The sequence below is a fragment of the Mangifera indica genome, chromosome 5 (genome assembly GCF_011075055.1).
Source record: "Mangifera indica cultivar Alphonso chromosome 5, CATAS_Mindica_2.1, whole genome shotgun sequence".
Taxonomy (NCBI): Eukaryota; Viridiplantae; Streptophyta; class Magnoliopsida; order Sapindales; family Anacardiaceae; genus Mangifera; species Mangifera indica.
In genome coordinates this window covers 7751036-7823124 of record NC_058141.1, presented here as the reverse complement: position 1 = coordinate 7823124, position 72089 = coordinate 7751036, and the positions used below count along the sequence as shown (strand labels likewise).

Below are 72089 nucleotides of genomic sequence, written 5' to 3'. Positions count from 1 at the left end.
AGGCCTCTCTTGTTTTGGTCATTTTCTTTGGCACTTAACAATTTATGAAACTACACTTCCATCCTTATACTCAAATATATATAGAAACCTTAATTGAAAGAACTCTTATTATTTTTAATTCTTAAAATAATTTTGGAATTTGTATTAGATTATCCGTTTTTAAGGTATAGCTTGTTCTAAAAGTGTCTCAAGAAATAATCATATTTTTAAATTTTAACATTCATTGGACTAAAATAGTCTTATTAGCTTAAACATCCCAACGAACTGCCCAATAGATAAATATAGGGGAGAATACCAATGAAGTTGAGTTTAAGTACATTTTGTATCAAATTTACTTTAAATAAAAAATAAGTTTGCCAAAATTAAGGGTATTTTAAATTCTGTTTGTTCTCTCAATTCAAAACTCAAATAGAATTTGTGATACGAATTTGTGTATAAATTTATAATTTATTAATAAAATTATGTTATTTTATTCAATAATAAACAAAATAATGTTAATTTAACAATAGTTTAACATGATTCGAATCAAATCATTCATTCGACTTATGAGTCAAATTAAGTCAGACTCCTTTTTTATTTGAATTAAATTCAATTTCACAAATAAGCATTCTCTCAAATCAAACATAGCTCGAATTCAATTGAAGTTTAATCTAAATGAATTCAAACTAAATCAATTTTTAAGATCAAGTTAGTTTGATTCGATCCAATCTTAAATAGATCCAATTTTTTTTTTTTTTTTGAAATAGAACTATTGTTTTAGAGACTTTTACAAATGGATTATTTTTCACCTGACAAGCTTACTTCGTTAGGTGATTTTTACTTGAATGATGTTATCTTGTCAAATGAAACAGCAGCATCTGGTAAAGGTCCATTATTCCTATTCACTGTATCTTAGACTTTATTTTTAAAAAATAAATCAGAATTAATTGTACCATTTTATTCCGTATGCTCTGACTCAGATGCTTCTCTCAGATTAATCTAAAGTTTATGTTTCCGTTGGATCAGGTGACTCAGCCGGCGGATTTGAATCTCCTACACATAATCAAGTAAGCTGGCATCCGATCATGCGCACTCATTAATGTTGACCATTGGAATAAAATCTATCAACCAACAGTTGGCATTCAAACCAAAGCGGCAAAACCTGATCCAAACTCACTTTCTTATTTTGTCTCAAAATAACTCCATTTATATCGTATTTTTTATATTATAAATAATTTTATTATTTTATATATTAAATTATTTAAATTATTTTTATCTTTAATTTTATAAAAATTCATTTTTATAATTTTATATGAAATATAATTTATTATTATTTAATATTATTATTTTGTTTAATGTTATTATTTTATATTTTTATATTATTTAATATTATTATAATGTAGTTAAAGTATTGATAGTTAAAATTAAGAATAAATTAATAAAAATTCAAGTCTAAATCAAAAAATATATGAAGAACGGGTTAACAAGAATGCCAACCTTAGCGTTAACACTAACACCAATCTGTTATTCGTGTGTTTTTTATCCAAACATAGATCTTCGTCAACTCATTTTTAGTTTTAACCATCAATACTCCAACTATATTATAATAACATTAAATAATATAACAATATAGAATTACAATATTAAATAATAGAAAATTATATTTCACATTAATCTATATAAAATTGAAAATAATGACAATTTAAGTACTCTAACACATGGAGTGATAAAAATATTTAAGTTGTAAAAAAATATAATATATATAATAGGTGGGCTCCTTTTGGAGCTAAAATTCAATATCTCCTTTCTTAATTATTAATAAAAGCAAGCTTCAACGTCCATCACCCTCCTCATTTGTATTTATGCTTCTTCACCGACAATGTTAGAATTTTATTTTTATTTTTTTTAAATTATAAGATAACTTAAGACTTGTTTACGAATTAAGTAACATGTTTAAATTGATTAAAAAATATTTTTTTAAAACTTATTGTAAATATTGATGATGTTCATAAATTTAAAAAAAAAAATTGGTTATGAAAGTTTTTGATATATGATTATTGTTATTTATTTCATATATATTTGTTACTCTTGTTAAATCTCTTCAAATAGGGTAAGTTGTTGTTCTTGTTCTACATACCAAGAATTACTTGTCTCTCATTTTACATTAGACCAAATCACTATATTTTTTACCTTTTAAATTTGAAAAATCTGTTCATTCACCCATCATTCACTTTTTATTAATAAAAATCTTTATGTGAAAATATGAGAATGTCATTTTCCTTTTCTTTCTTACTTTCTTTTTCTTTCTTCCCCCCATTACATTAAATCTTTCTTTATTAGTAGAATTTAGATCTTCAGCTTCATTTAACTAGAATGGACACTTCCATTACACACAACAAATGAAGGTAGGTTTATCTATCTTCCAATCACGAAAGCGAAGCCCTAGTGAAGTCCTAGGTTATCCTTCTCACACACTTTTGGCCTTGCAATTTTCATCACCATTAACTCATCTTTGGAAAGAATAGGGTCCATAAATCTTGGGACTATCATTTTCTCCAACAGAATAATTGGAATCTCATCGAAACTAATGGAGATGTCCCTAAAGTTAGAGTTGTTTCTAAAATCTTCAATTGTTAGTATGTAGATTTAATATTCGATGCATAGTTGTTGAACGTTGATATATTATATCTAAAAGAGAAAGAATTAAACCAATCAATTATTTATTATTATTGAAATCTCTTTAAGTTTTTTTCCTCTATATAACATATAAAAAATGGCAAAGATAATATGTAAGAAAGAAAGAGAAAGAGATCAATTTTCCTCTTACAAACAACACTAAGTGATATATTAGAATAGAGATTTTGACAAAAACATATCCAATACTCATAACTCCAAACCTATAAAGATATTAATTAATGAGTATCAATATTGAAGCAAGGTCGATGCCAAGAAACGAGTCGACGTTTCTGTTCAACAATAATGAGGGAATGTGTAATACTCACAAGTACATCATAAGGGTATAATGGTTATTTTAATTGATGATGTTGATGTATGTATGAATTCATGTGAAATAAATGTTTAAGTATGAATTTTAAGTGAAAGGTGGTCATGTATGGGATGATCATGCCAATGTGTCGGTTGTCATGTTAACTAGAATGGATAAACATTGCAATATTTAAATTTAAGTGACACACGGTAGTGTGTGGGGAAAACATATGTCATTGTGTGACGTTACGTAGAAGCAATTTAAATATGATTTGTTAGTTGTGTTTTAGGAATTTTTTTTCTATTCAAATGCACGTGTTTTCAAAAAAGAGAAAAATAATTGAAGTTTGATTAACTAGTTTTCTTGTGGCAATTCTTCTGACAATCCAAGCGATAGCAAGTGCAGAGAAAAAAGGGAGCATCACCTAGGTAAGTAGGAACTCTTCTTCCTTTCTCTAAGTTGTTGATAATGGTAGACTGAAGGATCTCCTCTCTATCAAATTTGATACTATGTATGAATGTGATGATGATAGTCAATGAAGGCCATGTAAAATGTTGCACAAAATTCCCCTAAGAAGTATGCATGTCAAAGTAACAAAGTTCGCCCGACTATGTTTTATGTATGACTATAAGCGAAGTAAAATGACTAAAATTCCCCTAAGAAGTACACATGTCAAAGTAAGAATAAGTTTGAAAAAGATCAAGTCTGGAATGGGCACATGCGCATCCCTGAAGGGACACATGCTCGTGTGTGTATCTAATGTTGCATAAGGGGAAACATCATGGTGAATGAAAGCCATGTAAGATATGAGGAAATAATACACCCGTGTTCTAGAAGTAACATGTTCGTGTGTATAATATAGAGATGACATGCCTTTGAGGGGATACATATTGGTCATGCATAAGGAAAAGTACATGTTTGTGTATCCCAAGATGGATGCTTATGTATGAAGGGTAAACTAAAAAAGGAAAACGGGAACTAGACTTAAAAGTTTGATGGTCGTCTTGAAAGATAGTAAAAAGATTCCAGATACGCAATGGTACTCAATATGCTTAAGAGATTAGATTATGATAGGGCATAAGTCATAATTATGGTGAAAGCTAAGACAAGCATGAGATAATCTAAGGCTCGAAATGCATGCATGTTAGACGTCTTAAAATCGTTACAAAGGGGCACCATGAGTACATACTCCCTACACTTTCTATTGTAGAACACTGTACCTATAATAAAGTACTAGCTTGTAGTAGAGTCTAGTTATAATGATCCAATAGTGGTGTAGGTAGGTGGCTTACACAACAAGTGCTCACATGACTAAGGTGCCCAATCTTTGTATTTAATCCAGTTCGATCGACTTAGTATACAATTATAGGATATAGCTTCTAGATGATAATGTTTTTCACCTAGAGATGATATGGTCAAACCAAATAAGGATCTAGGGAGTGGTTCTTTAGTAATCCAACATGATACTATTCGACCCGAAATATATGTATGTAGCATAGATGTTCCCCGAATCACTGTGAGATACAAATATGATGTTTAAGACCCATTATCTTCCTAATAAGAGTTTATGACAAACTCTAGAGGACAGTCAGTATGGGTCAAACCAAGGGTATTTTGGAGATTATGTTAAAGTTAATAGTAAAGTCTCATATTTATTGAGTATTTTATCATTTATTCTTCTACTTTCATGTGTATATGTATAAGTGATCGTAATGGTTGCAGGGTGAGCGGTGGTTAGTAGACATAGAGCAACATAGGACATTTTTGTCATTATGATTTTTATTAAGTTTATGTATTCAGGTTTTATTATAATGTATCCAATTTCATGTTTGAATTGTGTTTTTGTATTCATGGACATCCTTTATCATGATTCCATAATATGACTTTATAAAGGTATTTTAGTAATTTTAATTTTATGATGAAATTATGGGTTTTAATGATTAATTTTTAAATATTCACATGCACTAATGGTCTAAGTAATAATGTCTTTCTCCGAAGGGTGGTATTTCTAGAAAGAGGTGACAATTTGGTCTAACAACCTTGTCATTGTAAAAAAATAATAATAAAACTATGTCTGAGAGTTGAGTAGATTTTCTCTCTCCTCACTATAAATTTTTCCTTCTTAACAAAAAAATTCCATGAATAAAGATAATAAAATAATAAAAAATTTTAATTAAGATTTAAAATTGGTTCAGGGTAAATCCATAATTTAATAAAAAGAAGGATAGATTAGTAATCAATATGTATATTAAGTGTTCAATATAGTTTTATAAGTCCACTGAAAAATACAAACTAGTAATTTCCATTGAAACCAAATTGTTTTCATTAACAAAAGTTAATTATGAGCGGATAAATAGACTTTTAAAACTTAAAGGGTGGGACATTTTTATTTCATTAAAGTTGAGGTGAAAAAAATTATTTAACTTTTTACGTTAGTGTAGGACCCATGAGACTACACACACATATATTGAAATATTTCATTGACTCAAAATTTAACATATAACATCTTGACCTAAATAGTTCAATCCATTATCAAGATATTATCTACTTTAGATATACAATCTATTATGAGTTTATTTTTGAGTTTTACAATCCAAAAAATATATAGACAACTTAGCAACTCACAAACTATTTAACAAGTGTTCTCTTAGTATTCTCAAACAATGTGGGATTCACACATATATACTTAACATATCTTTTGTGTTTTATCAATATAAGAATTCTATAGGGGAGTCATAAGATTTTATACAACTTCCCCACTCAGTTCCACATTCACTACATGTACACTCATTTCAATATTCACTATATCTTCACACATAAGTTCTTTGGTAGAAATATAATATATTTCCTCATCGTGATCAAAAGTACCTCAAATCGTAACGTTATCCTTCAATACACATACCCAATTTTCAACGATTAACCATAACTTTAAACCGGAACCATCTATGAGATCATCTGAACCAAGTCTAACATTTGCATGACCCTTTTCCTATCTTTTTTCTCTCATTTAGATGCATCACTACCCTATTTTTATCACGTTATAGGCGTGAGATTAATTGCAAATGGAAAATGATATTGTTTCTCTTGAAATTCATGAGAGGTCCAATAGTCATTCATACTTCAAAACTAAATGTTGGTGCTACTCTTCTTGCCTTTAGTGTAATCATCATCACATAAAGAGAGATCTCTTGTGTCATCATCTTCAATAGGGTAATAATACAAGTGAAATCATCATCATCCTTGATTTCATATGATGAGAGCTAAATTAACTCCTCTAAGCATTGATATGTCATATCTGATTGGATTATCACCATTATTTGTTTTCTTACAATTTACGTTATTGTGTTGTCATTTGTCGATGTCCATTACCCTTGGTACCCAACAAATGTAGCAACATTTGATATTTTGTTTAGTTTTGTAATGGTAAATTAAATATGTATGAATTACTTAGAAAGATACATTAAAAATACACAAAACTTAAGTGAATAATATCATTTTACTGCAACTTGAAAAATATTAAAAATCATTGTTTAAAGAAAAATACTAAAAAGATACATTACAATTAGGATAATGGTTGACTAAATTCACAACCATTTGGTGCAGTTTTGGTCAAAACCACACCAAATCAATATCATTTCGACTAAAGAAAAAGAAGTTGTAAGGATGAAGTGAAAATTGGGAATAAAAAGGAAAAATTAAAGCATTAAGATTAAAATGTAGTTTATATGTGCTATTATTATGAGTCTAAATGATAAAAACTTCATGATAATATTTAGAAAAAATAACAGAAATATCTTTTGACTATTAAAACTAGAAGTTATTGTTGACAAAGAGATGAAGAGAGCATTTTTTTTTTTTTTAAATTTAAGGAATGAAACTTTTCCTCTTTATCAAACCGTGGGTGAAAAATAAGATTTATCATACTAGAATCAACATATTCTTGAAATTAAATTTAAAAAGCTTCTTAAAAAAACTTAAATAATTTTAAATGCTGAATTTTCTTTTATTAAAAGTGTTTGACTAATTGATAAGCTCGAACAAATTAACCATAAATTATATGAAATAATTATTCAAATATACTTTTAAACAAGCCATGATAGATACAAGGATTAATGAAGTCCTCTTGACATTATGAAAATAACAAAAATCTTTTAACCTTTTAAATTTTGGGCGTTAAAATAAACAATAGATGACAATGAATATTAATAATATGATTTTAATTGTTCATTAGGAATAGAGGAATTTCCCTTATTTGAAAATTTAAGGAGATCTATCAGAAAGAATAAAATGAGTTATTGATAATAAGGTTAAAAAGGAAAAGATACCCTAAACAATTCAATCTTTCCAAAGATTTTGCATTATCTCTTATGTGCAATTTTGATTTTAAAATAAAGATTTGATAAAACATTAAAATTCTATTTTTAAGTTGAAAAAATTATTTTCTATTTATCAATTAAATTTGTTAAAAAATCTGCGAAATTTTTATAAATTTTAAAATTATTTTTATAAAATATATGAATTCTGTGAAATTATTTTTATAAAATATACATGTAAATTTGTAATTTATAAAAATTATCAATTAAATTATTTTTGTAAAAAAGATTCACATTAAGGGTATGTGTAATTTGGTTTATATTGTAAAATGGGATTAAACTATTTAAAAATTAGAGTTTGATTTGTTAAATGTTTTGAGTTGAGCTAATAAATTTTCAAAAAAAGTTTATTAAGTTTGGATGATTTTCAAATCAAACTAAACCGTAAATTATATTTTTTTAAAAATTACATATATAACTATATTTGATAAAATTTTTCAATAAACAATTTGATATATAATTTTTTTTAAGATTTATTTTGTAATTTTTTTCACATATAGATTGTATATATATTTTATATTATAATTTTATTAAATAATATATATTTAGAAGTGAATGATTTTGATAAGTTCAAATCATAATATAAATTAGATTAAATTATATTTTTTTTAATTTTATCCAAAATTTAAAACAATTTGGTTGAATTTACAAATTTTTTAAATTTAATTTTAAAAAACTTTTAAAATCGGGTGAACCCCTTGATCTACATGTTCTACACTCTGGTCAAGGATAAATCTTTGGATTGCAAGAAGTAATCAACTCCAAAAGGTATGCCCAAAAGATAATTTTTATTAAAAATCTTAGTTAGAATTAGAGGTAAAATTTTTATTTACTAAAAAATTAAAGTTTCGTTACATTTTTCTCTCTAGGTTTAAAAATTTTACATTTTTCTTTTACCCAAAGTTTAAAAAATTGACAATTTTCCCTTACGATTTTTTTCTCTTTCCTCTGATAATGATATGCGATCTTCGATTGTCAGCTATCCTCCCTCCCGCCTTATCTCTCTCTCCCAACCTCTCCCTTTTTCCTCTCTGACACAGATTGATGAAAATCGTATGAAAATTTGGACAATTTTCATTTGGATGATAATGTCCAAACGAATCTTTGGATGCATTGTTGTCTAGATGAAAAGGACGATCTCTTCATCTAAACAACGATGTGTCCAAATAATTCATTTAGATGTCATCGTCCATATGAAAATTTTTTAGATTTCTAAATAATTTCTGTCGATTAGTGGGTAGAGAAGAAAGGGGAAGAGGTTAGGATGGAGAAATAAGGCAGGAGAAATGACAACTGATGGTTAGAGATGAGGGACCGTTATCGAAGAAAAGATGAAAAAATCTTAAAAGGAAAATTATCATTTTTCAAACTTTGAAAGAAATTTTGAAAGGAAATTATGAGATTTTCAAATTGCGAGGGGACAATGTGAGAAAAGTTTAGTTTTTAAATTTTTTATTAAATTATAATTTTACCTCTAACTATAATTAAGATTTTTAATAAAAATTATTTTATAAATAGGTATTAAGATTTTAAAAAATTTAACAATATAAATTTGAGATTTTAGTATACCTTAATCACGAACAAGTGTTTTCGCCAAAAAGATAAATGTCAAATTGGCTGCAAGTTATTATTCATTCGCACCTTCCAGAATTTATCTTTTTAATCCTTAGTTTTAGCTAAGTAATTTGGGCAGATATTTTAAGGGTGATATAGTGCTTTTTTCAAACTTGGAGGCAGAAATATGGCTGTTTTAAATCAATATCATTATGTGTATAAATAATATATATAATTTTATATAGAGTATAGATTATTTCTCATACAAATTTTAATATAAAGATTAATATATATTTTTAAAGTTTGAAAAATTAAAACATTTATCTATAAATCAATTTTTTAAAAAATTTTTAATGAGAGTGAAAAGTAAAATTATCATTTTAATAATATTATTAAAAAAATATAATTCATTATATTTTCTCTTATAGGTTTTAAAAACTAACAACTTTATCCTTATATAAAGTTTGTTAACTTTGAAAAATCACATTTCCCCTCTGAACTTAGGGTTTTCATCTTCTTTTCATTTTAATCACCCCCCAAATTTTTAAAAACTTTAGTTTAATCTTCTCTTCAGCTTCAAATTATTTAAAAATTTGGTGACCTTTCCCTTCGTCGACTATGCCAATGTTGACCATTACTTCTCTTTGGCAACAATGTGACGCAATTTCTTTTCCATCACACAATGTCTCGAACATCTCTTTGTCTCAACGAAGAGATGAATAGATCTCCTCTCGTGTCCCTTTGTCATATCCGTGCGCCTACCAACCATTTCGATTGTAAAAGACAACATGCGGAACAGAGGAAAAAGGAGAAGTCCACGAAGATGAGAGAAAAAAAAAAAAACAATGGTAAGGGGAAATAGACACTATTTCAAAAATGGAAATATTTAGAAAGAGATGAAATTATTAGTTCTTACAATTTTGCAAAAAAATTAAAATAACATTATAGATATTTCAATAATATCATTAAAATGATAATTTTATCTTTCACTCTAATTAAAAATTTTAACAAAAATTAATTTATGAGTAGGTGTTTAAGTTTTTCAAATTTGACAAATGTATATTTATCTTTATCTTTATATTAAAATTTTGATAAAAAATAATCTTTTATATATAAATAATAATATATTATTATAAAATTTGGTAATTTTAAAATAAAAATAAATTAATATTTACCATTATAAAATTATATATATTATTTATTTACAAAATTATATACATAATGTGTATATATATATCGATTATTTTAAATAGGTTTAAATTTGAATTGAATTGAATCGATTTGAAATTCATTTAAGTTTAAGTTCAGCTTAATTCGTATAAAACTGGACTAAAATTTGAGTTCGAACTCGTCTAAAAAGAGTCAAATTTGAGTTTGACTCGAGTTAAAATTTGAATTGAATATTTAGTTTAACTTGTTATTAAAATAATGTTGTTTTAACATATATTAGTTAAAATAATATCGTTTTATAAAAAAATTTTAAACTCACAAGCTTGATGAATTGAACACCCCAAAATTTGAACTCGAACTTAAAAAGATTAAAGTTTTAATCTCAAATTTAAGTTTAAACTAAACTCATTTTATATTTATTGGAATCAAATTTAAATTTAAGCAAATTTAATTTGACTCTACTCTAATTTTAAACAGTACCCGTTACCGGTAAATTCGTCCATTGATTTGAATCGTACACAACATCGAACTCATCATTACTTTCAACTGACCGACTTCTCCCAACACAGTAAACTCCATCACAACCGTCCGTTTCTCCCGATTATCCCGCATGAAGTAACATGATCGTCAGGGCCCACATCATCTCAAAGTTTTTCAATCTTTACTAACGTGTGGGTCCCCTTAGCGCATTACGCACTACTTTGCAGTTTAGCAAACGCGGTACAGCATTAGCTCACTTTATTAAAGTAAAAAGGGAAATAAAAAAGAAAAGGCCGAATATATTTTCAACTCGGCATTTCGTGTCTGCAAATACAATATTAACTTAAAAAATTAAAAATTTCATAAAGAAATGAAAATCTGAAGGAGAGAGAAGGAGAAGACAGTCGGTGATCTATATGGTAGTTGTTGATGGCCATATAGCTATGAAAAGAAGCCACAGTCAGAAACACTCCATTCTGAGCAAGCGGTTATTTTATTTATGATTTTGTGATAATATATTTCTTGTTCTTGATGATTACTCTGAATCTAGTTCTTTCAGATATTCATTGACACGTTTCATTTCCATTTTGGATCCGTCAAGAGTATATTGTCTTTCTTGGTGAATCATTGCTTGGTTGATCAGAGAGAAAGGAAAGATCTTCGACGCCAGTGGTACGTAATTGATATTTTCCGGATTTATTCTTATTCTTTTAATTTTTAATTAAATTAAGCTAGTGGTTGTTTGCTTTGAGATTTGGATCAAGCTTATAGTAGCTGATAATTTTTTTTTTTTTTTGTTTCTGAATTCCTTTTCTTCTGTTTGTTATTACTAACCAAGGCCAGTGCTTGTGCTGTGGAGTGACTTTGGACTTGACATTTATGTTCAGTTTGTTAGACTTTGTATGTGAAGGAATATATGATGTAGAGAAAAAAAATAAAAAAAAGGCTGAAGCTCAAATCTGCTGATCTGCTGAGTTTTCATTTTCATTATGTTTTGAACTTTTTAATGAATGGATTTAAATCCTTTACAAAACTTTAAGGTAGTTGTGCTTATTATATGTGTATGAATCTTCAACTAGATTTTGCTTGTCATCTATATATTAAACTTCGTTAAGATCTGATAAATATACATTTTCTTTTTCTTTTTGATGCGTATCTGACTTGGTTGGGAATCGACAGGTCCATCATGGCACTGAAAACAAGTTCGTCTGATGGTAGAACTAGGAGTTCCGTACAAATATTTATTATAGCTGGGTTATGTTGCTTCTTTTATATATTGGGTGCATGGCAAAGAAGTGGATTTGGAAAAGGAGATAGTATAGCTTTAGAAATTTCTAAGAGTGGGGCAGATTGCAATATAGTTCCAAGTTTAAATTTTGAGACCCACCATGGTGGTGAAGTGGAGGCCGTTGATGAATCTGAGTCAAAACCTAAAGCTTTTGAGCCATGTAGTTCGAAATACACTGATTATACACCTTGCCAAGATCAAAGGCGTGCAATGACTTTTCCCAGGGAAAACATGAATTATAGAGAGAGACATTGTCCTCCTGAGAATGAGAAGTTACACTGTCTTATACCAGCTCCTAAAGGATATGTAACACCGTTTCCTTGGCCAAAAAGTCGTGACTATGTGCCATATGCTAATGCTCCATATAAGAGTTTGACGGTAGAGAAGGCTATTCAGAATTGGATTCAATATGAGGGCAATGTTTTTAGGTTCCCTGGTGGAGGAACACAGTTCCCTCAAGGGGCTGATAAATATATTGATCAGCTTGCATCGGTGATACCAATAAATAATGGGACAGTTAGAACCGCCTTGGACACTGGGTGTGGGGTATGTTAACTTTCTTAACATTTTTTCTCTATTTGTGTTCAATCTATATCTTCTGGAAAACCAGAATGAGATCTGTTTTCATATATCTTCTACTTAAAATGGGCTGTTCTTTTTTTTTTCTTTTTTGTAGGTTGCAAGTTGGGGTGCATACCTTTGGAGTAGAAATGTTATTGCAATGTCGTTTGCTCCAAGAGATTCACATGAAGCTCAGGTCCAATTTGCACTTGAAAGAGGTGTACCTGCTGTTATTGGTGTTCTTGGTACCATAAAGACTCCATATCCCTCTAGAGCCTTTGACATGGCTCATTGTTCTCGATGTTTGATTCCATGGGGAGGAAATGGTAAGTATCATTGTTAAATATAATTACTTTTTTGTGTGTAAGGGTAAGCAATTATTCTTTGCCATTCTCATTTCGTTATTCTTTTTTCTGCACTCTATTATTTCTTCAAGTTAGGATAACTTCAATTGAAGATTGTTGGATCTTGGAATTCTCTGTTTGCAGATGGAAAATATATGATGGAAGTGGACCGTGTTCTTAGACCTGGTGGTTATTGGGTTCTTTCAGGTCCTCCAATCAATTGGAAGGTCAATTATAAAGCATGGCAGCGTACCAAGGAGGATCTTCAGCAAGAACAAGAAAAGATTGAGGAGATGGCTAAACTTCTTTGCTGGGAGAAGATATCAGAGAAGGGTGAAATTGCCATTTGGCAGAAAAAAGTAAATGGTGATTCATGTCGTGGTAGACAAGATGACTCTCGGGTTACTTTTTGCAAATCTGCAGATGCAGATGATGTTTGGTATGTTGCTGCACTGTAAATTTCACGTCTCTTAGAAACTTATTGGCGGGGTTTATATGAGATATATGCAGTGATATAAGTTAATGAAACAATGATTAAGAGTGTCTCTTCACAATATTATAGGGATACATGAGTATGGTAAAGGTAATTGGAACAATATATATCAAGTTCTAAAGTTAATTGCTTTTGTATAAAATATGTAATCAGTTAAACATGCAATTCAATTTTCTTGTAACTGATATTAGTCACAGTTAATAATAAGATATTTTTCAGAAAATTGAATTGAAGTTTTTGTGGCAATAATTTTAGTATGGTGTCGATTAACTTCATTTTGGCACATAGTTGTCCCATTCTGGCCTAAAATGAATGACTTTTTGATTTTTTTATTTGACTTATCATCTTTTTTATGTTGCTTTCTAGGTACAAGAAAATGGAGACTTGCATAACTCCATATCCTGATGTTGCTGGTGGGGAACTAAAGCCTTTTCCAGAGAGGCTTTACGCTACCCCTCCCAGAATTGCTGGTGGATCTGTTCCTGGAGTTTCTGTTGAGTCATACCAAGAGGACAATGCTAAATGGAAGAAGCATGTAAATTCTTATAAGAAAACCAACAGACTTATTGACTCAGGAAGGTATCGCAACATTATGGATATGAATGCTGGGTTTGGGGGATTTGCTGCAGCACTTTATTCTCCGAAACTGTGGGTTATGAATGTTGTGCCAACCATAGCTGAAAAAAATACACTGGGTGTTATCTATGAGCGAGGACTGACTGGCATCTATCATGACTGGTACAAATTTCTGAATTTTTGTTGTCTTTCTCCTTACTGTGATTGGCAGAATGAAGCATAGATTTTGGCATGCAAATTATGACTTTGCCAGAAGGTTTAGCCCTTTTGTTTGGAACCAGAAAGAGATTCCCCTCCACCCCCATTTTATGGTTTGAATATTACCTAATGATACAAGTTTCCTATGAAAGATGTTGTCTTGTTTGCAGAGATATATGCTGGTAAATGTAGATCAAGTCTTGTTAGTTGTGTCTTCTAGATTTTGAGACTCTTTTATATTTTGTCACTTGTGAGTTATGTAATTGTGTAATTAAATTTTTGCTTGTATACTTCAGTAATTTACAATAAAGTTAGCCCTATGTTGTTTTGAATTTAAATCAACATTATATGCGCATTGTGTGCTTGACTAGAGTTGGTTCCAATTACTCTGCTCATTTCTTTTTCGACTTTTGATCTTTGAATATTAACTGAGTAGTAATTGTAATTTCCTTCTGTCTTCATGTTCAGGTGTGAAGCCTTCTCCACTTACCCAAGGACATATGACCTTATTCATGCCAATGGGCTTTTCAGTCTGTACAAGGACAAGTAAGTATTCCTTTAGTCGAATGTGGATGTGGTTCATATTCACCTCTGATAAGCTCTCTTAAATGTGTTTTCACTCTTGTATAAGAATAATCCTTGCATGCGCCCTTGACTGCTATTTTCATTGGGTTGTATGGGCTACAACTACAATACTGATGGATGCAGTATAAAGGATTCATTTTTTCTAATTGGTGCTTCAATGCTAATGAAGTAGATTTAATGGACGGTAATGAGATGATTTCTAATGCTTTCATGCATGGGTTACCATTAAGACTTTTGTTGTGCAAAATCGAAAATTATAGTTCCCTGCTAAGCCATTATAAGCCAACTGCTGGGCAGTTCAATCCTTATTTGTTGAATACAGACTGAACTCATAAATTCTTTTTGTCAAGTAAACTTGGTCAAAGCTTGGTCTTTATGAGCTTATGGATTCACTAATCATAATTTTGTGATCATGTTACAGTCTAATACTTTAAGTCTATGCATGTCCATCCATACAAGTTTTGAAGTCAATTTTTTTTTTTTTTTCCCATATCAACTCAATGGTGAAGTGGCTTCAATTCAACTTCTTGTTCTATTTTTCTTTAGTTGTTCTAAGAAATTCTTTCAAATTAGGTGATCAAGTTCTGAAACAAGCTCTTTTTTTTTTTTTTTTTTTTTTTGTTGTATTTTTCAGAAATCCTATATGTGTATAAATGAACTGAACCTGAGTGTCTCTTGCTCTTCTAGGCTTTGTTGGTGTAGACTATAATAGGTTACACTGATTGGGAATGATTTTGCTGTATCTCAATGGTCTTACACTCTGTGGATTGTAGATGAATGTCCTATGCATGCTTGTTTTTTTGTTTCTTTTTTGTGAGCTTGTCAACAGTAGAATTTGGCATTTGTTTCCCATTTTTTGGGTTCTGTATAATTTAAATTCCTAAATGCTAATTGAATGAACACAGATGTAATATTGAGGACATTCTTCTGGAGATGGACCGGATTTTGCGACCAGAAGGTGCTGTCATAATCCGTGATGAAGTTGATGCAATAATCAAGGTGAAGAGGATTGTAGGAGGAATGAGGTGGGACACTAAAATGGTAGATCATGAAGATGGACCTTTAGTTCCTGAAAAAATACTGGTTGCTGTCAAGCAGTATTGGGTTGCTGGTGGAAACTCGACAGTCACAGAGTGAATGGCATTTGCAAAAGGATAATATATTATGGAATGGTTCACTGCCAGCAGTGCTCAGTGTTTGCAGGTTCTTTCATGAATTGATTTTGTTTTCCACAGAGCATTTTTGCTGCACAAACTACCTAAACACAGGAATGAGTATTTTCATGATGAATGTTTAACTAACGATTGATTTGCAGTGTTCTTTTGTAGTAATTTATAAACATGCAGATCTAAAGAATTGTGTCAGTAAGGTTTATGGTATCATTCTCTTTTGGCCATTTTTTTTTTATTTGTCTGTTTATGATGTGCAATTTCTCGTATTTATGGGGTTGATGAATCCTGAAGTTCAAGTCTGCATGGGTTTTCACCCCTGGTGCCAAAGATTTCTGAGTAAGAATGACACAAGGTACCTTTTATGCATTAATCTTCATGGTAAAGGAAAAAATAATAGTTTGATTGTACAATTAGGATCATTAGTTGATTTTGAGGAAAATCTCAATCGAAGTCTTGTCACTCTGTTTGTTAAGAGGAATGATGGGCCTAATTCATTTGCTACTAAGCCTTTGAATTAACGGAAAGCGCAGAATCGAAGGGGTTGTGAGCAGTGAAAATGTGGAAGGAAGAGCGTGATACCGTAACTCTACCCGACAAAACATGGCCACCTGAACTGTATAACGGAGATGTTACTTTCTCAACCGAACACCGGCCCCAACCCAAGAATAAAATTATGCACTCCACGCTGACCGACCATAAGTGCACTCGCGCGAGATTTTTATGCCGTTGTTTGAGAAACTTTAAAACTAGAATTTCGGTTAAAAATTTCCCTAAAAATAGAATTTACTTATTGTTAACCTTGAGAAAAATTAAAAGAACTCCAGTAGAATTAAAGGTAGTTTATTGTGAAAACCCTCACACAGTCGTTATCCACATTTATTTTTATCTTTTTTATTTTTTTAACTTATGTTTTTAAAACTGGACCGATGATCGAATCGATTGTCTTACTGGTTCATGGTTTGATTGGTTTAATTGGAGAATCAATTAGTTCAATTTATTATCAAATTATAATGAATAAACTTTGCTTGGAATTTGTAAAAAATAAAATCAATTAAAATACTTACACCTATGAAGATTATGATATATTCTTTTTAAGGAGTAATAAATATTCATTTGATTTCAATGAAACGATTAAAATAAAAAAAAACTCAATCTCATTATTAAAAAAAAATAATTTTGTAAATTATTGTCTACATGAGACATTTCAATGAATATGATATTTTTTTTCTTCTTTTTTATTTTATTTTTGAACTTATTTTTCCTTAAAACTTTTAGAAATTCATCAAATCTAATAAAAAATAATCAAATTACTCAAAAATAATTAAAATTTCAAAAAATATTCAAAATTTTGGTCAAATATGATAAAACCCCGTTTTTGACTAATTCAATGCAAAAATCGCTTTTTTATATCAACCAAACTGACTTGGAGCTGGTTCCCGATTCAATCGGTTGGACTGGCCCATCTGGTTCGGTTTTAAAATCATTGTTTTAGCAATGAACTCACTTAAGATAGCTTGTTCACATTAGGCCCAAATTGCCATCTTTATCCACATTTCCTTGTGAAAATTCGTTAGGTAAAGGCCAAAAGACTTATTCCCACCCAAGGTATAAGGAACTCCCAAACTCCCATATTCTAACTTTCTAAAACCTAAACACCTATCCATAAATAAATTTATATTAAAAATATCAATTAAGATTAGGGGTAAAACTATTATTTACTTAAAAAAATTAAAGTTTTTCATATTTTCCTCCCCAGGTTTACAAGACTTACAATTCTTTCCAACCCAAACTTTGAAAACTAACAAATACCCCTTAGAGCTTGTTCCTCTTCTCTTCAACATTGATTCGCCATCTCTGGTCATCGATCATTTTTCCTCTAGCTTTATCTCTCCCTCCAATTACTCTCCCTTTCCTCTCTGATCATCTCGGGTCAAATCGTCTTTGTCTCAGATGAAGATGAACAATTTTCATCTGAGATGAAGCCTCATTGTCTTCGTCTAAGAGACAAAGACAACATATCTTTGTCTTAGATGAAGACTCATATTTTGTTTTCGTCTAAGATGAAGACTATTTCATCTTTGTCTCAACTAAAGACAATCGGAGAGGGAAGAGAGAGTGATCAGAGGGAGAGATAAGGTTGGAAGGAGGATAGCCGACGGACAGAGATGACAAATCGACTTCAAAAAGAAGAGGACCAAACTCTATGGGGTATTTGTCAATTTTCAAATTTTTTGGAGGAAACTTATAAGTTTTTTAAACTTGGGGATAAAAATGTGATAAAACTTTAATTTTATTAGTAAATAATGGTTTTACCCCTAACTCTAATTGATATTCTTAATAGAAATTTGTTTATTCATAGATATTTGAGTTTTTAAAAGTTGAAGGGTGAGAGTTTAGGATTTCACTATAACTTGGGTGAGAATAAGTCTTTTGGCCTATATTAAAATGACCTTTTCTCCTATTGTTCAATCTAAATTCTAAATCCTATAATAAAAAAACAATGCTAACTTGAGACCTCCAATTACCTTATGAAATGGGAAGACTTGAATGGCTTATGGTGTCTATAGCAATCCAAGGGGCCTCTTATAGACCTAACAAAACAGTTCTGAAAGGTTATTTGAGGCCATACTATATGGTCATAAACTTAGTGTTTTTGTAAAAAAGCTGATAGGTCAAAAATTCTCTTCTTTAAAATTAAAAAATATATATATCCATTAGTTAAATTTAAAGAAAAAAACAAACAAATTATAGGTTTTGAAGTTGCATTTTCCTATGTATTTCTCTTTTCTCTATCATCAATTATTTTCTTTAGTCTTCTTTACATTTTATATTTTACCTCATTTTCCATAACTGTGTGAATGTTTAGAATTACACTATCTTTTTAGAGGGGCAAAAAAGGTGTCACGGGGGCAATTTTTCTCAGGCAAAGTCAAACAAATTTAGTCCCATGTGATGCAACTAAATCTTGCACTTGGTTTAGCAATTCCCACACCTGGTCAAATCCTGCTACTTGGATGATCTGTCTTCTTAGTAAAGTTAGAAACAATAGCCTTAACTTGAATCGAATACAAAAGCCATCATATAAATATCAAACACAATGTATAAGGAACAAATTGCAACTTTTATTTCACTAAGAAAGTACAAGTATAGAGTACCATGTACAGTTGCAATTTTCTACACACTCACTCTTGTGCACATACTTAACACATGCTTTAATACTTAGCTTTTTGGCACACTCACTTAACACAATGGTGCACATCCAAATTTGCCCATTTGCCACTTTTATATAAACATAGGACATTGGTTACACTTTTACAGTTTTTATTACAAATTTCAACTTGAGATAAATAGTTTCCTAGACATTCAATTGCTGCCCAAATAACTCATATATCAGCCAACTACGTTTTAGCCAATCGTATCTCTGCTAGTTACATATCAGCTCTCAACCTTTAACTCTCATTATGCATAAGTCCTTGTGCTTTTGCTTCATGTCTGGCACACTCTGCTTGTGTTGTTTAGCTCATCCTTGACTAACCTCATGTCTCGATCTGGTCTCGCTCACATGCACCTGCATCAACGTGCCCATATGCTAAGTCACCCACTCAAGGCATGCTCTCGATTTCCTTAATCACTTGAGCCTTTAGCTCACCTTGTCTCTTTCAAGACATTATTATAACAATATGATCAGTGGTTCATTAGGCATATGTGCTGTTCTTGCACACACCTGTGTTTGCACCCTCGAGCTTCTGGTTCAACATTGTGCTTTTACAAGTGTTTTCCATTGCTTAGCACCTCTGCGCTTCTATTTCCATTGTTCAGCATCTCGTGCACTATTACTTAACCCTTGAGTCTTCCATGGGTACGCCTTTAACTACATTGGTGAGTCGCCTCATGCAGCTATCACATGCCATTGCTTAGCACCCTAAAACCCAACAGCCATGTTTGTGTGTTACCTTTCATGCACTTGCTCTTGCACTAGCATGTGTTATCTAACATTCCCTGTACGCCTTCCTATCTTGTGCCCACGCATTCTTCCGCACAATGCACCCTGTACATATGACTTTACTCTTGGCTAACTTTACCTACAATCACCCCTTACATATTGTAAGACATGCCCAATTATCATCCTTTGGTCTTTCATCGAGTTCAATGTGTCAACCCAACATACCCATTTGCCTTTGATTATAAAGGGTGTGACAAACCTCCCCAACCAAAAAGACTCAACGTCCTCATATCTTCTCATTTCTATCCTAATTTGAATTTATGTCACCAACATGAGCTTACACAAAATTAAATCCCAATAACATCTGCAACCAATAGTAGTTCCTTGGCTTTAAAAACCTCTTTCTAATTAAGAAGTCATTACTAAACAATTGGTGATAACCCAAAACCATTCATTCCACAATGTGTGCCTTTATTTGTGTAAACAGTGCAACATTGCTAACAATTGCTTTTCCTTCCTAGAATAACCTAACTCATGATCCTTTAAATACATAATGGCAACCTCAATTTGTTACCCGTCATATAAGAGTTCCTTATTAATTTTGTTCTTATTCACCCGAATATGCATCAGTAATAAAACATTCTTTTACAAGTCTTGCTCAAGTTCAATAGCCAATGAATTGAGATGACACACTTTGACCCTTGTGGTATTAAGATTAATTTTTAAACATTTGACTTCTCTATCTGACCCATGATGGCATGGTATGAATGATGAGTGTTCCTCTTGCATCACCATTACTCCGTCAAGATGTGGTTTTGGTGCTAACTTGGCTTTCTTGTAGAAATCAATGCCAAGAATCATGCCATAATCATCAAAATTAATCACCAAAACGTTTACCTTGTAAGTGTAACACTCATTGTCATTACAACCCTATAAGTAATGCCATCAACCACTTGTAATTTTATGATGACTATTTACAAGTAATTTGGACACTTGCTTATTTTCAGCCCATAATTATGCACCACCTTTAAAAATATGAAAGCATGTATGACACTAGTTTCCACCATAGCCATAATGTCTAACCCTTTTACCTTTAGTACAATATGTATCAGTTGCACTATGGTAGTAGTGTAATCACCTGTATTTACTTGCATCGAGATTGTGTTCAAGAGTTAGAGAGGGTTAATGATAGCAACTTTCTCAGTTTGTTATGTCAGCCTTTCCTTAGCTAAAACAACATTCAATCACTTCCTTTTTGGACATTTCACTGTTTGATGTGGACAATCGCAAATGAAACAACCCCTTATCCTCTTGGAACTATCACCCAATTGGAAAACACCCTACCCATTAGACTTGTGTTCCCTGTAATCATAAGCCCTACCATCTTTACCTACCTTCTCAAACTTGCCTTTGATCTTTTCATCCATTATTGGTTGCTTAGACTTTAGTGTCTTTCTGTCATTATAGCCTTTGTCCTCAAGCAACCCATCAACAACAATAATTGCACTTGACAAATCCCTCACCTTGTACCTACATAATTCGATTTGAGCCCAATTTTGCAAACTTGACATGAAATTAAACAACTTGTCATCCTCTGATATATTGTGTATATCCAACAATAGTGAACTAAACTTTTTAACACATTCATGCCCCTTTTGCCTGAATTGTTTTAGTGCATTATGCATAACTCAGCCTGTATTGCATGGTAAGAAATGCTTCTTCAATTCTTTCTTTAGAGACTCCCATATCTTTATGTTTGCTCTCCCAACATTCTCATCTTTTGTGGGTTGTGTGTGCCACCAAAGTTTTGCATCCTAATCAGATACATCGTAATCATTATTAATTTCTTTGTATCAACAATGTGTGTGATTGTAAAGTATTATTTTATATCCTGTATGAAAATTTCCAAGTCCTTGTCACTTTGGTTCCGATGGAATGGCTTTGGTTAGGGATTTTCACACAAGTTCCCTCATTTTGGCCATTTATGTTGCTAATTGCCTTACTCAACACTATCATTTCTAAATCTAAGTCATAATTCTCCCAATGCAACCTATCCAATTCTTCTACCATGGAATATCGAATCACTACAATGTCAACCGCAATATTTGATATCTGCCCCACAATATCAAAAGAATCTTTATGTTCATAATTTTCAAAAGAAGTGTCAAACAAAACTTCAAGTTTAGAGATGAACTCACTCAGAGCAGAATTTCCACATCTCTTAGTTACTAACCTGGTTTTCCTTTCAGTTGTCTATGAATATGCCTTGAATTGGTTTTGATACCAGTTGTCATGGGATAACTTTTCCTAGGCAAAGTTAAGCAAATTTAGCCCTATATGATGCAACCGGATACCATATATGATTTAACAATTCCTATTCTCGATCAAATCCTGTTACTTAGACAATTTGTCTTCACAATAAAGTTAGAAACGATAGCCTTAACTTGAACAAAATACCAAAGCCATCACACGAACATAAAACAGAATGTATAAGGAACAAATTGCAACTTTTATTTCACTAAGAAAATACAAATACAAATTATAATGTACACTCACACTTTTCTTCGCACCCATTCTTGTACTCAAACTTAGCACATACTTTAGTACTTAGTTTTATGGCACACTCATTTAACATAATGACACACCTAAATTTGCCCATTTGCCACCTTTATATAGACATAAGACAACAGTTACACTTGGGTAGTTTTTATTACAAATTTCAACTCAAGATAGGTAGTTTCTTGAACATTCAACAACTACCCAAATAACTCTTATATCAGCCAACTGCTTTTTAGGCAATTGCATATCAGCCTTCAGCACATAAGCTTATGCACTTATGTTTCATGTCTAGTAACTTTGCTTGTGTTGTTTAGCTTATCCTTGATTAGCCTCATGTCTTGGTTCAGTCTCACTTGCATGGATGCACCCACATCGTCGTGTTTACATGCCAAGTCACACGTTTGTGCCATGCACTTGATTTCCTTAATCACTTGATCTATATCAAAACTCTTACATAGAAATTTCACAAAATAGAATATTTTATACTGGCAAATGTATCATGCAACCTTGCAAGCAACTTGTACTTGACAACTAATTTACCATACATCTGTTAGGAATAACATAGTCACTTTAACTCGAATAAAATGATAAAGTGTTAGTCTGACAATACTCCAGATACTCTAGACTTACTTTATAATACTAGCTCATTTTAATCTCTCATTTATTATTGCGTTATTTTCTTATGTATCTATGATCAAGTCTATTTTCCTATATGAGCGACAAGATCAACTAGCCAATAGACACACATAATAATATATAAGCGTTTTTCTTCTATTTAAACTTAGCTATTTTTTTAGTCATGTTCCATAGATCGAATTGTGTGTAGTCATAAATACTAGACTAAGATAATAACACTAAAAGTAAACATTGAACAATGGCAAAAAGTCCAAGGGTACCAATATGAGGTAATCCTCATAAAGTCTCACATAGCGAGAGAGCAGAGATTCATTCTCTCACTACTTCAAATAGTCATCTTACTTATGCATACATGGTATGAATCATGTGCTATAGTGTGTATTTTCTCAAATGTTATTCCTGACACTATATAGATCTTAACTCAGTCGCTATACCTAGTACCTAACTTGAGTTCTTAATCATCTCTCCAATCTTGTAGGTATTACTATTTATTAAGAACTTACATATGACATTCATAAGTTATTTGGATGTGGGGAATCTAAACCGATTATTACTAAATTTATCAATTCATGACATCATCTTGATTAATCATCAAAACGACATGTCTAATAATAATAATTCGTTTCTTGAGTAATTCTCCTCCTTTATATGCACTTTCTCAGCACTATCATTCTCAATAAATATGTCTTATTTTTGTATGTTCTCTCAGTGTCAAAGGCGATTGTTTGTGTGAGTAAGCTAATCTCAAACTTGTGTGACATTATGATCTTGTTGAACTTTCAAAATAATGTCTATATTGTAAAATACTAATAATTCAAATATGCAGATGAAGACAAAACCAATTTGAATTCTTTGGTTTTCAACGTTATGTTACAAGTACAATATATCCTCGATAAGTCAACTATTATATTTTACAAAAACCAAGAGATTTAATATGTGTAAGAAATACATCTCTAGAAATTGGTTTGTTTAAAGGATCAAAAACCATATTGTGTATAAAAATATGTTATACAATCATTTCCTTCTTCAAAATGATGTATTTGACAAAGTTATATCTAGTGTTAGAATTTAGGATCTTTTGTGAAAGCTATCGCAGTTTGATTATCACAATGTATGACTATTGGGCCAAGTGCTTCGTCTTGTACACCTAAATTCTCAAAAAATCTTTTTAACCAAACAAATTCTTGCACAACTACAAAACAGGCTACAAATTCGGCTTCTATTGTAAATAAGACTATGCATGTCTGTTTCTTATTGCTTCAAGATATGACGCCTTTTTGGAGTAAGAAAACATAGCCAGAAGTTGATTTGTATTAGTCTAAATCACCACCCCAATCGGCATTTGAATAGCCAACAATATGTAAATCTGATCCTTAATAGCATAAATAGTAATCTACAGTATCTTTCAGATATCTCAATATCCTCTTGACAGTTTTCTAGTATTTCCTTCCAAGGTTTAATTGATATCGACTGACCAACTCGACAACGAAACAAATATTAAAGCGTGTACACATCATAGCGTACATGAGATATCCAACCACATTTGAATAATATATTATAGACATTTCATTTTTCTCATTTTGAGTCTTGGGACACATGTCTTGGCTCAACAAATTATCTTTTGACACAGGATTATCTACAAATTTATAATTCACCATGTTGAATCGTTCTAAAATCTTTTGGATATAATACTTTTGTAATAGAGCCAAAAATTTCTTAAAACGATCTCTTTTGATTTTAATACCTAGGATATAATCTGCTTCACATATATCCTTTATGTCAAAATTTATGAATAACCAATTCTTAATGATCATCATATATTTCAAATCACTCACAACTATCCACATAAAAAGACAGAATTGTAAACTTGTCATTGGACTTTTTTACATAGACATAGTAGTTTTGTTCTAACATTTTAAAATTATAAGACAATATAGTCTTATACAATTTTAAGTGTCATTGTCTTAATAACTGCTTCAAGTCATATATTGATCTTTGAAGCTTGCATACTTTGTGCTTTTGGCCTTTTACCATGAAATCTACAAGTTGATCCATGTAGATCTCTTTGTTAGGTTCTTTATTAAGGAAAGTTGTCTTGATGTCTATTTGATGCAATTTTAAATATAAATATGCTATTATAGCTAGAATTACACTAATTAAAGTAAATCTCATGACAAGTGAAAATGTCTCTTCATAATCTATACTTTCTTATTAAGTATAACCTTTCACAACAAGGTTAGTTTTGTATCTGTCTATTGAGTCATCTACCTTACATTTAATTTTGAGAATCTATTTATTCCCAATAGATTTTTGATATGACGGTAAGTCCAACAAACTTCAGACTTGGTTAATTTTCATGAATTTCATTTCTTCTTTCAATGCTTATTGTCATCGTTCTTTATCAAGGGATGATAAAGTTTATTTGATATTTTTAGGCTCTTTATCTTCAGGAAGATCGATTATGAAAACTTTGTTTTCAATTCCAAAATGTAGCATAGGGATTCTAGGGCATTCGCTCCTAATAATTGAGCATATTTGCTTTCATTATCAAAAATAAGTTGGAGCTCATCTCATTGCTCTCATTATCTAGAAAAGGTAAAAACATTATCTCTTGTGACTCAACTGATGTTTCTTAAGACATACCTCTTTCACATTCCTCTTCTGTCTCATACAGATAAAGAAAAGTCATTTTTTATGAATGTTGCATCTCTAAATTTTATTTCAGTTAATCTTCTCCTATGAACACATACCTTTTGGAGTGTTTTAAATATCTTATAAAGACACATTTCTTTCTTCTTTGGTCTCCATTTTCCGAATTTATAGAATGAGTCATGGATGTATGTTGTTGACCCTTAAGGTTTTCTACTTGTTCATAACTCATTAGGAGTATAAGTAATTGGCTTAGTAGATACTTGGTTAAGTATATAAGTCGTAGTCAACAAGACATCCCCCCAATATGAAATTGGAAGATTTGCTTATGCCATCATAAACTTAACTATTTCTAACAGAGTTTAGTTTCTTCTCTCCGCTACACCATTTTGTTATAGAGTTCTTAGAATCATTAGTTGCCTCACTATTCTTTTTCATTACATAATTTCTTGAATTCAGTAGATAAATATTTATGGCCTCGATCAGCTCTCAAGACTTTTATTCTTCTGTCTAACTAATTCTCAACCTCATTTAAATAATCTAAAACAATCTATTACTTCTGACTTATGAGAGATCAAATAAACATGACCAAAACATAAATAATCATCTATGAAAGTAATGAAATATGATACACCATGTTTGGCTTTGAAATTCATACGACCACAAATATTTGAGTGCACAAGTTGCAAAGGAAGCTTAGCTTTAACTATTTGTCAAATAGTTTTCTTGTAGTTTTTCCTACTACACAATACTCACAAAATGCAGATCTAACTTTGTGATAGGTCTGAATAAACCTTCATAGGCTAATCTATTTATTTTATCTTGGGCAATGTGCCCTAATTTAGTATGTCATATATTTGCATATACATCTAGATTATTAGGAGTTACAAATAACGAAAAACTAACTGAATTATCAAAATTATATAATAAGATGTCTAGCACCATAAAACTTTCTGACAGAAATCCAAATCCATAATAAGTAGTACCATAATAAATCTTAACTAAGTTTTGAAAGAAAAACAAATTATATCCTAGCTTTAATAAAATAAGCACAGAGACTAAATTTCGTCAAATTTCTGGAGCGTACAAGACTTCATGTAGGCATAAGGTTTGACCATCGAGCAAAACTAATTTGCATGTGTCTATTCTTTTACTTCTACTTTTGTGTTATTGCCTATATAAACCTATCACGTTTCCCTTGGTATTCGACGAAATTTTACAAAAGCTCCTTTATCACGAGCTACATGGTCTGTGGCTCCTAATTCTATAATCTACATAGAGAGAGATTCAATTAATAAAACGGTACTGAAAACATAAATTTCATAATTTGAGACAATACAAGACAACACCTTCTTCCAACTATTGACCGATGGATTTTGACTAACCTGTTGACCAGGTAGGTTGATCTATTGATTGATAAGTTTTGACTAACGTATTGACCACTAGGTTTGGCAATTAGGTTTTTCCAACTCGATTGCAACCCGCGTTTGTGAAGAACCCTAATCTCACTACTGACAAAATTGGCCATCGTCCGACCATTGATCGATGACTAAATGATAGAGCTTTTGAAACTCATATGATGATGGTTCGATTTGTAGCAATTTTCGATGTGAACATCACCGAAATCTTGTGAATTTGGGACATAAAGGTCATGACATAAGGTGACGATTTTGGCTTTTGGATTCACCAATTCGATGCGATTTTGAAAATAAAACATGTTACAACCATCCAACAATTACCCTAACATGATTTCATGGATCAATTTCACTCAATTGCATCAAATTGGGCAAAAACGCAATTCAAAATTTGTAAGGAATTAACCCAAAAATTATCAAAAATTTCCATAATAAATTATACCACATTCTAATCATTTACAAGCCAAAGTAATCACAATAATAAGCCAACAAAAAACATAAGCTTTAATACCAATCTAACCAATTCTATGGAAAAAAAATTTCCAGGATCAAGGTTTGTTGACTTACCTGATTGATGATTCTCTGAAGATGAAACTTTCACAATCTCCTGAATTTTTTACAACATTATTTACCCTCTGTTCACGTGAAATTTGAGTTTCCGGTTGATAAGTTTTAGAGAGAGAAAATATGCCCAGCCTTCTTAATTCTTTGATTTTGTGTAATATTTATTTGGGAGGCAATTAGGATTTCAAAATCCCAACTGCTGTTATCTACTGGTAACTGCCAAAGGCAATTTGGTCAAATCTCATTCCAAAGGTAATTTAGGTAATTCTCTTATTATATGGTATAACTGAGGTCAACCTACCATGAGTATATCAAGCCATTAGGAATGGTGGGGCATAGAGTAATTTTAAGAGTGGACTGAATTTGTCAGAGGCAAAACAATGAAAGGTAGAATTTATGGCATAGATTGTGATGGCCACATTGTTACTCTTGAATTGTATCTGTCGGTAGCATTGATTAGAACGCGTATATACGTGTTCCATTTCTCACCTTGCATCTTGTCATTTGATTGAAGCCAGTTGGGTTTCTGAATTCAATTTGTTAAAATAATGTTGGCATCTCTCACGAAACTAGCCAGGCAAACATATTACTGCAGTTAGGTTGTGGTCATTTCATGGCTGGCATATGGATCTGGCCAATGCTGAATAATGGATTTGACAAATCAACTGCCACTTGCTATCACATGGATAATGAAGACATACATAACAACCTTATTGCCAGAATTTGACGAGGACTCAACCTGGTTAAAAGTCTTGAACAAACAAAACAATCAATCATTGATGGTGTAAAATATGATACGTTATAAGGCCATTCACAGTATATCCATTGACTTTACATGGTGTCTAGATCTTCTCATTCCTCTCTATTCTTTTGTATATTGTGTAGTATAATATAATTAATTATAATTTTTTAAAATATAAAATAACATATAAAGAAAATAATAAAATAAATATAAAAATATATTATACCTAATTGTTTATTCAAAATCTTTGTCAAATATGATTTTATATATTACAGTTTATAATTTGATTTAGTTTGAAAACCATTTAAAAAGTAAAAAAAAAAATATAAATTATTTTTTTTTAAATTTATCAACTTAAATCAAACCGTTATATAAACCAATATAAATTATAATTTTCAAACGATTTAACCTAGCTTTATGATTTGAACCAAATTAGCATTGATAAAACCGTCACCAATCTATTGATTAATGTGTCATTGTAACTGAAAATTCAAGCAATATGACATCATATCATATGTAAAACAAATAAGGCAGAATACCTACTGTTATGCAAATTAACTCTGATGATATATAAGGGGTACCTGCTGCCTGATAATGTCAAGAAATTTGTAGCAGTATTAGTGTTTTATTGGAATTCAATTAGGCCACAAGCATAAGGGCCTACTTGTACAACTATTTTCTCACTAAACCTACCAGCCTAATACCCTCTCAATTCACAACTGCCTTTCAATCCATTTCTTATTTCTTCTTTCTTAGAAATCTAATTTCAGCCATTCATTACTTCGAGCTTCTGCATGTTAGGTTTCTTTCAGTTGGGGAGCCTCAGGGACGACCTATGCCTCTTTAACAAATTCTAGTTGTCCCTAAAAGAAACTAGCTAGCTCGTACTTAAGAATTTGTTCTCTTTGCTTGTAAAATTGCAACTGTTGGGTCTTTTTCATTTTTTGATCTTTTTGTAGTTTAGTGTTTTCACTACACTCCTTTTAAGTTTTTGTGCAACAAAAACTGCGAAATAACTCCATGGCTATGATTACCATAACATCAAACGGTCACACTAGCCTCTCACAAACACTGCCCGATAGAAATAACAATAACGAGCTTCGTGCTGCTTCGTTCTCTTCATACTTGAACAGCAATGAAGAGAGTTTTGTTCGTCAACTTGCAGCGTCGAACCCCATAATGGGTGGGCAAGACAAGAATCTTTGCTTAGAAAGAAAAGGACAAGAAGATGGAGAGATTGGAGTATTTAGTGCTGAGAAATACTTCAACGGAGCAATGGATGACAGTCCAAGAATTGTCAAAGTTGGTGCAAGAAACTATCAGCAGTACTTGAAAGATCAAGAACGAACTGATCAAACTCTAGTGAAACCAAGAGTTCAGGCTGCTGGAACTCCAAGCATTCGTTCTGAATCAAGTTGGAACAGCCAAAACGCGTTATTGCAGAGTGTTCTGAAGCATGATATTCCTAATCCTAATCCTAATCCATGTTCGAAGAAGACAAACAAGCTACAAGGGAAGAGTTTTTTCGCTTGTCTCAGATGTAAACGTTCTTGTTCTGATAAAGATTCAGTTGATACCACTGAATATGGGGGTCAAACCATTTTCAAAAGAAGTGCTGACAACGGTACAGTTCAAGCCAAAACAATAAACACTACAGAACCCATGAGAAAAACTGCAGTAAAAGAAAACAGTTTTAGTTTGCCAAGTATGAATTCTGAGACCATTAAAATACATTCTCAAGAAGTTGAAGAAGAAGAGCAAAGGAAATCAGCAGAGGTGTTTAGTTGCCCTATGATTGAAAAGAAAAACAAGTCTTTAACCATCGAAAGGAAGGTGACGATGTTTTCCAGGGGGGATTCAAGTCCAAGACGAGAGGAAATTGAATTTACAGCAACAAGTCCGGATGATAAATGCTTTGAAACTGAGAGTGATGCAAGTTCAGACTTGTTTGAAATAGAGAGCCTCACAGGGAAAGGCAAAGTCAATCCTTTTCTTGCAAGGCAAGTATCAGATGCTACATCAGAATGTATCACTCCAACTGCTTATGCTCCAAGCGAGGCCAGCATAGAATGGAGTGTAGTCACTGCCAGCGCAGCAGATTTCTCTGTCATGTCAGATTGTGAAGAGGTAAGAGCAAGTCCTGTGAAAACGTTTTCAAATGTTGCTAAAAATAGAAGTACTGTAGCTGAGTTGCCAAAGGGCAGACGTCCCGGAAGTATTTTGTTGGGTTGTAAGAATGAGAAGGTTGTTAGAGTTGCAGAAGATGCACATTTGACAAGTCTAAATCAGAAGGCAAACAATAATTATGAGCCCAGAATTCGTCGAATGTCTGATTCATTTGCACCAGTACCTGCGGCTGTGACGAGGCTTCAAGCTGAGACTAAGCTTGAAGGTTTTGATTCCAGACAAAGGCAACATGCTCTTGCTGCAGCTGCCATGCGCGCCCACTCACTTCCAAGATCCATCTCGCCACGTTCTTCGCATCTCTTGTACATTCAGTGATTAGACTCAGTTCCAGTTCAATTCCGTTTTTTAACCATGTTGGATGAAAAGAATTAGTTGTGAATCGTCTGTTTCTTGAAATTCTACTGTTACATATTATGATTTTAATAAAGACTTCATAGTTTTCAGAAACCACCTTTCCATTCTCCCATCTGTAAAACTACTTTCTCATTAAAATGCTTTTGCTTAAACTTACAAATCCTTGAAACTGAGGCTGTAAATTGTTAGATACTGATAAACTCCTTGTCTGATTTATTAGAGCAAGTTGCTTAAGCTTTTTGTGGCATTTAAAGGGGGCTAAAAGTCTAGCTTTTGGTCTCATATCTTTAGCAATATGTGTGTTGAGGACCATAAGAAACGTTTTTCAAAGGCTAAGAGGGCTGGATTCTTCAAAGTTGTCGTTTTCATTGTGGAGCTTTTGTATATATTTAGTTTATGCGAGGACGTACCACATGTAGGACCAATAAGAAGCAAAAATAGCTCTATGTTGGTTTATATTTTCTTAGGGTTCGATTGTTTCTATCCTCTATGGACCATTGCCAAATTGCATGCAGCCCTTTGACACCTCTTTGTCTTGGGAAGAATTCTCAATGCGAAAGCACAGAAACAAAGTACCCCGGAAACAAGTTTTCAAAGAAGAAAGGACATGCTTGTTCGTTATGTCAAAAATCAAAATTAAAATTTTCTCCGCTGCAATAATTTATAGTTGGATAAAGGAGCCTTTCAATCGCATTCTGCATTAGCAACAAACCTTCAAGCAAAGAATGTTGATTACAATGACACTCATTGGACATGACCAAACCATTATCCGCATGGAGAATGTAGGCTGCTTCAATCAATTAATTCTGTAACCACTTAATAAATAAGCTGGTCCATATTTGTTTACTTGTCATATAATTAGACTCCACCTTATTCAAACTCACCAAGGTAACAATGAAGATGTGATTAGTTAGTACATAGCAACTAGTTATATAAATTGAATATGACAATCAGCCACGACATATGTACGCAAATCTATGGCACAACGTGAATAGAAGACCTAATATCTAAAGAGCGGGAACGATATTTTCCTATTAACATGAGATCACTTTTAATAATGTCTTCATCCACGATTCGAAAGGAATTAAACTCATACCAAATTGGCAGCACATAATTTTTCACTTTCCATAGCAGTAAGATTTTAACATCTAACTGAGTAATTAATTGAATAACCCTTTCCCTTATCCTATAAATAAAGTATTACTTTGATGCTTAGTAATGACATTTTCAATATTATACTAGTACACAGTCGAATAGTAAACTCAAACACTTAATAACATAATTGTGGTCATCAACTTCCGAGTAGTTGGTTGAATGGCTCGTGGAAGAAGAACTAAGAAGACTATAAGTGATCAAGTGGCAGAGGAACCCATTGTTTAAGTTGGTGCTCAATAACCAATCTTCTTAATAATATAAATCTATAAAAAGTCATAATCAAAACTCTAAACCCTAACACCCATTTTTTGTAAGTGCATATATGTTCACACGTATGCTTGGATAAATATCCTTAAGTTGGTAGAATGACAAAAGAATCAATGTGTAGCTTGATTGTGAGGACCTTATACGCATATATGATGGTCATTCTAAAAATGTTCGTAACTTTAGTGTAACTTAATCTAAGACACACATAATTTGGTAAGATTATCATAATATTAAACAATGCTATCAAAAAGGTGGTAACAGATCTCATATGTCGAAATTATTGGTGTAACATGGTGCAACACATGAGTTCTTGTTAATTGCATACCCACTAAATTAACCCATTAAAAAGTATCCATATAGATGATAACTCTTATGTCTATAAAATAGATCATCTAGTAGATGGTGGTATATATGATCTTTAAACTTAAGATCACTAGAATATTTCGTATGTTAGTTGGCCTATTTTGACACTTGTCTAATGTAGTCTTTTTTAGAGGTCTATTAATATGATAGTGGTTGCAAGTTACGTTGAGAAGAGTAGTGAGACTACAATGAATTAAAAGATTCATCACTCTTAAGTATGAGAACATATATCTCAATATGCTGCTTGGTTGTGATAATGCACCAAAATCTATACCCATAGTAGGAACGAGTTAGTCCTCGATTCAATATTAACATGATTATTGTTTGATTAAACAAGTATTAATATCGAAGATAATTTGAGTAGACATTATTAATGTGCATCAATCTTGATGAAATATCAGTTAATGAAAAGATTTGAACACATGATAATTATACTATTGAAATGTTAGTATTAGTTTTTCACTGATTATTTATTAGTTGGATAACCATGATGTCTTGCTAGAGACCAATTATAGTTTTGAATAAATGGCTTATTAACTACAGATTAATTATAAATTTATTCACTACCAACACGATATAAAACTTATGGGTTACACACTACAAGGGTTGATAGTCATGATTAAAAAGTTTTGGGTTAATTACATTTAAAGTGAATCACACCCGAACATTATGATTAAGAGCTTTATTGATAAATAAATATGGATGCAATCATATTATGATAGATGTTTTGTTCATTGTTGGACATGAATGTATATGATTAATACATTAGAGGTCAAATGGTAATAATTTAATAGTTTAAGGGCTAGAATGTAATTATTGGAAGTTGGATTATGGTCTAAATGCATAAAGAGTGAACCACCTAGGGTTATCCTGAAGATGATGAACCTAAATCTCTGATAATATGTCTTAATATTTAGGGATAAATATTAAAGACATTAATAAACTCAATTAATATATATTAAAGGATTAGGCAAAAGTTCAGTTAACCTAACTCATGAGGTGGACTATATGAAGATGTGTATTAAGGTTATGAAATGTCTAATATAAATTAAGACTCTTTTCATAAACCTTTAGAATTCCTCTCCTTAGTTGCCTACTCCAAAAATACATAAATGAATCTCTCAACCATCTAATCACATATTCAACAAAATATATAATCTAACAATTGTAAGAGTTTTAAACACCTTTTCACATGATTGTATGTTCATGGTTATTTTTGTGTGGATGATTAGAGGCCTTTCTATTTTGCACGAAGGTGTGGAAGAATTCGACACAAATTTAGGGTGGATCTCAAATTGAAGGAGCCTTTAAATGCAAATATGGTTAAATAAACTCCCTTTATTATATGTATAACACCTCTAGATATTGGGTTTAGGGTTTTTGTGATCAAAAATTTTATTTTTATGCATATTTTTGCTACCATGTATGATAGGATAGGGATCACAAAAACCTACAATGGTATTAGAGCCACAAAGTGCCTTGTTATACATATAATAATTGTTATGGGTGAAATTTACATGTTTTGATCACATTAATAGTTTTAGATCCTTAGAATGGTCATTGAAACATGCTTTTTTTTTTGTTTAATTTAAATATGATTTGTGTTAATTTAATTGTTATAAAAATTGTTGAATTCAAATTGCTCACATGTTGAAGGTTATTTTTAATAGCCTTAGGTGCATTTTAAGGGCATTTTAGTCCTTTTCTTAGACTTGCTTTCAAATCTAAATTGACTAAGGTTAAATTCGAAATTGGATTGTGATTTTGGCTTAAGGTATAATCATGCATGTTGAGTGCACATTCGCCACACAAATAACCCACATAAGTTGCCATGTTGGCATGATTGATGAATGTACACCTATGCATCCTTAGGATGCATGACTGTTACCTGTGTTTTAGCAAAGTCCTATATAAGAACTTATTCTATAAGAGAGGAGAATTAGGGAAAAAATTATATATTGCTTTTGCTTCTTATAGAAAACCTTAGCCAACCAAGAATCTTAGAGCGAGAAGAATCTTCACACAACACCGATGATAGATTTTGACATGACTGAGGCTTTAGAGAAAAAAGTTTTTGAGACAGAGAGATTAATGACAAGATTTTCCCTTAGGAAAACCAAGTAGGAGTTTATCCCTCTTGGGTTTTGCACTAAATGTTGATAAGTGTCTTTGAATGATAAGATTTTGATTTGTGTCATATAATTGAACGGATTATGATAACATGCAATCTGGATGTGGGTAGTGGGTTAGCGTTGATATGAGAATTGTAGAAACTTGTGTTTTTGTTTGCTTTAATTATACACACGTTGATAATAGATTTGAAACTTAGAAAATTAAGGAATTTCAACCAAGAATGGACTAAGAAAATTTTCCAAAATGCCATGCACGATTGTACCATGCTTGGTCATAGTCATGCATAGACATAGAAAATCTTGATTTTGAATGGGTATACGCTTATGTACTATCATGTGCACACTTATGTACATGTTCCGTGAAAACTTGAATTCCCTATGAATGGACATGACAATAATGCATGATCGTCCAAAGCTTGAAAGTGATTTTACGGTGTCATGTATGCCTATCAACCAAAGTGCATACTGTTGTACATGACTGAGATAAAGATGAAAACCTTAGGCTTAGAAAAAGAAGACAATGAATAGTAAATAATAACATGCACAATTTTGCACTTAAAGGAGGCACACCCTTGCATCAATACTTCATGCCTGTATGCCCATGAAGCCTTGAACATGAGCTTACAAAAAATTTTGATTAAGTATGCTCGTACATAGTTGAGCACATGGTCGTACATAAAGGAAGAATGTATGTCAATGACTAAACTATAAATGGTTGCACATGATTGATTTTGAATAATTTTTAAAATAGAATTATGGATTGTTGAGGTGCTGAGAAGTGCCCATTAATATAGATTTATAAAATTATAGGCTTACTCAAGGGTATGACCTACGCACACTCGTCAATAGGGTATGATGTAGTCAGTTAATTAATGTCTTTAGATAATAAATGAATTGTTTAAGATTGTATGTTTGTCGATTGACTTAGAATTTACCAAGACATAGATAATATGATGATTGAGGTCTATAGAGATAAACGCCAAGACCATAAGTTTACACATTGACAACTAAATAGGATAACCAAGACTAGAGGGAAAACAACTGTGTTTGAGAAAATCATCATCTATAGAGTTCATTCCAAACCAAACACCCTCACACCATATTACAACCATAAGAAAAACCTAACTGATTTCTCGAACATATAAGACCTACATTAGTGGATATTAAGAGTACTATCTTGCCTATAGGGTCGGGATTGCAATAATTCATAGAGGTTATAATGGGGAACAAGGTGTACATATGCTCGATTGAAGTGCAACAGAACTAGATATGAAGGTTATGTGAAGGAAAATTCTTGAATTGATTTAAACAATCAAGTAGATGGCCAAGTTGTGATCGAGTGTTGGAAGACCTAGGTCTTTACGAGAAAATCTTCTAAAATTCATATTTTCATTGGTTGCATAAATACCTGAGTTTAAGGGAACCAGAAGCTACGAAGTCTACATATTCTCCTTGTGTTTCAAATTTTGAATTTGCTTGAGGATAAGAAAAGGCTTAAGTTTAGGGGAATTTGTTGCATTTAAAATCTGCATACAATGTCTAGAGGTGTAAAAATCTGTATTTTAGTAATAAATATAGTTAGAGTTTTAATTAAATAATAATAATAATGTTCCTAAATATTTTATTTAACTATTATGTTTTCATTTGTAGGAAAATAAAGCAAAAATCACAGAAAAAGTTGTGAAAAAAGAATGTAGAAGTAGAAAAATTTACAGAGGTTTTTTGATCGCATTAGAAAAAGACGAACACAAAAGAAAGGAAAATGAAAGAAATCAGGACCTATTGACATCAATGGATTAGGAAAAAAGTAGATTTGACGTTAAAAAGAATCATGAAAAGAATCCAAAAATTGTGATCACATGAGGAGAAAGAACATACATAAAGCCACTCAACTCATTAGAGACATACTCTCTCCTTCCAGAATTCACAATAAAGGTTTTGAGCAAACCATTATTTATATTCGGTGAGCCATTAGAAGTACAAATTTCAACGCACAATAACAAGCAATAGCGACAACCAGACGCCTAGAGCACACATATACATCTAGATACAATCTTTTTATCTCTTTACTCTAATTACAAAGATTTTATATATTTATTATTGCATGCCTATTCTTAGTATAAGTGGCTAAATTTTCTTTTATTTTTGTAACTAAGGGGAAATCGATTATCCCAAAAAGTTTATAGTAGATTATTCTATATTTTTATAAATCGTTGTGTTTTGATTTAATGAATGGTTATTCCTTGCTTATGATAAAGATAAGACCCGTCTCTTCACATGTTAGTAAACTCACATAAACTATCAAAATGTAAATGTTTGATTAATACATGCATTTATTGAAGTTGGAAAACTGATACTAGGGAAAGGTCAATTTGTTGTAAAGTGATTAGAATCACAAGACGTAATGGGTAGTTGTTATCCAAGTGATCACGAAAGTAACGACCCGTTTAATATCTGCACACTTACTCAACTTCGTAAGGGTAACTAGGTTAATATGAGATATCCAACCGACAATTACATCATGATTATTTTAGTAGTCTTATTATCTATGCAATGTTATTGGTAAACTCGAAGTCCTAAAAGTCTTTACTATAGTAGTAGTGTTTTGATCATATTTCATCTATTATTTTAATTGTATATTTAGTTTAACAATTTTAGCAAGTAATGGTAGTTGCATTCATCTATTATTTACAACCTCATGAGCTAATATACACCTTGAAATAAATTATTAGTTAGTTTCACAATCTATATAGGATCGATATCTATTATATTACTTGAAGATTCATGCACTTGTGAGGAAGATTCAACACATATACAAACCCAACATTTTTTTCATGTTTTATCAATGTGAGATTTGTTTAATAGTGTAACATTCACCTTTTTTATAGGACTTAACACCCTTATTAAGGTTTTCCTCACCATCATTTAAAATATACGAAGTGACTCTGATACCATTTGTAACATTCATGGTCCAATGGTCCAACCCATTGTTAAAATATTATCCAATTTTAGACTGTTTATTATAGTTTTGTTTTTAGATTTTGTAACCCAAAATGTATTTTAATAGCTTAAAAAGTTTATAGACTATTTAATCAATCTTTGCTTAGCCTCCTCAAGTGTTATGGGATGCACATACAAACTCATTATCTCTTTCGTATTTTATAAATATGAGATTTGTCTAAAAGTGTTAAATAAGACGCTTGGTTCAAAAAATTTCAAATCACTATAAATTCATAACATTCTCTTGCCCTTTCTCTTTATTTTTACATGTATTTGATTGTTTCATTGTGTTTTAATTATCCATGTTTGATAATTATAATTTGTTGTTAAAATTCGATAAATCTCATTCACCCACCCTAGGATTAACTTAAGCCATCCAGGTATTTCTTACTAAATCGGTAAACACTTGCTTAATGTAGAAATAAGGTGCCTAGAGATAGTGTGGTTAGCATTAACCTTGATAATCATATCTAGAAAGTTACGCTTGTACTTCCTAAAAAACTATATGGCTAGATATACTCCGATAAAGGGTGAATAAGAGCTTTTTTTAATTTTATTTCTTTTATGGAATTTTAAGTCTAACTAATCTAGGTGAAAAATTTGGAATAAAATGATGATGGAAATGGCAATGCATGCACATAAACATGCAACCGAAGTTATATGACAAATGTAGAAACAATGGGCATTAAACTCATGGAAAAAAGATTAGACTTTACCTTCTTCAAGCTTCTTTTTTTTTATGGAGATGATTGAATGGAGCAACACAAGTGTGATACCTCTAAACTTTACACCAAACCAAGCCAATTTTAGCCCTTGGCTAAATATATAGAGAGAGAAAGAAGTGACATAAAAATTTTTAGCAAAATGAGTTCATATGAGTAAAATGAACTAAAACTTGCTTTATATAATAGTGGACCAAATTTCACTTGCATAATTTTGATTGCCACCGTATCAATATCTTAATTTACATAATAGCTATGCATGTATATCTAATATATACATTAGCCACTCAAGTTTTATCTCATGAACACATTAGCCCTTAAATGTAATCTTTCAAATCCATGTAATACTTTATACATAATGTTACCTTTATTACCCTTGGAAGGTGCTAGCCATCTCCAGATAATCAATTCTTTGTCTTTTTGAAACATTTTGTTAATTTGTGTGACTATCTAAGTTCATCGTGGCGTAACCATGAGTTATTTTTTGATGAACTGAGAAGTATGTTTGGAGACTCAATGACCATGATAAATATCTAGCAATGAGCCATAGTGTCTAAATCACAATGAAGGCACACTCCATCTAACCTATTTTTGATTATATGATTCGTGTAGGTAAGAATTTTTTGTGGTCAAATCTTGATCGAGTATAAATTCATGGTTTGTCAAAACCCTAATCTCGATATTTCATCGAATCGTTAATCGATATATTTGAAACGGATCATCACAAACATCTTTTGTATAGCTTATATTAGACTCTGACTAGAGATTTAGTTTCTAATATTTATTGATGTTCATATAAATAATTACTAAGTTAGTGGATATTTCAAATCCAATAACTACGAGTCAATAGATCCTCTCTTGACCATCACTTGTCTTCATATATGAACAAAGTATGACCAACTTGGCTTTATCTTACGAGACATAACTAGTTATAGATTTATACACCATACGATCCATACACATCTATATCGGATTTGAACATGATATCTCAGGACAAATGATTACTCTGTACATTAATACAATTATACGATAAATCATTAACTACATTATAGTATCCATATGATTTATCGTAATTAGTAACGTTTGAAAAACAATTCACTAACTGTTAATCTATACTAATGTCTTAGTAGCATTCATAATATTCAATGAAAGTAATAAGTACTATATGATATTATTGCCCAGCTAATATCACGTCTGTAGGGATCACCAATTCTATGGAGCAAAGAGTATACGACTTAATATTTTAATGTAGTAAAAATAATATATTTATTTTATTTATTTTACATATTAATATGTTAATATATAATGGAGCAAAGAGTATACAATGTAAAATAGGAAATGTTATATTCTCTAACAGTAAAATTGAATTGTAATTCTAAAAAAATACTTTAATTCTCGAATCATAAATCATATTCATACACAAATATTTAAATATTGAGACTTACCTTACAATACTTCCAGCAATACTTTTTTACTACATTAAATTCTTACTCAGCAGTGTTTTTTTTTTTTTTCCTCTTAAGGTAGTAATGATAATCTCTCGTTTTTCTTTTTAGTTTTCTTGGTAGGTTGGATGAAAATTCAAAAAGCTTTAAAATGTTATCATAGTTAATCTCCAATTAATGAGAAATATTGGTGAGTTAATTCCTTATTCTGATCCCTAATTTATTTAAAACTTTTGCCAAATTCAAATTCACCTTGCCCTTATTAAAATTTAAATCCTAACACATCTCTTATATCAATATAAAATTTATCCTATTTAAATAATAATAATAATAGTACGGGGCAATACAATTTCTCCTCCTCAAATAATTTCATTCCTAAAATTAATGGATACCTTAAAGACTTAGGGATACTTCTATTTTATTTTTGCCTCTCTTTCCCACGTGATCTCTTCTAATGAGTGATTTCTCTTACAAGATTGCCATTAGCGAAGGAGATGGAAGCTTGATCAATGAACATCTTAAGTTACTCCTAACGAGTCGTCTTCCAAGTAACAGGTGACTTCCAGGTGTAAGGAAAGATAGCAGTCTACCTAGTTAAAGCAAAGATAACCTTAAAGTCCTTCAATAATTACAAGATCCAAAAAGTCCTTAGGGAATAAAATGTTCATGCCAGTTTGGTGCACTTATTAGTTTGTGCAATTTTAAGGTGTTGGATCATTTAACGAAATTTACCATGCCCTAAGTTAAAATCCATTATCAAAAATGTTCAGGAGAAGCTGAAAGGATAAGATTGCTTGATAAGATTACTGGAAAAAAGGCAAATTTAAATTGTAATATGGATTGTTAATTAAGTTGCAATTTGGGTGCTTATTTATCTTTGTAGTTTAATAGATTGTAGTCAAAGCATCATGTCCTTTAATAGGTGCCCATCCCAATCCTTTGAAGTGGACCAAATCATTAATGAGAAGGGCTTTTCAAAGAGAAATTTCTCTTCCTACCATTTGTTTAATGAGCTGGGGACAGCCAAGTGAATAATAGGATAAAGACGTGAAGGTAGATGTATCATAATTGCAGCAATAATATCTAAGACAAAAGACATAATTATTGAAGGAAGAAACTTATTTCTAGTTAGAAGTAGAAGATCGATTGACATTCAAATGGAGATGAAATTTTGGTAGTACATGCCAATGATTAGGAATAGATTTGAATTAAGCTAAACTCAAATAAGAGAACGATCGAGCTTGACTTAAATCTATAATAGTTAATTTGAAATCGAGCTCAGCTCAGTTGATTAGTAATGAGTTTATTGAAAAAGCTGCTAAAGATGAAAAATAAGAAAAATCACCAAAGAAAAATAAAGGTTATTAGAGAAGATAAAAAAGCACCCAAGAAAGAAAAGTTACTGAAGAAAATAAAAAGTCGTCAAAAGAGATGAAAATTTGTCAAAGAAGATGAACTTGCTAGTAAATGTCTAATGACTTGATTGCGTCAAACTAGGGTTACCACTGCTTGACCTCCTCTTATTCGAGCCAAATATCAATCTAAACTTAACAACTTAGATCAAATCTATCCTTACCAATAATGGAGATGGTATAAGCCCATAGCTAAGGGTCGGAACACGTGGAACAGAGAATGTTTAATGCTAAAGAATTGAATAGTAACTTGCGAGAGGAATCGCACATTGGACACACGGTGAAGACAAAAGAGCCCTCAAACAGTAGGAGTTAGTAAAGCTTTAAAAAGGCCTATCCATAGAGAAGGACCAGCGATCATATTCATAACCCAAAAATGTCTAGAATATGTTGACTCCTGATTAAAGATTAAGGGGAACTTGATGGTCCCCCTCTAGAATTGCAATAATGGTAAATCTACCGCAACTAAGTGGGCACATATTATCTTAGTCAAGTGATGAGTTTGTAGTTGGAAATTTCTGGAATCTGACAATGATGCCTAATACAGGTATGGATCACCATTTCATATAGGGAATGGGAACAGTCAGAACAAAGATATAACATGTACAGCAATGACAGTCCCTAATAACTCCGAGCAAAGTGATTAAGTACTCCAATAAGATAATTTCTTGAAGAGCAAGGCCCATTATATTTCCTGTTTATTGGTTTAGTCTGGAAGATAAATGAAGCTTGATACAAGGAAGAATATGAATGAAACAAGCATGGTTGAACGCGACGGCTGCAGTCCTGACAAGCCTCTGATCCAATACCACAACTCAAGTAGCAAAGTTGCTTAAAAAAATTGCCAGTTAGGTGCATCTAACTATGTAACACCCAAATTGGGAACTCTACACAACATATATTCAGTTTGAGCTTTATTATAAACTCATATAAACAAAAATGATGAGAATAAAGCACAGCAGTATATGTATATACCAAAAAAAACACAATGGTGTGGCTCATCAATATGCAAAAAGAATCAAATACTAGTTGTACATAACTAATTGTCCTAAACTTAACAATCAATTCTTTTTCTGATCTTTAATAGGTCTCACCTGCTCTCTTCTCAAGTGAATAAGGCATATAGGTCCTAAGAATTCTGTCCCACATTACAAAGAATGGTTGAGGACAGTTGTATTTGCTACCATAAAGCTGATGGTGCACATCATAATACATAGTATTATTTTTGAAGAAGAATTGGAAGAGGTTTCCAGGAAGCCATAATCCACAGTGGTCATTTACTGTTTTGATTGTAGCAAAGGAGAAGAAAAAGATGGAGACTTAAGGAGACATACCAGAGAAGAGAAAAGATAAAGCTCCTCCAATTGTGTCATTAAGAAGCCTCTCAATTGGGTGATTATAGAGAGCACCATATGCATAGGGGACAAGAAGTCGGTGATTTAGAGAATGGATATGTCAATAGAAAAATTGAATGTGGTGCATGTATCCATGCATAAAATATTGCCTAGTATCCATAACCAGCATTGCTGTTAAAGTTGTCTAGCTAAAGCAGATAGAGAAGACTATTGATTAGCAGAAGCGTCGGCATCACTTCCTGTTAACTATGCAGAACAAAATTCCATTACAGATTAGTAAAATCATCTAGTTTCAGCATAAATGTTGTAGAGCAAACAGTAACAAAACAGCATCTATGCAGTCCAAAATATTATCCAATTATTGTCTCAACATATAACAAAATCAAAGGAACAACCACAACAAAAGAAAGATGATAAAGGTGAGCAACAAAACAGAACATAACAGTGAGAATAATTAGACACAACCAGTAGCAGTCTATGATACTGAACAAAAACAGCCATGAATTGATCACTGTAATACCAACCAATCAGATACTTAGGAATCAATAAAATTCATCATAACTTAGAGAAAACAATCTGTGAAAGTGGAAATTGAGGTAGAGGGATTTTGAATAAAGCTACACGGCTTAACCCACTACTCCATGATACAAAAATTAAGAACAAAATTCTTTTGCTAAATATCAACTCATATATTCGCTGCAGTCTAACAAATATAGTTTCCATAAGTGTTCTATCCCTATTTTATGCCATATAAAATTTAGTATATATCTTAAGATTGTATAAAAAATATTAAATAAGTTGATTAAAGCATTTATGGCCTATACTCGAGCAATGGACTCCTTCCAAATATTGACCAGTACAATTTCATAACTGCTAAGCCAAAAGAAATACTAGCACTAATCTGCACATTTAAAATCTATAATTTACTTGAAGTGCGGTACACAATTCAACACAATAATTCGCCACCAACCAAACATGTTGTTCACATCATCAGGCAACTATGTTCCAACATCAGAGCATTCCTTCAAAAATCTTCAAAAAGAACTATCACAGGGTTGCTCATTACCAAGCTATTTATCCTTTTAGCCAGAAAGGAGAAAAAATAGAGTAACAAGCACGATAAATCTACCTAGGAAGCTGGAAATAATATTGCAGGACAATATAATTACAAATTTTTTCCATATATTCACCAACTTAAAACTCCGTTAACACTTGAAAACGAAAAATTTAGGCTTAAGAAATAAAGAAAAAACAATAAAATCAGAGAAACATAAAAACACAATAAAGTCCTATGATCGAGCATCATATACTTGAAAGTCAACTCAGAACAACTTATTGAATCACTAAACATAGAAATCAAGAACAGAATGAACAAACATCATAAAAAAGAACATATTTGACCTATAAAGCATTAAAAAATAAATTAAAAAAAAAGAAAAGAGAAAAGACTAACCGAAAACAAGAGAATAGCAACAATAGCCTGAATAAATTGCTAGATGAGAACGCCTTTGACAACATCGAATTTGGATACCAAATTCTTCTGATCTTCATCCTGTCTAAGGTGCAACCTATAATTTTGGAGCTTATCAAAAGAACCAACCACCGTATGCAACCCCGAATATACCCAACTACATATAATCGGAACAAAGAAGCCTAAAAGCTGGTCTGACACCCCAAACTCCATTCTTCTTTTACAAATTCAACAGATAGGACACAGCTCAATGTGCCCTAATGCTGTGTTATACGAACAAGTTTCGCTTTTCTCATAGGATCAAGAAAGCCCTAACCTATATACCTTTATACTCGAATTCAAACTTCCTTTTCTTTGGTTTCAATTAATTTTAATAATTGTTAATGCAACATCACGAATTAGATTCGGAAATAATCATTGTAATGTATGATGAGAGTGGTATAATTGTGCTGGGACGCTACAGTCCCACCCCTAGCGAGTATAATATGGAAGATTAATATATTAGTGTGGTAGAATATATTTTAATATAAATTAATTTAATTTTATTTAATATGTGTTTTAGTCTTCATATTTATATAAAATATAAGTAAATGATATATAAATATGATAAATTAAAGTTTAATATAATTGAATTAATTTTATATAATATAGATTTTAATCTTTATATTTATAAACTTAATATATTCTAACACATTACATGTATGTGGCAAATTCTAGATGAATTATTTGGTTTTTGGTCGTATTTTGAGTTTTTGATAGGTAGAATGCATCACCATGTATGGGCAATAGTCAAACTGAATGTAATATCCTCAGATACGTTCCAAGGACATTTATGTTTTTTGACCTTGTTTTAAGATATTTCCAGTTTTAAATATATATATATATGGAAAAAAATATAAAGTTGTATTATATAGATTTAGATATATATAAAGAGAAAAAAAAGACAAAACAAAGAAACTTCAAGGCTTTTCCATCATCTTCCTGTCCATTCTAGCAGCCAACATTCTTCAAGCTATTTTCTTTTGTTTTGTGAAGATAAAGGAAGGAATTGAAGGGGTTTTGGAAGATAAAATAAGAAAAGTGTTATAGATTTATATTTCCGAACCCAAAGATAATCCGATCTGAACAATATAAACGCGGAAAATAGGAAAAAATAGAATAACACGATTTACTTGGTTCAGATCTCGTAAACGAAATCCTACATCCAAGGCAGAGGTGTTCCTCTAGTCAAATCCACTAATATCAAGTTCGATTTACAGTATACAAACACACAGATCTCTCACTGTACATCAAAGCAATATACAAGCAAATACACGACAATACAAAGTCAAAGAGCACCTGACTTCACCGTAGAGACACCGCACATCGAACTCAGAGAGCAAACTCAGCCACACAGCAACCACAAGAAGCCACAAGACGCATAAACCAGAGAAAGAAAACACAGCAGCTCACGCCTCACTTTCTCTTAATATTCACTCTGCTTTAGTCGGCCAAATATAATGTTTATATACTTAGGTCAACAAAGTGAACACCCAACAAGTTTACCAAACTGCCCTCACTTATAAATGAAAAGACCCATGCATCCTTAAGCTCTAATTACGCTACTGCCCTTATAGTTTTTAAACAAATATTACAAACTCCACCTTGTTTGAAAACTACAAGACTCAAACATGAATTTAACTAGCCAAAAAACACCTCTGCAAGACAGACTCACAACTTTCCAATTTGCAATAAGTCTAAGGCATTCTTAAACTTATTTATTGGAACCACCTTTGTCAAAATATCAGCAGGATTCACCTCTGAAGCAATTTTCTCAAGAATTACCTGACCTCTAGACAAAATTTCTCTTATAAAATACAACCTAACATCTATATGTTTTGTTCTCTCATGAAAAGCACTATTTTTAAACAGATGTATTGCACTTTATGAGTCACAATAGATCACAGGAATACCACAATGCAGTCCCAACTCTTCTGTTATACCTTTCAGCCACAAAGCTTCTTTTGTAGCCTCTGTCAATGCAACATATTCAGCTTCTGTTGTAGACAAAGCAACAATATGTTGAAGACAACTCTTCCAGCTTATCACATTATCACCAAATGTGAAAATATGGCCATTTAGAGACCTCCTCTTGTCTAAATCTACAGCATAATCTGAATCACAGTATCCTTTAACATATAAACTGTTAGTATCAGATGCAGTATATACAAGACCAAAATCACATGACCCTTTCAAGTATCTTAATACCCATTTCACAGCATTCCAATGTGCTTTACAAGGTTTTCCCATAAACCTACTCACCAAACTAATTGCATAAGCAATATCAGGCCTGGATCCTATCATAGCATACATTAAGCTACCTACCACATTTGCATAATGAATCTTTTTCATATATTCAGATTCATCAGTAGGTAAATCATGCAAAACAGACATCAATTTGAAATGAGCACCTATAGGAGTATTCACAGATTTAGCATCATGCATACCATACAATTCAAGAACCTTTTTAACATATTCAGATTAAGACAGAGTTAAAATACCTTTAATTCTATCTCTATAAATATCCATTCCTAAGATTCTTTTTGCATGTCCTAAATCTTTCATTTCAAATTCATCTTTTAACAATTTTTTCAACCTAGTTAAATCACTTATTTTCTTTGAAACAATAAGCATATCATCCACATATATTAACAAGTAAACATAGCTGCCTGTTTCAATTTTAAAAAAATAAACACAATTATCAAAGTTATTTCTAGAAAAGCCAATTGAGAGCATATAGTCATCAAACCTTTTATACCATTGTCTTGGTGACTGTTTTAGGCCATATAATGACCTTTTTAGTAAGCAAACCATATCTTCAGATCCAGGTTTCTCAAAACCCTCTGGTTACTCCATATAAATCTGCTCTTCTAGATTACCATGAAGGAAGGTCGTAGTAACATCTAGCTGTTCAAGTTCTAAATCAAATAACACCACAGCAGATAAAATAAGCCTTATTGATATATGTTTAACAACAGGTGAAAAAATTTCATGATAGTCAATTCCTTCTACTTGGGAAAAACCCTTTGTAACAACTCTAGCCTTAAACCTTCCATTTTCAAAGCCTGGAGCAGCAGGTTTTCTTTTAAAAAACCCATTTACAACCTATAATCCTTTTATTTTCAGGTCTTTTAACAAGAATTCATGTGTTATTTTTATGCAGAGAATCAATTTCAGTTTGCATGGCATTTAACCATTCCTTTTTGTGTTTACTCATATAGGCTTGTTTGAAATTTAAAGGATCATTCAATTAAATGCAATCACCTATATTAAATGCATATGATATAAGATCTGTATGAGCATATTTAGATGGCAGTTTAATAGCTCTTCTAGTCCTATCTCTAGCCAATTGATAATCAGAAAAATCACTGTCTAAACTACTTTGACTCTGACTCTGTGATGGTTGCTGGTTCAAACCCCTATTTTCATACTTTGAAGCATGAATTGGATCTGAGCCTAAACCAGGTCCATCACTTGACTCAACACTAGCTGAATTTCTCAAGTCAGAATTCTCCACCTCAATATGAACCTGTTTAGACTGAAATTGGTTAGAGATAAACAGATCTTTATAAAAAGCAAATTCATTAAACACAACATCCCTGCTAACCACACATTTTAATTCATCAATTAACCAAACTTTATAACCCTTAGTCCCTGTAGGGTATCCTAAGAAGGCAGCCTTTAAGGCTCTAGGGTTCAGTTTACCCTATTTCACATGGATATAGGCAAGGCATCCAAAAGGTCTCAAGTGATTTAAATTTGGTGGTTTACCAGACCACAATTCAATAGGAGTCTTAAAATTAATAGCAGAAGAGGGTGATCTATTAATCAAATAACAAGCAGTAGCAACTGCTTCAGCCCATAATTTCTTACTCAATCCTGAGTCAACTAACATGCATCTTACTTTGTTCAGAATAGTCTTATTCATTCTCTCAGCAAGACCATTCTACTGAGGAGTGTCTGCACAGGTTCTATGTCTCAAGATTCCAAATTGTTTACAAAAATCAGTAAACTGTTTGTTACAAAATTCAAGACCATTATCTGTTCTTAAAACTTTTAGTTTCTTATTTGTTTGATTTTCTACAAGAGTTTTCCATTCTTTAAAAAACTCAAAAGCTTGATCTTTAGTTTTTAAAAAATAAACCCATACTCTTCTTGAAAAATCATCCACAAAGGTTAGAAAATAATGAGTATTAGATAGAGAACTAGGTACCTGAGGAGAACCCCACAGATTTGAATGCACATAATCAAGAATGTTCTTTGATCTATGAGTAGCAGCTGCAAACCTCAACCTTTGTGACTTCTCTAAAACACAATTCTCACAAAACTCTAATACGGAAATTCTATTAGAATTAATCAAGTTTTGTTTACCAAGTTCTTGCAAACCCAAGAAACTAATGTGTTCTAGCCTTTTATGCCACAAAACAGTTTCATCCATCTTATTAGGTTTAGAAGACATTGAGTCACTAACAGTTGTTCCCTCTAAAATGTATAACCCATTTATCAATTTTGCTCTCATTACTACTAAAGCTCCTTTCATTATTTTAAGCACACCTTTTTCAGATTTATAAGAATAACCATTGGAATCTAATAAACCTAAGGATATTAGGTTTCTTCTCAATTTAGGAACTAATCTAACATCATTGAGAATTTTAATAGAACCATCAGCAAGTTTCAGTTTAATAGCACCTATACCAGTTACCTCACATGCATCATCATTACCCATTAAGACTTTTCCTCTATTTATCTGTTTTAGATCTAAAAACTAGTCTTTTCTAGGTGTCATGTGATAGGTGCATCCTGAATCTAAAACCCATTCTTCCCTAGACAACCCCTCAGTTAAAACAAAAACTTCAGCACTGTCATAGCCATCAAGCAGATTTACAGACTCATGTTTCTCATTATTTGAAGGAAAATTCAATTTCTTTCTTTTAGGGCAGTTTCTTTTCATGTGGCCTTTTTTATGACAATTCCAACAAACTCTTTTTGGCCTAGATTTAGATCTATTAAATCTTTTATCTTTTTGTTGAAATTTCTTTTCAGTTCTGCCTCTTACTTGCAAGCCTTCACCTATGGTTTTCTTTTCTATCTTCATTTCTAAATCTTTTGACTTAAGAGCCCCTAAAACATCTTCTAAAGAAAGAGACTCTCTACCATATTTGATAGCAGCTTTTACATCTTTAAAAGTTTCAGGCAGTGAGTTCAAAATAATAATGGTTTGATTTTCATCAAAAATTTTCTCTTCTATATTAGCCAAATTAATAGTAATTTTATTGAACTCATCTAAATTTTCTTCTAAAGACTTTCCTGGATCCATTTTAAAACCAAACAGTTGCTCTTTCAAATATATTTTATTAGTCAAAGATTTAGTCATATAAAGAGATTCAAGCTTCAACCATAATTTTGCAGCAGTACTAATATCATCAACTTGTCTTAAAACATTATCAGATAGATGTAAAATAAGCAAGCTATAAGCAGTTTCAAGTACCTCAGCCTTCTGAGATTCTGTCATATCAGAAGGTAAAGAATCTATACCTTCCAAAGCCTTTGCACACCTTTGATGCACCAAAACAGCCCTCATCTTTTTCCTCCAAATATTAAAATCATTTTTTCCATTAAACTGTTCTATTTCCAACCTTGTTGACCCCATTATGTTCTTTTTCTTTTAGTTTCTTTAATTCTACAAGTACCAAAAGAAAATACAGCAGTACCAAGAAAGCAAAGTACTCACAACAAGAACACAATCTTTTCGAAAATATTCACATATATCAAGAGACACAGCACATATATTTCACCAAAATATATTGCAAAGCATGAAAACCAAACACACCTCAAGATATACACAAGCAGCCGAATATAAACGAAAAGAAACGAAAATAGGTCACAAGATCACAGATCGGAAAGATCTTTTATGGCTCTAATACCACTTGTTATAGATTTATATTTTCGAACCCAAAGATAATCCGATCCGAACAATATAAATTCGGAAAACAGGAAAAAATAGAATAACACGATTTACTTGGTTTGGATCTCGTAAACGAAATCCTACATCCAAGGCAGAGGTGTTCCTCTAGTCAAATCCACTAATATCAAGTTCGATTTACAATATACAAACACACGGATCTCTCACTGTACATCAAAGCAATATACAAGCAAATACACGGCAATACAAAGTCAAAAAGCACCTGACTTCACCGTAGAGACACCGCACATCGAACTCAGAGAGCAAACTCAGCCACACAACAACCACAAGAAGCCACAAGACGCATAAACCAGAGAAAGAAAACACAGCAACTCACGCCTCACTTTCTCTCAATATTCACTCTGCTTTAGTCGGCCAAATATAATGTTTATATACTTAGGTCAACAAAGTGAACACCCAGTAAGTTTACCAAACTGCCCTCACTTATAAATGAAAAGACCCATGCATCCTTAAGCTCTAATTACGCTACTGCCCTTATAGTTTTTAAACAAATATTACAAAAAGAAATAAAGAAGCACATTGGAAGCCTTGGTAACCAAAAGATCTTTTTCCTTTTCCTTTTACCTATGTTTATATGCATGTTATGTGAGTATGTTAGTGTGTTTTGGTGATAAAGGAAGCAAAACAAAGAAGAGAGAGCCAACTTGTAAAGATTTAACTTGAAACAAGGTAAGGAGTATTATCCTTGATATGTTTCTGTTTTATGCTTTTGGTCCCTTGGATCTATGTTAAAAATGATAATTTTGAAGTTGAGAAATGTTGTTTTGCCATTTAGAGTATCTATGTGTGTGATTTTATTCATGGCAGAGAGTTGGTAATATTTACAGTTTTACCACTGATTTCGTCCCACGTTTTGGGTGTCTTATCTAATGAATTATGAGTGATATTATAGCTTGTTGAAAAGCTCTTTGAATTCTCTTTTCAGTGATATATAGCTTGTATAAATTAGAGACCGTTTGGACTGTTAAATGGCATGAACAAAAAAAATATCTTACCAAATAAACAGTGAAGACAGTTTTTTGCCATTGACTTCATCCTACATTTTGGTTGCCTTATCTGATGAATCATGAGTGCTATTATATCTTGTTGGAAAGATATTTGAATCATCTTTCCAATGATATATAGATTATATGAATTAGAGATCATTTGGACTGTTAAATATTGCATGAACCAAAAGGACTGCTTTACCAAATAAACAGTGAAGATAGTTTTTTGCCACTGATTTCATGTCACATTTTGGCTGTCTTATCTAATGAATTATGAGTGCTATTATAACTTGTTAGAAAGCTCTTTGAATCCTCTTTTCAACGATATATAGCTTGTATGAATTAAAAACCATTTGGACTATTAAATTATATGAAAAATAAGGCTGCCCTGCCAAATAAACAGTTCCGTGAACAATATTTCACAGTTTTTGGAAAGAAAGAAAGAAAGAAAGAAAATGGGAGAAAAAGAAAAGAAGAAGAAAAGAAAGAAAAGCAAGAAAATGAATTTGAGGCTTAAGATTCAAGGGTCATCCCAAGAGTATGGTCTGGTAAGTTATGAATAAATTTCGATGGAAGCAAGATTAGTAAGATATAAGACACACATGCATGCTATGAACTATGAAGGGGCACTTTACACTACACCGCCTGTAGTAGAGAACGTCCGTAGTAGGACATAGACCCCTAGTAGGGTTCACTCGCAGTAGAGCATGCTCGTAGTAGAGTTCAATTCAGATTCAAAAATGGTGTAGTAAAAGAAAGAAAGAGAACTCGAGCTTAGAAAAGTGTCAAATCCCTATAGTTAGCTTCTAGAAAGTATCAAATAGACATTAGATAGGATAAAGTATGACCCAAATAGTAAAGAATGAACTTGATTATCCCCTCGATTTCTTATGGAGGTTATGATATGAGGTTGAGTCCCGATAATGAGTTATAACAGAAAAAGAGATATTTTACTTAATTATTTCCCCTTATTGAGTATTCTTATCTCTCACTTCCTTTTCTCTCATGATTGTAGGTGCAGGTGATTGAGGTAGCTATGAGGTAAGGTTAGGTCAACGAAGATAGATCCGATTGGAGCAGATTATCTCTGGTTGATATTTTTGACTTTTGACCTTTTTGAGATGATTGTATAGTTGTATATGATTACTCCATGTTTTCAGACGCTTTCATATGAGATATATACATCTTTTGTTCACTTTTAGATTTTCAGTTTTCTTAGAATAATTCTAAATACTTTTAGTAATGAGTTGAGTTCAAAATAGTTTTTAAAAATAATAATAATAATAATAAATAAATAAATAATAAACGCTCCGGATATTAATTTATAACATTTTTTCCCCAGTGGATAGTACTTTTCAGGAGGGATGTTATATTGAATGGAAACAAAGAGTTGAATATTAAAAGGGCTAAAGAACCATTTCTCATCTAAGTTTTAATGTGTTTTCAAAGTTATTCCCATGAAATTTGAAAAACTCGAAATCTCACTCTTAGACCAATTATAGTTAAATTTTTTTATTAAAGGTAAGGGTAAAATTATTATTTTACTAATAATATTAAACAAATATAAATGTATTATATTTTCCCTCTTAAGTTTTAAAAACTAACAACTTTACTTCTATCTAAAGTTTTCGAATTTTAAAAAATCACATTTTTCCTTCCAAATTTTTCCTTCACCCCTCTAATCACCATCTCTAGTATTAATAACCTCTCTTCTCTAACCTAAACCGATGGCCAGCACATGAAAAGTGATCTAGAGCAAATATTTTTGTCAAAGACAAAAAGATCCAATGATCTCTTTGTATCTCTTTGTCTCATCGTCGAAGAGAATATCTGGATCTCTTCTCTTTGTCATTGGATCTCTTTGTTACCCGTGAACTAGCCACCAATTTAAGGTGAAAATAAAAGATCGTTGGTGTTAGAGATGGTGGTCAAAGAAAAGAATAAAAAAACCCTAAAGTTTGAGAAGAAATGTGACTTTTCAAAATTAGAATACTTTAGATAAAAATAAAATTGTTAGTTTTTAAAACTTAAAAGAGAAAATGTAATGAACTTTATATTTTTTTAATATTATTAATAAAATGATAATTTTACCCTTATCTCAAACAAAAAAATTTTAATTGCAATTAACCTATAAATAAGATTTTAAATTTTTTAAACCTTATAAATATAACTTTAAAAACGCATCAAAATTTAATTGAAAATAGGCATTTGGCCTATTAAAAGAGATAACAAATTAATATTAAAGGAGATAACACTACATGAGAGAGTATCAAACCTTTTTTCCCTTCAAAAAGATTCAACTTTATTTTTTTCATGCCAGACTTAAAATTGCTTTTTTTTTAAATGAATTGAATTTTTAAATTAATATATTAAAAATATTATAATTTTATATTTTTTTTATTAAAGATATCAAACATAATTATTTGTTTTATTTTGAAAACAAAATAATTTGTTCAATAACTTTAATATAAAATAATCAATAAAATAATTTGAAATTTTAATTACAAATGAGACTCAGTTTTTCAATAAAAAAAATTAATACTATATAAAGAAACAAATTATATACAATTTAAAATAATAATATATAATTGAATTATTTTAAAATAAGAATAGCATGGAAAATAACTCACCTGACCGACCCAAACACAGCAAAATGGCTCGGTGTATACTGTAGCAACCCACCAGTCAACACAAAAGTTTATACAATTTGTTTGTATGCATAATTTTATTTTAAACAGAATAATAATTTTTAATTTTGAAATTATTAACACTATGTTATAACTCTTAATTTTACATAAATTTATGAGATTTAAATAATTTTGATATAACAATTTTAACATTATTTTATTCCCTGAATAAAAAAATAAATGTTAACATAAATATTTGTGAAGAGCTAAGAGCCTATTTTTGAAGAAAAGGATGAAAGGAGACCATAGTATAAATATGTAAGCTAAACTGCAACTTTACAGTCATTTTTGATAAGGAATAATTGCACTTCATATTCTTTTTCCTTTCTTCCCATTCGAGCTTCCAGCATGGACAACCCAAAAGATTCATCAAAAGGATGCCAGTTTCTTACATTGCCTCTAATTCCTCAGTCTCAGCAACTTTCTTCTGAAAGTTGAGGCTGATTTGCGTTGTTCGTTTGCAAGGTGCTAAAAATTGCAATTCAGTATATTAGTACCGTTTTCTCTCAAATTATGTAACATAACACCATTGTGAAATTATAGAAATGAAAAACTAAAAGAAAATGCCGACCAACCTTTTGCCTGCTTTTTGTTTGAAGACAAAACCGAGGATTTCCACTCCTCAAAAGCAACTTTGTCCTTTCTCTTTTGCCGTTTGTAACTTGAAACCTGCAGAAGAATGGCGTCAATAACATTTTTGGAAAATCAATCACAAACTGGAAGAGGAAAAAATAGGTAATGAAGGATAGGAGCTGCGTCTTGCTACTGCCTTGTTAAAATAGTGGTTGATAAGATATTAATATCTGCCTGTAGCTAGGAGAAAGTAGTTGATAATCTGTACACAACCATATCCTATTGCGAGGCACTGGTCATAATTCATCTGGCTTGAACTCGTTAACAAACAGTTTAATCCATTTAAAAAAGATGATTGTACAACTTTTGATTTCAAAGCTATGTCATTTGGTGCAACTTTTGTACCATGATTACAGTTCTGCAATATCATACCGAGTGTATATGCATTGCAACACATATTATGCTCCAGGTCAGCCAAACAGGCTAATCAAAAGAAACCCAGTAAATAACTTCAAATGTTTATTAATGATCATTTACATGATTCAGAAGGTATGAGACTTTCAATCTTCTGAAATGACTCATATTTTGCTTTGCTAAATTAACATCAAAAGAGGAACAAATGTCAAATGTCTGAGGGAACTCAGATGGCATTTATCCCCACAAAATACTTTATCTAAACAATTCTTTTATCCAAGATGAAAAAAGAATAAAAAACAGCAAGAGACACAGCTACCTCAGTGCCATCATCAGATAGATATCCTCCATCTTCAATCTTCCTTTTTCCAGGTAAGGCATCTAGCAATTCTGCATTAATAAGGCAAAATTAGATAAGAAACAAATGCCAAAACTAAATTTAGAAAAAGAAAAAAAACAATGTCAAAAATAGTGATTAGAATTAACTGAATTCAAGTTACATTAAAAAAACTAGTGCATACATTAGAAAAATTATAAACCCACATGGATGGTACATAAAAAAAGATTCCAATGCAAAGACAATAGAAATATTACCTCGATTCCCTTTTATTTCTGTAGGATCTTTCTTTTCCTTTGTGACTCCTAAAACATCATGACATAGGTCCTTCATTGTGGTAGCAACCTATATCAACAGTTCCATATAATTACAAATGATAGCAACATGACCCACTACAAAGAAAAATGTTCCATTATGGAGAATTTCCTTACACTATTAAATTCAGCTTCAGATGTTCCACAAACCTCAATCAACTTAAGCTTGTCTACCTTCAGCTGTTACATTGGACATTCAATCACTAAACAAGTTAAAACATACAAGAAAACAAAAAACAATTTCTCAAACCATCCTTCACAGTATTTTAGTCTTGGTTACCTTCTGTTTTCTCGCACATAAATAGAATGCAACAGCAGTAAAAACAGGGCGTGTGAAGTCTGCAGATTCCCGCCTGGAAGCTGGCAATGAAGAAAGAAACCGTTCCTTGTACCTGACATCAACACCATTCATTCAATCCCCAATCAATAAATTCAACAACAGCACTGCATTTACTAAAGATAGGCCTAGCCAAATCCTGACTTTAGCTATTCCCTTCTAAGGGGCATTTTTACAAACAAGTAGCAAATATCGTCTATAAGCACAATAAATCTGTGGCAAACAGAATGTACATAATGTATCAAGTTCACAGCAAAAGCTAATAAAAATAAGGAGCTTACAGCGACAAGCCCTTCTGGACAAATGGAATGAGCCGAACACATCCAAACTGAATCCCCAGTTCTCTTATATCCAACTTATTCCTACACCAAAACACAACATATTCTTATCAATAAAACAATCCACATCAAATTAAAATAAAAAAGTAAAGCAAGTTACCCACCTGAAACCAATGCTGTTTTGTAGCAGATTAAAGGATCTGGTATAAGCCTTCTCCGACATTCCACTCATCTTAATAGCTGTCTGTCGATCAAATATTGTGTCGAACCTGCATTCATTCAGCCTTAATTAATTTCACAATAAAACAGCATATTATAGGGCGTCTGGATCAATTAATGTTTATACCTCGTGGCGGCAATTTCCAGACACATAATAGCCTTACAGATCTCTCCCTGAAAAGGATAAAAGAACTCGTTTAAACAAAATTTCAACTTCCGATTAAAATTTTGATGAATTATTTAGACTTTTATAGTGCTTACGACTCCGATAACCGAGGAATCGAACTGCGCATCGCAAAGCCGGCGAAACTCAGCGGCTTTTCGAATCAATTGCTTGGATTCAGAGAGGCCTAGCCTTTGGGCGATATGGAAGAGATCCATTTTGTGTAATTGATTTGTTCTAGTTTGTCGGCTGAGAGTTCAGTTGTTTTGGAATTAAAGAGATAAGTGATTGAGTTGGCGGGATTTATTTCGAACTTGTGGCGCGCACAGAAAAAGTCTCAAATTTTCTTTTTAATTTTGCTGAAGGACTATTTCTCGCTAAAAAGTATCCACTTATCTTAAATTCTTATCATTTAATTTTATAAATTTCATTTATCTATTTATAAAAGTTAAAATTAACAAAACATTAATTTTTTAAAATTTTATTTCTTCTTCCAAACTCTAAAAACTAACTATTTTTCTCATAAGCCAAATTTTAAAAAATAACATTTCTCTTATTTAAGATTTAGTTTTCAAACTCTAGCACCATTATCCATGAGCTCTCCCGCTCAAAGATTTCTCTCCCTTCAGTGATCTCTCTTCTCTCAACTGGATACTCGATCGACATCGAATAAAATCAAGGAGACAAAGACAAAGATCTCGTCTTCATTTAGAAAAACAATTGTCTTCCTATACAAAATCTTCATCAGCTAGTACTTTAAAGGAGGAGAGAGAGAATGTCGGAGCATGGTGATGCATTAAAGAATCTTCATCATTGGCGATGACGTCGGATTTGGTGTTAGAGATTGAAAATTAAATCCTAAAGAGAAAATGACATTTTTTAAAACCTAACCTAAAAGATAAATTTTTAGTTTTTAGGGTTTGGGGGGGGGGGGGGGGGGGGGGGAGGGGGGTGAAGGAGATTAAATTTATTTTTAATAAAATTTTAATTTATTTTAATATTAAATTTTAATTTATTTTTAGTTTTTAGGGTTTTAGGGGAGGGAGGTGAGAGATTTGGTGTCAAAGATTAAAAATAATGATTTTACCTTTGAAACTAAGAGACTTAACTTCCTATGGGTTGGTGTTTGAGAATTTCATAATTAAAGGATGAAAACTTAGGAAAGTAGGATACTTTAGGTGGGAATAAGTCGTTTGGCCTTTTAATTTATATATTTAGTAAAAATCTTGTGAAAAATAAAATTAAAACTATTAAAAGATTAAAATTAAAATACATCAATTAGGAAGGATAGACAATTTTTCAATTCAAGCCCAAATGACTGTTTTCCATTGAACTTTTGAAAAGTTTATTTTACATTAGTCCCCTAAAATCAAATGTTAATTTTAGCCTTAAAGAATTTTTTTGCATAGTAGAATTGAAATTTTCAACACGATTTGTTATCTTAATATGACATAATACAAAAAAAATTGAATTAAAGTTGAGTTTTTTTTACATGAATTTTAGTTTGGGTTAATCTAACATAATTTGAAACAATATTAGATTGTATACGATAGACACAAAACTAACCCAAACTAGGGGTGAATTCGAATCGAACCGAACCTAAATATGTAATGGCTTGAGTTCAGTTCAAAAGATTTTAGCGATGACTCAAGTTTGTCGAGCCAGTCCAAAGGGAAGTCTAAATTCTGCTTGAACTATAAATTCAAAATTCGTGGCTCGGTTTGAGTTTATAGTTTAAATTTATAGTTCGAGTTTGTAACTCAAGTTTGTAACTAAAATTCGTAGCTCGAGTTTATAATTCAAGTTCGTAGCTCAAATCCATTGCTTGAATTTTTCAACTCAAATTTACAATATCTAAAATTAGGTAAAACCTATGCCATTATATAAATAAATTATTGTAATTTCCTGAAAACTCACTTGGAAATCTTACTAATATTAACTTTATTGCAAAAGTAGTACGCATATGTCCCATTCATCTCATATTCCTCCTTTTGTCATTATTTTGTAGCATCTGAATTTTCTTCTTTCTCCTTTCCTTTGTTGCAAGCTTGACATCCATATTTTCCATGGATGCAATAACTTGCTTAATGACAAGTGCAATCAAATTGTAAATTGGCAACACCAAAAAGAGCCAACAAACAAATGCAATCAAATTGCAAATCCTTCAAATAGATCTCAAGGTAGAGCTCTCTTGCACTTGCAATGATTTGTTATACAAGCAACCATAGGAACTCGGAAATTAAGTAAGGGTTTAGCTTGAAAACAAATTCTATAAATCATATCAATGTGAATGAATTAGACATTACATCACTTAAAAATTATGGCTATATTAAATGACTTAGCATATACGTTAAATGTCATCAAGATTGCAATATTAGCAAACTGAAGAACTCATTCAACATAGTTAAATAATTGCATAGGCATAGATCATCAATCAACCTAAAATTTTCAATTCATATAGCTACAATATTTACAAGCATTTTCCTTTACAACTAAAGATATCTTGGAAACTGACTTAGCATAATTTTTTATAAACTTTAGCTCCTGTTTAAGCTTATAATATTTAAGAAGCAAGAAATTCATGTTTTTTTCTCAATGTCTAAGCATACAACTTCCTCATAAACTAGACCATACAACATTTGATCATATTTCAATGTCATATACAAAAGAAAAGCCCATAAATCAAATTGTTCATTCATATTTGAAATCTACAATATAAACAAATTAAAAATGAAGAAGATAAGTAAACAAATATATTGGAATAATGTAGTTAAAAAAATAAGAGGTGAAATTGGCCTGATTGTGGCATTAAGAACATTAAATTTCTCGATTTAAGCACGAAGTATTTCATTGGAGATAGGTAATCAATGTTGTGTTTCCTAAATAAATTAAATTGTCAAATAGAGTAGATTCAATATTAAATAAAGTAAAATTTGAAATTGTGAAGTCCATTACCTATTGCCAAAGTTATATTGTCAATATATTCCTTCACCAATTGTGTGATCTAAAATACTATTTTTATATGTCTAACTCATACATGAAATGTATTTTGTAGATATAAACTTAAAATACTTACAGCTTTACCCAATTTTTATTACAATTTCCTTCTTGTCATCAGTGATCAGTCAAAAGAGATTAAGCTTTCTTAATACAAACCTATCAAGAAACCAAAAAGATATTATTAATTTGAAACAGAAAAAACTATAACAATTAACAAGTATATAAAAATGATAAATAATAAAACAAACCCTGAAGTTTAACCCTTTTTTCATGATCTTCTTACCAAATAGAAAACAAAAATCACCACTATAACACTTATTCCCATTGCACCCACCAAAGTAATGCAAGCCACCAAGAGATTTGCAAATCTTTAGTTAAAAAAACCTATAACAAGCATCAAAACACTCAGAATTGTTGACATCTACCAAAAAACATAATTGTTGACATATACAAAATGGAAACAATGTAAAGTTGGTTTAGTACATTATACATAAAGTTTGGATAAAGGCAAAACAAAACAAAAAAAACTATATTGGATATCAACAAACTTACATCAAAAACTTCCTAAGGGCCCTAAACCCTTTTGCTTCATTGTTATACATTGGTAATATAAACTCAACCTCCCCATCATCTTACAACAAAGTAACAACAGTATAATTTTAATAATTAAGAAAAACCATTTTAGAATAGAAATGAAATATAAACCAAATGAACACAAATTTTGTCAACCTTGTGTGGCATTTTCACTCGATGCAATGCTCTAATCTAGTCACCTCCACAAAGAAGCATATTTACTATTTTCGGTGATAAGGATGATCTACAAGGTTCAATGCTCTCGACCTCGCACTAAATATTTGTTCTAATGCAACAAAAGATATTGGAATGGCTAAAATTTTTGCTGCCATACGAGAAAGAACCTTGTATTTGCTATGATTAGCCTTCCACCACTGTAGAACATTAAAATCGGTAGCTTTAGTTTCTTTAGTTGTTTCTAAGCATCCCTTTCCTAGGTAAACATCCAATTTTGACTTAGAATATGGTTTAGATTCAACTTTCTTGATATGTTGCCTTAATCTTTGCCAACCTTCATTTGTCATAGATTTAGTCTAAGCAGTCTGAGAGATAGATGTAGTATCTAACAAAAATTCCATTAAAAACAAATATTAGGTTTCATAAATATTAGATTTTAATAGAAAATTTTATAATGTTGTAGTTTAATTAACTTAACCTGAACCACCAATTTCCACAACAATGTTGATTGCATCTTTCAAGGCTAAAAGTTGACTATATTGATTATATAATGTTTCCATACTCTTTCTAAAACTTTCAATCTCCACCTTGGCTTGACTTTCACCATATAGACTAGGAAAAGCCAGTTCAATTAGCCTAAACTTGATCCTAGCATAAATTGTAGAAATGAAAAATGTATCAACTTAAAGTTAACACAATTTAGTATTAAAAATAACTATATCGATAATAATTTACTTCCGATCCAATGCACTAGCCACTGTCATAAGCAAATTGACCTCCCCTCAATACTTATCAAACTTTAATCTCATATTGCTTACCATTCGATGAACAAAAGCATTTGGATTAAACTCTTTTTTTCTTAGTATCTCTATGATCCTAAATACTTCTACAAAATATAAATTTGATGTGAGGTAATCTGAACCTGATACAATATTTGATATATCATAAAAAATATATAAGAACTTAGAAACTATTGCTACCATCCTCCACTACTCAATAGTTGGACAATAATTATAGTTTTTATCTCTCAAACGGTATCTAAGAATACATCTTTAAAGATCAAAGCCACATTAAACATTTTATATGTGTTATTCCATCTTGTGAGACAATCTAATATGAGTTTCCTTTCCTTAATACCCAATTGTCGAACAATTTCACTGAAAACTTTTTGATGAGACTCACTGTATTTAATGTATTTAACGTTCTCTCTAACATTCTCTATCACATCCTTTATCTCCTCAATTCCATCTTGTACTAATAGGTTGACAATATGTGTTTTGCACCTAAAATGAAAAAGTCTGCCATCATATAACAATCTTCTTTGAACTCTGAAATCCTTTTTCAACATAGACATACAAGAATCATTTGCGCTAGCATTGTCAACCTTTATAGTATGAACCTACAATAAATACGAGTTGATTAGTACATTAAAATACCAAAATTATCCTTCATCACTTCTATACAAACTCTCACTATTGTACATTTTTCACATCATTCAAACTCTCACTTTCATTTTTACTCAATATTTAATACAGTGGGTTCATTCGAAAGGAAAAAAATTCATATTTTTGAATTCGAATTGAATAAATCAATTCGTGAGAAAAAATATGTATACAAATTTTAACCCAAAACTTAATTTTATTTGTTAAATCATGCTTGTATATTATATAAATGGGGCATTTAGATATTTGATAATATATTAGGGGTTTAAAAGAAATGTTAAAAAATATGGGGGGCATTAATATTAAACAATGATGAAGGTTTTAAATGAAATGTTAGAAAAATATAGGAGCATTTCAATACAAGACAATATATGAGAGTGTTAAAAGAAACGTTAGATAAATATAAGAGTTAAATGAAATATTAGAAAATATGAAGACATTTTGATATTAAACAATATATGAAGGTTTTAAATGAAACGTTAGAAAAATATAGAGATATTTTGATATAAGACAACATATGAGGGTATTAAATAAATATAGGGGTTAAAAGAAATATTAAAAAAATATAGAGACATTTTGATATTAAACCATGTATAAAGGTTGTAAACGAAATATTAAGAAAATATAAAGATATTTTGATACAAGACAATATAAGAGAGTGTTAAATAAAATATTAGATAAATATAAGAGGTTAAATAAAATGTGAAAAAAATATGGGGGTATTTTGATATTAAACAATGTAAGAAGGTTTTAAATAAAATGTTAGGAATATATAGTAGGAATCTCACAAAGGTAATGGCCTAAAAGCAATAGCAAAGCTTTGACTTTGTGACATGTGTCAACTTGAAAACTTAGTTTATGAATACAAACGTCATTTTTACCAATTACTTGGTGGAACGCAAAAGGTTATGAAAAGTACCTTTTTTGCAAAGTTACCACATAAATGGGACAAAGCTTCTAGTGAAGCCTTTAAATTACTTCTAAAAAAGAATTAGATAGTTAATTCTTTTGGAGGAAGGATAAAGGCTACACAGTAACTCATCCAAACAAGATATCTTAATTAAAAGCTTGATAAAGATACCAAAAAGCTTCAATTCAACAATGCTTGTTGTTACAATTTTGATAGAGTCTTAGGATGGTACGACTGTGAAAGATCATCTAAAACTAGTAAACATCAAAATTGAAAAACTCATAAAAGCGAAGCACTTTTCTATGGAAAAGGAGATTTCCTAAACGTTTTAAAACTATGAGAAAGAAACCCATTTTTAATAAAACCAAACTTCTTAATCATGGAAGGTTTATTAGAAAGGTGACGACAAAAGAATGAGGAGCAATGAAATTTTGTGCCACTTGCCCTTTCGGAAAAAATGCTAAAGATTATAATTGTTGTTGGATATATGGTAGCAAAGATCACTATGTGGATAAATTTCCAAATCAAAGCAAAAAGAAAACGAGTCTTAAATTCCTAAATATGAATTTAGAATTTTAGATTTTTGAATATGAACTTATATTTGGATACTAGGTTAACTCGAACGACGAGTCAATCTATGAACTAATTTTGGAATACTCTAACACCTCTGATTCAAAGGATTATTCTTTGAAAGAAAGCTCCAAAAATGAAAAGGGATAAATAAACTTGTCTAAAATAGATAGGGATATCACTTCTCATCAGATTTTTATGAATAGAATTGAAAAATTGAATGAGCAATCAGATATATTCCACAATGATAAGGAACTCATATCTTTGGATAATGAAGTTACTCCTAATTTAGTAGTAAGTTCATCTACAAGTTATGAGAATAGCTCATCAAATCCAAATGAATAGGTAATTTCAAAACTTACACCTCAACAAGTTTTTGGAAGAACCTCCAAATGGATGTTTAAAGCTCATTGGCTAGAAAATATACATGAGAAACCTGTAAGGATAGCTCGCACTCAATCAAATGAAGGAGAAATCATTCTTTCGAATAATGATGGCTATTCAAGGTGCGTGAACTTGTTAAAAAAACCGAAGAACAAGTTTCATTATGTACAACTAGGAGTTGTACAAGTTTGAGTACATAAGCTATTTCGAGGAGGTATGAATGTACCAATCTAAGTAGCATTACTAGGTAGAAGATGGTTAACTTTCAATAAAGCTCTAGTTGGCAGTTTTCATGCCAATTTAGCTTTGGGTGATTCTTATGGCATTATTAAACCAGGATATATGGTAAGCCTAAAGGATCCAAATTTGAAAAGGATTATGACCCTACGAATTCATACATCTGGACTAGAGGATCTATTACACACTAGTGAAGGAATAACTATACAATATTGGATGATTTATCAATTAGTAAATTTGGTTAATTTGATATCACTACATTCTAAAGCCAACATTGAGGTTCATGGACCAGGATCTAACTCGTAATTTCTATTACCCCGTCTATTGTCAATCCAAGGCAATTAACATAGCCTAGGAATTAGGTTTTACGTTTCACTTCACAACCCAACATGGTGAAATTAGAATTAAACCTTCAAGAAATAAAAATCGAGGAAATAAATGATCAAGTAACTTTACCTCCTCCTAGGAGATCATTCTCGATAGGAGATCATTCGTTATTCCCATGATGAAATGCCAAATATACAAGGAAAACATAATATAACCAACGAAGAAACATAAAGTGTTTCTGGTATCTCTCAAAGTACTTCCCAAAGGAAGTAATTAGTTATAAATCTGTACAAATTTCTATATATGAAGACGAAACCCCATCTACGTGAATGATAATGAATTATAAAATTCATTGTCATGCACTAGTACAAGGAACGATAAACATTTGTATTACAACGGAACTCAGTTTTCCATAATATAGGCCATATACAATAGATGTTCCGATAGACACAGGAGTAACAAAGTATATCACTCGAAAGTTTTGTTTTTCACCAGAGATGTGGAAAGAACTTGAAAAGCCAATTATGAACATTGTTGCAAATGAAGGACAAAATATGATCATAGAATATGTCCAAGATGTAACCATATTGTTAAACAAGAAAATTTGTTCTAAGGGAAGTCTTATTACTAGATTACTTAGAAGTAGATTTTATTCTTAGAAACTCATTTTTATGAGGACAAATAGAAGTGAGGCCATTCATCCAAGATAATGATTATATTATTCTTGTAGGATATACAATTACTATTTTAGCGAGGTCTAATCTCTCTAAAGTCAAAAATGGCTTTAGGCCCAAGAAACTACAACCTAAAAAGGAACACATCAAATTCTCTATTAAGCCCAAAGAGAAATGGTGGATCAAATCCTTTGAAAACCATAGGAATGAAATGACATGTCAATTGAGTTTTCAAAAATTTAATCCTCAAACATAAAAACCGGATCGCACGAGGCTCAAACCTCTTGGGTATGCCTTGAGAGCATGGATAAACTAACATGAGGGAATAAAATTTTGAAAAATGATAGTCATGAAAACTCTTGGATTCTTGAAAGAATTAGAGAATTTAAATAGGAACTTTCCCCATGTTTTGATGATTTACCATTAAAATTATAGGAAAGGAAAAAAGTATTTGCTAAAATAAAACAAGGAGATCTCGATGATCAAGTAAAGTCGGAATCTCGTAGATACTCCCTTGATATAAAGGAGAAATTTACAAAGTAAATCTTGAAATTATTATCAAAGGGATTAATTCAAGAAAGTAATAGCTTTCATTCTTTTCCAGCTCTTATGGTAATGAATAGAGTTGAACAAATGAGAGGAAAGGCTAGAATGGTAATCCATTATAAGCTACTAAATAGCAAAACCATCGATGATGCAGACAAAATCCTTAACAAATTAGTTTTGTTAAATAAAGCTAGGTTTGGAAAAATATTTTCATGCTTTGATCTAAAGTCAAAATTTTGGCAAATAAGAATAGTAGAACAAAACATTATTTTAACAACATTCACTTGTCCCAAAGGATTCTTTGAATGGCTGGTGTTGCCATTTGGCTTAAAATAAGCACCTGTTATATTCCAAAGGAAAATAGATAAAGTTTTTTTTTGACTTATCCGATTTCTATGCTATTTATGTAGATGATATACTAGTCTTCAACAAGACTAGGGAAGAACATAAAAATCATCTAGAACAAGTAATCAAAAAATTCCTAAACATGGAATGGTCTTATCTGAATGGAAGATAGACTAGTTCCAAACCAAGATTAAATTCTTAGAGGTTGAATTTGGAGAAGGAGGAATCTAACTCCAAGATTATATTACAAAGAAACTGCTAGAATTTCCTAACAATAACATGCTTAAAGATAAGCATATGTTACAACAATTTCTTGGACTTACAAACCAGATGAAGGAATATATCCCTAATTTGGCCAAGGTAATAAATAGATTAACAAAGAAAGTTAGCCTTAAAGTACCATGGTCATGGACAATAGAGGGTACTAATTGTGTTATCCAAACTAAAAACTTGACTCAAAACCTTACAATATTAACACTAGCAATAGACTCTGACTTTTTGATAATAGAGAATGATGTGTTGAATTATTATTAGGGAGGAGTTCTAAAAGCCAAGGGTATTGATAATATTGAAAGAATAGTTTGGTTTGCATCAAGAAAATTATTACCTGTTGAAATAAACTATTCTATTTATGAAAATGAAGTTTTAGTAGCAAAAGAATGTATTGACCGATTTCGATGATTCGTTATCAGTCAAGAATTTACTTTAAGAACTGATTCTAAATAATTGACCTTATTTATGAAATTGGTTTTAAAGGATGATAAAATGAGATTAATCAGATGTCAAATTTGGTTTGCAAAATATCGCTTTAAGATTGAATTTATAATTGGAAAATCTAATTTTATCGCTGACTTTTTTGTTTAGACCATTATAGAATAATTGACAAGAAGGACCAAACTGAAAAAAGGTTTTCATGCTCAAAATGTAGAGCCCCACTCATCTAAGGTGAAACTGCCCTTCTAGGGAAAATGTAGTAATGCCAAAAAGCCAGGTTCTTTAACTAGCAACTCAAAAGGTAGTGAGCCAAAACCAAGGCAGATAATGAAACTCTACAAATAAAGGATATAAACACTATTTTAAAACATGTTTTTACAACATTACAACAAACAACTATAAATCAGTTACAGAAAGCTATTGTTATTCCATAAAGCTTGATATGTTCTAGGTCTCAACAATCTCTGGATACAGATACTTTTGACAAGCTTAATCCAAAATATCAGAAAGCTACTGTAGCAAGCGTGGTGCTCTTTCCAGAGGAAAAACTTTGAATTTGGAAGCTCTAGTAAAGGGAATTCTATTTCCCATAAGAAGAACTTTCAAAAGAAAGGAGAGGATACTACCAAAAGGTAAGATACTAACTAATGGTAAGATAAAGGGAAAAAAAACTACAAGAAAGAGTAAGCTATGTTGAAAGATTCAAAATTCCTGAAAACTTAATGCTTACAGAAGCCAATAGAGCAATATTAGAAGATCTAGATATTCAATACTGTATAACCCTAGCTATGAGACAAGCCGAAGTAGAACTTGGGTAAACATTGCGAAGGCTAGCCAATTGACTAGCTTGGTTTAAAGTAGATAAGATCTATTACTATTAAAAAGAACTCTCAGGAAGATCTACTTTTTGGAAGCAATTACTTTTAAAGCCAAGACTACTCAAAGATATAGCTGACTTTAAAATGTAATCTCTGGAAATAGTCACTTTAAAAAGACTTATAACACATCTAAAAGAAAAAAACATTGAGAATCTTTGAGAAAGACTCTGTATTTTCAGATAGACTTATAGAATTACATGTTCTATGAAAACTTTTTTGGAAAGAATTGTATGAATCATTTTTGAAGAAAGGATATATAGATGTAATGGAGATTGATCTCCAGGAAGCGATGGTGAACCCTGAAATACCAGATGTGGTCAAACAAGCACTTTGTATATTTGACAAAAGAATACATACATTTACGTGTATTATTACTTCTTTGGTTTAGGAGGATGATAATGTTCAACCTATATAAATCTGGGAATTTGTTGTAGGAGAGCCATGGTATAATGTAATGGTTCGTAAAAACGTCTTAATATGATAGTCAACACTTCAACAACTTCATGAACTTAATAAAGAGGATGGGTTTTGGACAAAGATACATATAAGCAAACTGTTGATGGTCCAAGCTAGGTTTGAAGAACTCTTAAGGAAAGATGAAATAGTTCACATTGATATAGGGATAATAATCATCTTATCAAAAAAATATGCAAGAGTTGCAGACTTTCTGTTCAAGGAAAATCAAGCCCAAATACAAGATATGGCTAAAAGGTTTAAACCCTATAATATCTCAAACCAGACCCTGATTGAAATACAAAAGGATATACTTTGACTTATTATTACTCAAAAGGTTGAAAACCAAGCCCAAACTGAGAAAGAAGGAACCTTTGGAGACTTCATGGACTCATTGGATTGACAAATAAAATGATCCCAAGAAAAGGGAGATCTGCTCAACCCAAACTAAAAAAACAGCACATGTAAACGCAATACGTATCAAATATGTGATAGACAAGTGGAAAGCAAAAACAAAAGATCAACAGAGGAGATATTATCGACACTCTAAAGATCAACAATTAATAAAGCACCACTTGGATTATACTGCTATAAAATATGTAAAAAGTGATTGACATATGGGAGACTTAGACCCTAATGATCAGGACATGTGGTTGTTAGTTTGCGTTAGCTAGAAACAACCAAGTATAATTATTAATGCTTTTACTGTTTAAGAATATGTTGTTAATGGATTCAAGGATGTCTGAAATCCGGAAGTCTCTCTCTCTTCTATAAATAAAAGAGACTTAGTTAATGTTTGTAAGAGTGATAAGTATTACAAAGAGTGAATATACAAAACTCTAAAACTTGTTCAATCATCAAGAGGCAAGGTATTTTAAACTCTTCCTATTTATATTATGGTTATGCACTTGATAATATAGATAGTTTGTTTTATGTTAATGAATGCATATCATTAATAAAACTTGACAAATATGTTATGATTATTTACTAATAATGATCACTTTTGTGATAATTAATATCAATAACATATGAATTTTGGTGACATTTGGTAAAGGGATCATTATGGTGTGTGTGTGTGTGTGTGTGTGTGTATAACTCAAAGGAATGCATAAAGAAGAACAAAAAGTGACATTTAATAATTAATATGTTCTTAAATTTCATTCAATTATAGTAAATGACTTAAAATTAAAGATAATAGAGCAACTTATTGATAAGATAACAAAATGCTATAAAGACTAAAGAGATGGTCTCAATCATCCACACGAATAGTAATAGTTTCCATTGGTAAAAACAAAAATTCTTTGAAAAAGTTGGAAAACATGTAACATTGGCAACAATTAAAAATATTAAATATAATTAATGCATAAATTTTTTTAAAAATTATTAAAGTTAAGCAAAATTTTTATTGACTCAATGTATGATATCTCTTGAATCTCTCTTCAATGATAAATGGTTCATATATATATCTTGTACACAAATAAGAACCTTCACCATTATAATAGTAAGAGAGCTATGAAATGAATCTATGAACAACTTCTAGTACTAAAAGCTTATTCAAATGTAATAATTAAAACGCGCATAGCCAAAACATCTTTTCTACTAAAGAGAGAATTTGGTATATTGGTGAATTCATCTTCCAGTAATTTAAGATATCAAATTTTTTGCCCCAATCATTATCAATGTCTTTAGCTGGTTATTTATCCAATTCGGATTTAGGTTACATAACTCATTGTCCATCCCTCTTCTCATTAAACATAACAATCATGAAATCTCCGAGATTAAAATTTGCATCACCGATGACAATATTACTTGGAAATTGAAAATTTTCAATTGACTACATACTAGGAGAAGTATTAGATTCAAATAAAACCTACAAGGCTTTATTCATTTTTGTTTTTATTTTATCAATAGTAAATGATTAATAACCTAATTCATATATTCTAATTTATATCTAGGATTTGGTACCACTATGATGAAAAATATTAAGTTGACATTATCAACATTTCTTCAATAATAGATTAATAGCTTTAATTAAAACTGAGAAAATCAATCAAAGACTCTCTTCAAAGTAAAGTTGATAATGATGCAATGAATAACATTATGAGAATTAAAACATATTAAATTCTTATTGGGCTTTGGCATTAAATAAATCTTTAAGAATGAGCCACATGTAAGTAAGTTCTTGGTAGACCATCCAAATTTGCAATGCTCTAGTATTGATTAATCTATGCTTAAATAATTCTTATGGTTCCAGGCTCTAATGAAAGCTATATGCCAAGTTTACAATTGCAAGACATGTCGTTCCAAATGCTAATGCAAGTTATATACCAAGTTTACAACTACAAGACATGTTATTAACTTTATCCTAAAATTTATTTGTAGACTAAAACTCTATTTATGTCAACCCTAGGTCAAATTGTATTCTTGTCCCTCAAGTTTTGGGTTATTATTACTATTTGACCCCGAAATTACAATTTCATACAAACAAGTCCAACAATGTATTTTGGGTCCATTTGTAAAGGAATGAACTTGAGTCATTATAAAATTTCCATCCAAAAACATTGTCTTTTAGAGGGAAACACTACTTATCTTGACAAAATGAGCATATAACACTTAAATTAATTACATCCATTTAACACATAATTCAAAACTAACCAAGATAGCCTTTATTGGAATAATCATGTGGAAATGAACAAAAGATGTCTATCAACATAAAACAAACATCATCCAAAGTATAATGTGTGTAGCAAATATAATACAATACATCCATACAATTGTTTCATAAAAACTGAAATTATAAATAACATACAAGCTAGAATAACAACAATGCCCTCATGCCAACTCTAAGCTCGTTGACCATTGCTTGCACCGTAATTGCCATGATCACCTTAACCTGCAAAACAAGGAAAGTATGAGAGTAAATGATAATCAATCAGTAAGTAAAAAAATCAACTTTAAATTTGTACTAAGTCCTCATTTTGCTCTTGTCTAGTCTACCTTAACTTAGTCATCAATAGAACCCTCAAAGACTCTAACTTAGATGACTTGATTCCACTAGACTTAAACTCTTACTCAAGAGGCTATAAGGTCTCATAAAATCTCTTGGAACTCATTTTGGTCCTATTTGGTCATCTAGGATACTTTATGGATCCTAATCTAGAATGATCTTATATTTTCCTACATGTTCGGGTGAATGCATAGATGCACATTGTAAACGTGTTCACTAGGCTGATCTTACTAGAGGATATCTATATAGATAGTTGCTCCAGTGTCTATGAAATAAATCCTCTAAACACTACTATACATGTGATCCTTTGACTTGAGGTTGCTAGTTCGTCTCATGTAAGGATCGATATAGTTTAAGGTTATCTAATGTGCTACCATAATTAAGATAACTATAAAGGTAGTAATTGGTCATATCATGAGATACATAGAGACTATGGTTGATTAATAAAGGATTTATCACTCCCAAGCATAAGAGAAGATATCTCACATAAGAAAACTAAATGACAACCATGATTGTTTAAATCTATGGCCACAATGAGATTAGGTCATAGCTTGATCTATATTGGTCATTGATATGTATCAATTCATATCAAAAAGCTATTGAGATAGACATACTTCTATATCTTAACTTCGAGAGATATTGGTTGATGAAATGATTGAATTGCACGTAATTGTGATGTTGTAAAGGCTTAAGAGATGTCTACTAACACTCTGTTGATCGAGTAGCCATGATGTCTTGTTAAAGGTCAATCTTGACTTGTGTCTAGATTTGATTTGAATCTGGATATTACCAACTCAATAGAGAGCTTATGGGTCACATGTACAAAGAAATTGATTTGAACTTAGAGACGAGGATTATTTGCTGATAATCTTGGTGTTTAGGGATGAGGGTGAAATAGTGAATAGATTGGGCTTGTCTAAGAGGATAGAAAACCCCATTTTAACCTTTCTGTAACCATGCTAGCCATTCACCATGATGAAAGGTGGAGTTGATCGTGCCACATATCTAGATTCTATATAAGGATGTGTTTCATGGAAAATTTATGAAGGCTTTTTATTTTATATAAAAACCCTAACTACCTTTTTGTCTTTACATACATACCTTCAATCACAAAGTCCTAGCAACCTCTTGTGATTGAAGCAGCCTCCTTCTTTGCTCATGCTTCATGTGGATACCAATTTGTCGCCTTCCAAGGATAGGATAACGTTGTTCTCTAGCCATGTAAAGAATGAAAAAGTTGTCAAACACGGATATAACTCTGTATACACCTTATGTGTGACTTGTTTGTTCATGAAATCTATGTATAAAATAGGTATCCTTGCTTAGGTTTTTAGGATTGTATGTATTGAAAGTTTTTAATTTCGTCACATTGCCAGTTCCGATGCTTCGAAA

General features: G+C 31.3%; 3 protein-coding genes and 1 pseudogene across 3 annotated transcripts; 2 read left to right on the top strand and 2 right to left on the bottom strand.

The window, feature by feature from the left end:
- Positions 1-10837: 10837 nt before the first annotated feature.
- On the top strand, positions 10838-15983 carry LOC123216708 (probable methyltransferase PMT2). The gene is made up of 7 exons (XM_044637225.1): positions 10838-11214; positions 11722-12376; positions 12507-12717; positions 12880-13174; positions 13595-13966; positions 14471-14548; positions 15493-15983. Exons 2-7 carry the CDS (start codon positions 11729-11731, stop codon positions 15722-15724), a joined length of 1836 nt encoding a protein of 611 aa, XP_044493160.1. The 5' UTR covers positions 10838-11214; positions 11722-11728; the 3' UTR covers positions 15725-15983.
- Positions 15984-28884: 12901 nt separating this feature from the next.
- On the top strand, positions 28885-31042 carry LOC123215817 (protein PHYTOCHROME KINASE SUBSTRATE 1-like). The gene has a single exon (XM_044636065.1). The coding sequence runs from the start codon at positions 29288-29290 to the stop codon at positions 30767-30769; it is 1482 nt and encodes a 493-aa protein (XP_044492000.1). The 5' UTR covers positions 28885-29287; the 3' UTR covers positions 30770-31042.
- Positions 31043-41968: 10926 nt separating this feature from the next.
- LOC123215786 lies at positions 41969-44603 on the bottom strand (annotated as a pseudogene).
- Positions 44604-53955: 9352 nt separating this feature from the next.
- LOC123217421 (origin of replication complex subunit 6-like) lies at positions 53956-56767 on the bottom strand. Its single transcript, XM_044638452.1, has 10 exons — positions 56559-56767; positions 56425-56471; positions 56243-56347; positions 56082-56162; positions 55744-55855; positions 55581-55643; positions 55407-55494; positions 55132-55202; positions 54401-54494; positions 53956-54293 (listed from the first exon to the last, which is right to left on the bottom strand). The coding sequence occupies exons 1-10, from the start codon at positions 56676-56678 to the stop codon at positions 54214-54216; spliced, it is 861 nt and encodes a 286-aa protein (XP_044494387.1). The 5' UTR covers positions 56679-56767; the 3' UTR covers positions 53956-54213.
- Positions 56768-72089: the final 15322 nt, after the last annotated feature.

Coding starts and splice junctions, on each gene's coding strand:
- LOC123217421 (XM_044638452.1), bottom strand. CDS start 56,678: ATGGATCTCTTCCATATCGCCCAAAGGCTAGGCCTCTCTGAATCCAAG. Junction 55,495..55,580: donor CTGAAGCTGAATTTAATAGT/GTAAGGAAATTC, acceptor CTGTTGATATAG/GTTGCTACCACAATGAAGGA. Junction 55,203..55,406: donor AGAAATAAAAGGGAATCGAG/GTAATATTTCTA, acceptor TTATTAATGCAG/AATTGCTAGATGCCTTACCT.
- LOC123215817 (XM_044636065.1), top strand. CDS start 29,288: ATGGCTATGATTACCATAACATCAAACGGTCACACTAGCCTCTCACAA.
- LOC123216708 (XM_044637225.1), top strand. CDS start 11,729: ATGGCACTGAAAACAAGTTCGTCTGATGGTAGAACTAGGAGTTCCGTA. Junction 12,377..12,506: donor CCTTGGACACTGGGTGTGGG/GTATGTTAACTT, acceptor TCTTTTTTGTAG/GTTGCAAGTTGGGGTGCATA. Junction 13,175..13,594: donor GCAGATGCAGATGATGTTTG/GTATGTTGCTGC, acceptor GTTGCTTTCTAG/GTACAAGAAAATGGAGACTT.